Source organism: Quercus lobata, chromosome 5, assembly GCF_001633185.2.
Source record: "Quercus lobata isolate SW786 chromosome 5, ValleyOak3.0 Primary Assembly, whole genome shotgun sequence".
Lineage (NCBI taxonomy): Eukaryota > Viridiplantae > Streptophyta > Magnoliopsida > Fagales > Fagaceae > Quercus > Quercus lobata.
The window spans coordinates 49967847-50039935 of record NC_044908.1 but is presented as its reverse complement, the minus strand read 5'-3'; the positions used below and the strand labels follow the sequence as shown (position 1 = coordinate 50039935).

At 33.4% G+C, this 72089-nt stretch overlaps 5 protein-coding genes and 1 long non-coding RNA gene across 6 annotated transcripts in view; 3 read left to right on the top strand and 3 right to left on the bottom strand.

Moving 5' to 3' along the window:
• Window positions 1-5688: 5688 nt before the first annotated feature.
• LOC115989660 (protein STICHEL-like 3) lies at window positions 5689-16502 on the bottom strand. The gene is made up of 7 exons (XM_031113467.1): window positions 16142-16502; window positions 13327-15975; window positions 11943-12162; window positions 11095-11655; window positions 8453-9029; window positions 7592-7655; window positions 5689-5955 (listed from the first exon to the last, which is right to left on the bottom strand). Exons 2-7 carry the CDS (start codon window positions 15391-15393, stop codon window positions 5863-5865), a joined length of 3582 nt encoding a protein of 1193 aa, XP_030969327.1. The 5' UTR covers window positions 15394-15975; window positions 16142-16502; the 3' UTR covers window positions 5689-5862.
• Window positions 16503-34978: 18476 nt separating this feature from the next.
• LOC115988591 lies at window positions 34979-38164 on the top strand. Its single transcript, XM_031112155.1, has 3 exons — window positions 34979-35300; window positions 36810-36883; window positions 37719-38164. The coding sequence occupies exons 1-3, from the start codon at window positions 35037-35039 to the stop codon at window positions 37804-37806; spliced, it is 426 nt and encodes a 141-aa protein (XP_030968015.1). The 5' UTR covers window positions 34979-35036; the 3' UTR covers window positions 37807-38164.
• A 2321-nt stretch (window positions 38165-40485) lies between these two features.
• Window positions 40486-46092, bottom strand: LOC115989319 (ubiquitin domain-containing protein 1-like). Its single transcript, XM_031112989.1, has 4 exons — window positions 45776-46092; window positions 43631-43753; window positions 40870-40989; window positions 40486-40753 (listed from the first exon to the last, which is right to left on the bottom strand). The coding sequence occupies exons 1-4, from the start codon at window positions 45810-45812 to the stop codon at window positions 40698-40700; spliced, it is 336 nt and encodes a 111-aa protein (XP_030968849.1). The 5' UTR covers window positions 45813-46092; the 3' UTR covers window positions 40486-40697.
• A 10615-nt stretch (window positions 46093-56707) lies between these two features.
• On the top strand, window positions 56708-64337 carry LOC115992138 (ER lumen protein-retaining receptor A). Its single transcript, XM_031116212.1, has 6 exons — window positions 56708-57088; window positions 57492-57757; window positions 60658-60773; window positions 63554-63627; window positions 63719-63782; window positions 63871-64337. The coding sequence occupies exons 1-6, from the start codon at window positions 56998-57000 to the stop codon at window positions 63905-63907; spliced, it is 648 nt and encodes a 215-aa protein (XP_030972072.1). The 5' UTR covers window positions 56708-56997; the 3' UTR covers window positions 63908-64337.
• A 967-nt stretch (window positions 64338-65304) lies between these two features.
• Window positions 65305-66445, top strand: LOC115992340. The gene is made up of 2 exons (XR_004092481.1): window positions 65305-66003; window positions 66098-66445. It is a non-coding gene; the product is annotated as an uncharacterized LOC115992340 (long non-coding RNA).
• A 3633-nt stretch (window positions 66446-70078) lies between these two features.
• Window positions 70079-72089, bottom strand: part of LOC115989677 (protein HIGH CHLOROPHYLL FLUORESCENCE PHENOTYPE 173, chloroplastic) — a 9884-nt gene continuing 7873 nt past the window's right edge. Inside the window, exons 16-17 of the mRNA XM_031113488.1 lie at window positions 70597-70777; window positions 70079-70358 (exon numbers count right to left, since the gene is read on the bottom strand). Of these exons, the coding sequence (XP_030969348.1) occupies window positions 70631-70777 (147 nt within the window). The 3' untranslated portion in view covers window positions 70079-70358; window positions 70597-70630. The remainder of the gene's footprint in view (window positions 70359-70596; window positions 70778-72089) is intronic.

The window sequence follows — 72089 nt, the reverse complement described above, 5'->3', positions numbered from 1 at the left end:
TTGTCATATTTCTAAAAATAAAAGTCATTAATTTACTAATGTTTCTATTATACCCCTTTTAATTTACTAATTCAATTTTTTGATAAATTTATTTAAGGGTAGTTTTGGAAATTTATACATTTTTAAAAGATAGACAAAACAATAAATGATATTCCCTTAAAAAGTTTGACTTTTCAAACAGGACAAACAAAATGGAACGGAGAGAGTAAGTTTCTTTTCCAAAAAATTAAAAAACATTTTTAGGCGAAACAAACGGATGGTCAAAGGGTGACTCTTAAACCGTGTGGAGCATAAACCATTTGAATTTTTAACGAACAAAAAAAAAAAAAAAATGCTATTGAAATTTGAACAACCAACATTATGACGTACAGTTGAATAAATTCATACGGCGATCGACAGATTTTCTCACAAGCCAAAATATTAAAGTCAAGATCCGTGCAATGTGGACAGCTTTGGTGGGAAATAATTACATAACTCTAATAAATATAGTTGATTTTTTTTTTTTTTTTTTTAGAATCAATAAATATGGTTGAATAACTTGAATTTGGATTTGAAAATAATCAAAATATTCAAATCCAAATTCAAAACGTTTTTTTCTGATTAAAAAAAAGAATTATATGATTTGAAGGTTTTTTTTAGTACCATCAAATCATATAATTAATTTGTTTTTTATCAGAAACAACGTTTTGTCATATTGAAAGTATATTAAACTGGCTTATGCTGACAAATTCTAACAATGTGAGCATGGAGTATTTCATAGAATCAATCCGTGTGGATTGCATGTACTATTCTGGTTTATAGTTTGCATCACGAAGCATGAGCCATTGTGTTTGTGTCATTGTCTTTGAAGATTGCATAATCTACGAATTAGATAATGGAACCATGAAAAGAAATTAATATACTACTATGATTTTAAGATTTGGCCACTTTTTAATATTGCAAATGTACTGTCGGACCTTAGTTTAAGACCACACACGATAAGCACTCAAAACCATGATCTAGTGGTCAGGATATTGTGGCATGTTCAAACCTTAGGGAACAAAAACATGATGTTAGTTTGACATAAGGAGTGATAAGGACTATTAATTTTATCATCTCCAATCACAAATGCCTTAAGTGGGATTGAGATGGGACTAGCTTAAATTACTTCTTTCCTCTCTTTTTTTCTTTTTTTTTTTTTTATAAAAAAAAATTAAACCCTAATTGTCTCTATTAAAAAAAATATATATATAAAAATTATTAATTAAGTTACAAGCCTTTTTACGACTAATTTAATTTAACTTAAAAGAGTCTATATCTTTAATACTTTCACAAACTTGAAATTAAGTAAAAGAGCTATTATGACCACAACTAAATAATTTCTATCACACGTTTCATTCGAAAATATATATATATTATGCACGAGATATTCATATATATTAAGTTTCATCTTGTTCACAAAAATCACTCCACTCGCAAACCACTTAGAGAAAACCTACTTTAATACTCAAATTTCTTGTATTTGCAATGATTCCCATAAAAGAATTTTCTACCCAACTCAAGGGTGGATTACCATGAAACCCATGTATGATGTGAATTATTACTTCCAAAAGTGAATTACAAATAATTTTATCACATCGGTTCTCCTATCCAGACTCAAGAGTTTTATAGTTTAGGGTACTGTTCGATCCTTCCTATGAAGAGAATCTAGATTCGTATCTCCCCATCTTCATTAGTTATAAGTTAAATAAAATTTTCTTTAAAAAAAGAAAGAAAGAAAAAAGTCTGCCCTCAAAAAAAAAAAAAGGAAGAAAGCCCCTATTTGCTCCACAAGTTCATGGAATGCTCAAGAGGGACCTCTGAATTATACAACATGATTACATAATCACTCAAGGTGGTAGATTGGTAGGGTCAGCAATCAGCATATAACACATTCACAACCTTTACTTTTGTTTAGCGTTTACTCTTTCAACTATCTTTATAAAAAATGGTACCATGCACATTGCTAAGAAACTGCCTCCCTCCTCACCTCTGAGTGTGCAAACATGCTTTACAAGTAAGTAAGAACACAGTTTCCAGTAAAACACTTTCACACTTGTTGCAAAAAAAAGGTTTTGCCTTTCAGCAAAGTAAACATTCAGCTCTTCTGGTCGCTTTCCGAGTTCAAACGGGCCAACCACGGATTCACACAATTTCAAATGGAGACTAATCTTTTAGTTTGCACTTTCTTTCTTCATGATGAACAAGTCAAAGTTTTAGTATTAGTTTATTCAAAACCTGTGTCACTGAAAACGACAGCGAGTTCACATTTCTGGGTGTTCAGATATTACTTCCCACCGCATTTTGACAATAGCTTTTGAATGCTATAATACCATACGAGTGTGTGTTAGTCCAGGTTCAATCAAGGAACATTATTTATTTAATTTATTTATTACTATTATTGATGGTGATATTACACAAAGTACCAACAAGAAAGATCACATGTTTTATTTATGTCTTGGATAACATTTCCTTTTTTTCGAGAAACAAACACACACACACAATGGAAAGAGAAATGAGTTTTAACACAAAGACACACAACAACTTCACTCAAAAGCCATGAATGTCTTGGATAACATTTCAAAACAACTTACTATACCCTTTTGACAAAGACACTGACACAATAGTAAAGAATTAAGTTTACATGGGCTTGTAGCTGTAGGTTGAACATGGGCTTGAATAGTTAAAACCATACTTATAAATAGTATTTTTAACATGTTAAGCACCGAATTTTTGACTTCTCTAAATAATTGCCGGGGCAATATATAAATATATATATATATATATATTTTTTTTTTTTTATGTGAGCCGGGCTGTAAATTGACTCTAAAATAAATAAACATGAAACACAATATATAAACCTGTACAAAATAAGAGTGCAGATATTAGCCCAAAAAAAAAAAAAATTAGAGTGCAGATTTCACAAAGTTTGCTTAGAATTCAGGGATGCCTAAAATCAATGATGACGGGAATATTGTTACACAGTTTCCCCTAAACAAGAATTTCCATCATAATCATTCAATTTAAAACCGCAATATCGTTCTTGTGCCTTGTTAGTTGGTTTTAACTTAAAAACCAAACAGGTGATTTGAGTTTGCTTCTAGACTGGTAGTTTTGAAGTTCCATCGAGTTTGGAATTATAACACATAGGTAATAATGTTAGTCCCTTTATTTAGTGGTGAACTTAGTTCATAGAGGGAGTCAATGACTATTTATGACCGAGCTTGAGTTTTTTAAGGGAAGGGGGGAAGAGATGAATAGCATTGCTAAGTTTGATAATCAAATCCCAGATAATCTATAACACAATCTGCAAGAAATTTATTCAGAAACACCCATATAGTAAGACTGTCCGTGTGAAAGGGTATAATAGAAAAAAGAAGCATCTTGTGCCAACCACAAGTGTTGGGTCAATCATGGAGTGTGAGACCAGCTTATTAAACAATTTGCGTATGCATCACTGTTGAATAGAATACTCGAAAAGCATTAGAAATTCATATTTTTATAGTCAATACTTTAGATGAATTGGCTCTTAAAGCTGAAATTCAGACGGTCCATTTAGGTGCAAAGAGGTGGGTATTAAAGACCCTGTTTAACAAGTATAGTCATCTCATTCAAAAACCATATTGAAATTATGGTTCTTGCTAGAAACACAACTCTCACACATGGGATACTGTTCTACCAGAAACCATAAAATTATGACAAAAAAAGACCTATGTGGTTTGAATAATATGTGCTCATATATAATAATTTTTATTGACTAGCTATGGTGAAAAGTTCAGTAAACATATGACTAGCTAAATCTGAGCACTCTACAACAATGTGTTCTGAATTGGGAATTTAGTGGATACAGACCAAAAATCTAATGACTATCAATAGTTATTTTACGGGAATAAGGACAGAAATCTTTTGCGGTGTTTAATGGCTATTGATAGTTCTTACTTCACCGCTACTTACAACACTAAACAGAGAATGAGAAAGCATTAGCTATTTTACAACCCAATCCACAATGCAGGTAATTGACGAACTAATCCAAGCCAAGCTGAAATAACAACTTTTAGGTTAGACAAAATTGTACTACATGTAGAATTTTTAAGAACTCAAAGACAGTCTTGCACCATGGAACCAATGGCTACAGGAATAACCGAATAACATCTGTTTCAACTGGTAAAGTCTCTTGGACTCATACGTGAGACTTGGGATTGATCTGGCCTTCACCTAAGATAAGGGCAATTATGAGTAAGGGGATCCCATCATGTAGCCCAGACTATGGGGTAAAAAAAGAAAAAAACCACTCAAAACTAAAAGTTGGTCAAGAAAGGTTATAAATTTTTTCATGACTACATGTCAAAAGCTTTTTATTTTTTCTTTGCCATTTTGGTAAAGGAGTTCAAATTTACTGATGAAACACAGCTGGCCAAAAGATTAGTGGTCCAGGACGGAAGTGGAATATCAGCAAAAGGTCACGTATATATGCCTCAAATTCTTCACATAAGGAAAAGAGGCAACACAATTCAATATTGTCAATGAAAATGAAGAAAAATAAGTGATTTCTAGATATTGAGAGCTTGAAAACCCTGTTATCTGTTCAAGTAACATTAGTCAGTTTTTCCACTCAAGAGGTTTGACCTAATATACAAGCAAACATGACTCCCCTCTGATAATAAGGATAGTAATATATTTTTATTTACAGGAAATCACCCCTACAAAGGTTTAACTATAGATTTGGATTAAGCTGAAGTCCCAAGACAATTTTAGTTTGCTACGTTGCTTGCTTTACATAAGTCAACAACAATAACATCTTCTATTAAGTCATGATAAGCAGGGAGATGTTTTTGCCAAGGATTAAGCAAGGATTGTTTTTCAAATCTTTGTAACAAGTCAGGCACGAGGGAACATTACAGTGTTGAGAGAATTATGTAACAGTGAGGCAGTCTTCTACTTCTACTTTAGGTAATGACATTTAGAGAGAAGCCCAGCCACTTTCTGAAGGAGACATTCTCATTCCATAATTTCTTGTCTTACAATTCCTCAACACTGATTAGATACACATTTCTCTATCCATCTCTAGAAGTAAAGCAAGGTACACAAGTTGGAACTTAGAAGAGTTCTAACTACAAAGAGTTATATAGACACCTTTTGAGGAGCACACCAACTTTCTGTGGGAGACATTCTGATTCTACAATTTCTCAACTTACAATTCCTTAACACTGATTAGATACACATTTCCCTACCCATTTTTAGAAGTAATGCAAGGTAGACAAGTGGAAAGAGCTCTAGCTACAAACAGTTACACTAGGCATTTCTTGTAATGCACGTACTGTGCCAATGCCTTGCCCAGGCTAATTATTGATCGGCACAAAGTGTAAAAGATTCATGGAAAATGTGGAAGCTACCACCAATTTTACAACAAATGGCTTACAAACTGACATGAGAATGAATGAGATGATTGGCAATCAACAATATAAGAAATAAATTTCTTAAATATTTTTTGTTTTGTGTTTAAAAATTTGATACATCAGTTTGTAAGCCTTATGCCACATTTGTAGTGTCCCTAGCATCACCCAAAATTAATACCACAACTAATTAAAGCCTGCATTTGACTGAATACAAGAAGGCCTAAAAACAGAACAGTTGCTCATAAAAAATTAATATCATTAATAGAGGCTGCACTATCTAATTTCTTTCCTACATTTTCTAATCAGATATAAATCATACCTTTATTCAATGAAAAAATATTTGAAAGATAAATTAACCTAGAAATGGCAGGAAAATCGCTAAATACAAATAATACAAATGATGTTGCACAATCTACCCTTCTAAGCCATCCTAAATCCCTTTCTTGCATTACCTTGGAGATTTAGCTGAGAGACACTTTCCACAGGAAACAAGCTTCAGCAATGAATGTGGTTTTCGCGTCCTAATTTTCAACCGTGAAAGCTGCAGATGGCCACACTCATAAGCAACATCCTCAAACAGATCACAATAAAATAATCATTACTTAGCTATTAATTAAAATGAGATTAGAAATAAAAACGGGGTAAAAAACCAAATGGATCTTACTGAATAATTTAGCAACTTAAAATTTAAATGTTGGAAAATCTTATAAAGACAAGTTGGGAAGTTTTAACAAGATGGTCTTGGCAATGACTGGCAGTAGGTCCAATCAAGTATAGAAAAAACTATGCATGGCTAGAACTTTCTTTTACACTAATATCATTTCTTTTTTTTTCTTTTCTTTATTTATTTAATTTGACTAAGCTTACACTTAAGGAAAAACATAATGTAATATGGCCTTGAAAAACACGAATAATAACTCTGGAAAGAACATGACACCTAAAGAGTTAAATAACTTTTGAATGAAGATGAAAAGAAGAAATGATGAGCATAGAAATAATTATTTAGAGAAGAAAGCAGTTGAATTGGTTGAAGTACTATTAATTTTCTTTTTCTTATGTGGTTAATCTGGCGGGAATGCAATTCACATATGTTTGAAGTTATTGAGAGACCTGTGGATCTTTTGAAGTCTTTGCTAGCTGGGACTTTGTTTGAGAGGTCTCGTATTTGGGGTTTTACGCATTGTATTTCCATATCTGATTTCTTAATTTCTATTAGCTCTTCTTTTTGATTTGTTCGTATTCGTTTCAAGTGCAGTGAGTTTACTATCGTCAACAAATTGTACTTTTCTAATCAATAAAGCTGCTATTACCTATAAAAAAAAATTGGTTGAAGTACTATGATAGGCTGATGAGGCTCTGATAAGAAAATGAGGTGGGTTAACCATTAGTTTGCCCCCACTCAAGCTTATTTTAATGACTGTCTCACATGGATAATAGGGATGGGTTGCAAACTAGTGATCTATTTTAATGACCGTCTCACATGGATAATAGGGATGGGTTGCAAACTAGTGATCTATTGTGGGTTGGCTTTTTGCTATTCCTCAAGCCCGCCTGATTTTAATTTATAAATAAACCTGAGCATGAACACATGAACTTAAGCATATCCATCATGTAATTTATTCCCAATATCCCCTTGATCAATCCACATCTATTGCTTTGCTTCTTTGATCTATCCCGTTTTTGCTATTCTGTTGTTTTCAATTGAAACATTTAGCACCATATATGTTCATGCAGAGGTAAATTTTCCAAGAAAAATTAGTATTAGGTACTAGGTTATGAGGTTAACTATGTAAGAAATATTAATGAAGCCCTTATATAGCCTCATCCCACATGAATCAGCCCTCAACCATGTACAACAGAATTGAAAACAAACACACACAGGTTTCTCCCATTTCTGGCCCCTAACAGACTGATCCTTGGCATGCCTCTCCATTAACATAACCAGGACAAACATTAAAGTTATATTACCTTTACTCAATTACCAAAAAAAAAAAAAAAAAAAGAATGCCTCCTCTAATACTGGACTTAACTAATTGTAAGAATGCACAACATGGTAATGTGCATGAGAGGAGAATATCAACTCTCTCTTTTCTTTTTTTTAAATAAAAGTCCACAACTCAAAAGAGTGGAATTTAAAGAATTTATCATAAGACTGTTATGAAATCACTATGAATTACCTTCCGACGAGTTACTCTAGTTGCTTTCCAACAAAGTAGGCTTCTTGATCTAGGTTCCAGTCTCCTGTAAATTTAAGAATTTTTAGAACCGATTTAAAATGAGACAAGATTATGTTTAAGCGTACAAAATATTCTTATCACTGTCTTAAATACCAAAGAGTTCAATTTTGAATTGGGCAAAAATGGATCCTAGTTGTTATTCTAGGAAACTTATCCAACCATTATTCTGTTCACAGTATAAGTGTACTCATACTAAATTAAACATGAAATATAGAAGAAAAGTTCCTCTGTTTTCTCTCCTTAGGGAGGACACATTCCTGAAAATCAAGCTGTCACATAATTAAAGAAGTTAAATTTGTTCAAACTTATATGTCTAAGCTTTTATTTATAAAAGGAATGTGTCCAAACTTGCTTCTCTTTGTTATCTTCCCAGAAATGAGCAATTTAGACCGATTAAAGGTCACCAATTATGGCCATATGATGATGCAACTACTGAATTGAGAAGATGGAATTGAACTTTGACAAGGAATTCCACATACTCAAAATCCATATCTATTACACCTGACCAAATAATTTCATATCACGAACAACCTTTTTTTCTTGATAAGTAACAAATGCACCCTGAAAGTTTTGAACCCACAACCTTACACTACATTCCACTCCATTCTTATGGGGGTGGAGGAGGTGCTAACAGCAAATTTTCCAGTCATTTGAAGGTATTAAAGTTTTAAAGTTTAATGTAATTGTGATAAGAGGTTCGGTTGCTCCTTGTCAACCATCAAATGCTATTCAATTTTAAGGTAAAGTGTAATTAGAAAGAAGATTAATTTTGAAAAAGAACAATGGGATTGCATTACATACAAATTCTCCTGTTCAAGCTTTTCGGCAATAGAAACTGCTTTGCGTTTTGACCATGCATTTCGCTGTGTACATCCTTCAGCTTGCTGAATTACGTGGGCAAGGGACACCTTGCTTTTAACAAGGCTCTGACTTTGTTCACCAAATTTTCGTCTTTCTGGGAGTGAAGCCATGGTTGCTTTCTTATAAGAAGCTGTTCCTTCTCCCACGCCAGATCCTCCTAAGCCTCTTTTATCAGCTGTTGCATGATTATCACCATGCTCATTACCCTTGGGTTCCCTCGGAGAAGCTGCTACTTCTACAATTTCACTTCTTCCCATTTCAACATTGTCACTTTGCAAGAGCTGGGCTTGGGTGCCGACTCCATTTATATCTCTAATTTGAGATGAACTGTCCCTAGAAGCTGATAAGATAAGAGGCACATGTACACCTGATCCTGAATCTTTCTTTGGTTCACATCTAATTTCAATTATCACTGGGGAACACAGAACGGCCTCAAATGCTTCTAAAATGTGCTCCCTCAGCTTCTCAGCTGTTGATTTAGTCTGTTGTGAAGTGAAGATCAACTGCACAGTAGGGGCTGCAAGAAAAAGCAATTTAATTGGACAAACCATTAGTTACTGCACAGGAAGTCAAGAAATAAATGTAGATAAGCATTACTTAAAGTGAAGAGGCATCAGTGCTGGCAGCTGGACTGATGCAGCTTGGAATGGATGAATAAATAGGACATATCCTAGTCTTCACCGTCACCACCAAGCCTAGAGAAACATCTCTAATCAGATTATTTATTCAAATTTCACTCCACTTCAAACTATTCCAGGAGCCCCTTTTAATTAGGCTTTAGGGATTACATTAAGACATGATTACATCTCATAAAACCCTCCACAACATCAAAGCCCAAATTCAAAACTATAAAATAAAATCTAATTCTAAATTCAAAAATGAAATTTGGAATTTGGAATTTGCCAGTTTGCCTTTAAAACTAAAACAGAAATTTGGAATCAGCCTCACCTAATCATAAAAATTTCCAAATAAATCTTTGCTATGATAATGAGAACATGTATTCATATTTCCTGAGTGGCATAAAGAGGTAAGTTCTTTACATCTTTTGATATTTAAGGGAATCTGGGTGAAACTGGCTAAAAGAGGTGAAGGTATTTTGGGTAAGTATACTTTACAAACACCAAGAGATTCAAGGTTAGACAGAAACAATGAGCCAAATCAGGTGACACTCATAGGTCACACAATGGGTAATAGCCTCAAACCTTGCAAATTGCTCCCATCCTGTGGATTGGATAAATACCAATGGACTCCACAGACAAACAAGAAGGCAATAATGGTCATTTTTTCTCTCCACACCCCCCCCCCCCCCCCAAGCAGACGACAGTAGTAGTCTACATGTGAAATAGCAGTCCTAAATCTCATCTCCCATTTGCTAAACCCAAGACCTCCCCTTTATTTAAGGGAGGGATACTCCTTGGCTATATGAGCTGGGGTGAGGTAATTGTCATTTCATGGCATAAAAGAAAGTCGTCTGTATAGTTAAACCCTGGAAATTTTCTGCTGTTCATCAAATTTTCCTTAGAAGCAATACCCTCCCTGGAATTTTCCTGTGCCAATTAGCTCCTTCAGTCAACAGTTTTATGTCATCTATTAATAGGGGATCTCAAGAAACTTACAAAGTGGCCATTTGACCCATATGTGACTATTCAATTATATGATAATTGAGTTTTCAATCATCACTCCAAGATAGTTATTGATAGTTTTACCCAAAATAACAAACCAAGCAATTGAGAATAAGATGATTGATGTATATTTTTGTATGATGACCAGCAAAGCCAATCTCTCATGCACAAGACCCTATCCCCTTCATGACTATGTGACAAAAATCAATTGACAGGACACAGTTTGCAAAAGCGACACAGGTATTGCGACAAATGAAAGGTTAGGGCATAATAGACACAAGGGGAAAGTCCAAGGGGGACAAATATAGAAACCCCTAAAAAGATTTTTAGTTCTTTGATTTCCAATGAATAGAACATTTAAAGGGTAAATTAAATGAAGAGTCACATTAATACACAATCTAATTCGTTTTCTGAGTACATCCAGAGCAAGGAATCCCTTATATGATTATGAAGTTTCTACCTAACTTGTAGCCTAAAAAAAAAAATACTATTGGTCATAAGTATTTCAAGGCTAGTCTTCTTCTTAACATCTTGAAAAGGGAGATGGAATTGAAAAAGAACCATCAACTATAACCCCAAAAGAACCAGATTCCGTAAACAACAGAGGAAGAATGATGTAAACACATCGGTAAGATAAGATGGATGTTTTGGCAACAAATTGAAACTTTAGTATCTTGAACACTGAGAAGTTAGGACACTTCAATTAAATTTAGTGTTGCTGGCAAATATACGGAAAAAGCAATGTGAGTTGCTTCAATTTTTGAGTTTCCAATTTTGGCCCAAGATTTTATGCCTCCACAAACCAATTGATCCCCGAAACTTTTCAAATTCCCATGCACTAAGAGTTTTCACATATGAAATCAACATAAAACAGGACAATAATGAAAAAACTTTCTAACAGAGAGATATTGGGGTATTAATCATGGCACTTGCAAATGATGAATGCATATTGGGGTGTACCTGCACCAAAACTGACTGAGATCAGCTTCCCTTCTTGATACAAAAACTCCTTCAAACCATTAATTTGAATTTTCTCAAGCACCTCCAACCAGATATCCGCAATTCCTCTATGGTTTTTACCAGAAATATGCCTGCCACTTACCCTGTTATTGTCAGTAGAATGTGTGGATGTCTGTTGATGAACCATACTAGTCCCAGCATGTCTTTTTTTCTCTAAATTAATACCCTTAAGTGTGCCACTTTCTCGGAAATCAGCAGAACTTCCAGCACGGAGATTTTCTATTCTGACATTTGTTGACAAGCGTCTCTCCTTATTGGACATCTCAGAATGCTCACTTACTCTCCTGGCTAAATCTCTTCCACCCGCATTATTTAGGGCTATGGGACTGTGACTAAAACTAGTGTCTGCAGAAGTGGGCAGCATGTACTGCTGATCAGGAGCTAGTTGAAGCAACGCAGCTGTTAGCCATGTTAATTTGTCATTTGACATCCTTAATTGTTTTTCAGCCTCTGATAAAGTTTTCAGAGCTTGACGCAGTTTTTCCATATCTTCTTTGGATACTGCAACCAGTAAGAACAAAGATTGAGCTGTAATCAGAAAAGCCACAAAGGAAAAGTTGGCACAAACTAAGCTCAATTTATTATTTAAAGAGGAAGGCTGAAAGAGAGTTGCACAACATGAAATTGGTATAAAATGAGATGAAGAAAAGAACAAGTAATGATGCAATTATAGATATTCAGATACACATATCTTCAGGGAGATAATATGATCAACATCACCAAAACTTGTGAATAAATAAATGAATTAGTATTTTTTTTATCTAATATAGCTGGTAACAGTTACTCACATGGTTGTCGTCGAAAGAACTTCCTTCTATGCCTGTCTTTTGTAAAGTCATAACTACCAGCAAGTATATCGGTAATGACGGTAGCAAGCTGTGACATCAAAGCCAATGGCTCTACACCAGTTTCCATTATTATTCTCAAGTTCTTCACAGTGTTAACTGTGTCTGCAGATAGTGCTAAATCAAGAAGATCTACCAATTTTTCATCTGAGATAAGCCCAACCTGAAAAAAGTTTTTATAACTTTCAGTTGTTGTAAAGGTAGAAAAGCATTCCTGTATACTATGGATATAATAATTATCTATGACATCTGCTACTAATAACAAGTGTTGGAAAGAAAGTACATAGAAGGGAATTTTCTCTAAAGACGAAAAATGCAGAGAAAATTTTTTTATGGACGTGCATCATAAATAAAACAAAAAGATTTAATAAAAAAAAATTTGAATTAGGGTACATCAGAAGGCAAGAAAATGAGGCCACACTTGCAGATGATAAGACAATAATACGCAACCAAAGGAGCTAACAGTAATTGAAATTTGAAATAATGACAACAACTTCTTTACATCTATGGGAAAACATTCATAGAGGATGCAAATAACCATCAGATACAGCAGAAACACAAAATAAGTAAAATCATAAACCTAAACATGCACCATACATTCCCATAGGCTGATAAGTAAACATGTCATTAGTCTTCTCATGTTCAACTTAGAAATGCAATAAACATGGAAATATAAAGTTTAAAAAATATGCAACTGAAATATAGTAATTTCAAAAGCAACATAGTATAAAGAAACCCAAACATCGACTATTATATAAATAAAACCTAATCAAATTAATATTAGACTAATAAATACATCATAAATGTACTCAATTACTTATCCTACCAAACACTTGTAAAGCTAAAATAATCTGAAATTTCGGATATTATTACACACTGATAGTGATTATTATCATTTAGCCTTGTAATCTCCCAAGAGAAAAGATGAGAATTCTCATCATTTTTGGTGGTTTAGAGAAAAGTGTCAGCCCATTAATATTCATCTTTCATTCACAAAAATTTCATCCAAAATCTTATTCCAACATATTGGAAAAATCATCATATTTCATTAAATAATACATCAAAAACATTAACTCAAATAGACCTTGACAGTGAAACTTTGATAATTAACTCTCCTAAAGGACAATTGGCATACGAAGCAGCTCTAGAATTAATATTTTGCGGGCACGTCACCATGCATATCTAGTTGCAAAATCTCAAGCATATTTACATTATGTGGTTCAAGATTAAAACATATATTTTCAAGATGATAGGCATAAAGCAAACATAAGAGGATATGAAAAATATAAAATTCTAATTCTGATAGCAAAAGTGAAGATAAATTTACCAGTTCCTGAACCAGAGGGACAGAGATCCTCTGGCCAAGCAAACTCAGTTGCTCAAGAGTCATCTCAGCATCTCTCAATGATCCATCTGATCTTGATGCAATAAGTTTTAGTGCTTCCTTATCAATTTCTAAATCTTCTTTGGTCGCAATCCACTGCAAAGTATAGATAATATCTGCATCCTTCAGCTTTGGAAAAAAGAACTTCTGGCACCTGGATATGATTATGTGAGGCAAAACATCAAGACTCGAACTGACTAGGACAAAAACCACACGTCTAGGAGCTCGATCAATGACCTTTGATATGGCACTCCAGCAATCAGAGGTCAAAGTATCACAGTCATCAAAGATAAACACTCTATGATGTGATGGCAGCTGGGAAACAATCATATTGTCAAGTAAATCCATAATGCTCTCAAAGTCAAAATTACTGACTGGACCAACTTCCCGTATGTTTCTACTCTTACCCATATCATGCGCAATGCAAGAATTGCAAAATCCACAAGGTTTAGGATGTTCTGAAGATTGACAATTTAAAGCTCGGGCAAATATGCGGGCACAGGAAGTTTTACCTGTGCCATGAGGTCCATAAAACACATACAGCAATCCAACCTTCCTTTTCATGACAGCATTTAAAAGAGCTTGTGCAACCAAATTCTGTCCCACCAGATCCCTGAAGGTTCTTGGCATGTACTTTTGTGTGAGGCTCTGGTGTCTATTTTTGCGGTAGCCTCTCAACTTGCGTTGATCACCAGATCTAGCTTCAGAAGCAAGGTCTGAATCAACATCACGCTTGTATAAATTATCAGCAAAAATTCCAAGTTCACCGGAATAGTTATGGACCCAACCAGCATTGTCTGTCGTTTCCTGAGATCCAGATGCCTCAACCAGCAGAGGCAGTGCCTCTGAATTAGATCTTGTAGATGAGCTTGTGTAATCAGATGCCATTGGCATGTCAGACATTTCTCTCCCATGGGCAGTTGAACCACCTTTCCTTAACCTTGAGTCTGATAAACCACAAGACAAACTTCTTCCAGCCATGTCAAGAATAGTTTTACCTCTGTGATGAATTCTTGACCAATTCCAAGGAATCCCACACCCATTTCCCGGAGCCCTAGTGACATTTGCGTTGCCATACTCTTCTTCCCCCTCCTCCATCAAATACTTGGCACGGGCTGAACCCTGAGCTAATGTGTTAGATGCCACAGACAATTCATTCTGAGCTCCAACATCTCTTGAAGCTGTAGCAGCTCGAGCTCTTCTTGTGCCTCGAAACTTGCGCCTTTTAACTCTATTTAACCCACTGGAGTACCCATGAATGCTGGCTTCTGGTTCATCAACAGTTTTCTCCCATCGAGAATGACTTCCACGAAGGTGGATGTTAGAAGATGCTACATCATCAGTTGGACCATCATTCAACTGCTCAGACAGGGTCTTAAGTTGAACATCTCCAATTTGCTTCCCCTTTTGTTTACTCTTTCTATCTTTAGATTCAGAGTTTCTAGAAACAACATCATGAGCCAAGACATTTCCATCTTGATTGAGTGGAGGCTCCTCATTGCCACCCAAAACATCAGTCCTATTACTCTTCCGACTAGACTCCTCTCTCCTAACTCTTCTATTCCCAACTCCACTCTTGCTACTACGTTCGCTTATTGCCGCTACCCCATCAGTACCCCCACTGACCTCACCAGGAGCAACTTTTGATGTGGATAAATTTGGGAATGTTGGTGAGCTTCCTGACATCCTCCTAGCTTCCCTCCGACGCTCAATGCCAATAGACCTTCTCCCCTCCCGAATCCTCGCATCATTTTCACCCTTCTTTGGAAGTAGATCAACAATGGAAGGTGAGTGCCATGAGGGAGGACTTGCAGAAGGGTCCCTGAGAGATCTTGACCTCTGTAGGACCACAAGGTCCCTCATAAGAGACCTATCTGCTACTATGGGGCTATTCTTGTGCATATGATTCTTCAAGTGAATACAATTCGTCAAATGTATGTGGTTACGTAGATGATCACCGATATCACCATTCGCATCCTTAAGAATCCTATCGCGGACAGCTCTGGTCATGATGAGAGCACTAAAGCCTCCAATAGCAGAATCTCTTTAAAATTTAGGAAAGAAATTAATGTATATAGCATTTCTTATTGTATAACTGTCACAAACTCTTGGCAATTATGGCATTACTTCCTTAACACCCACCAATGATATCTCAATGAAGGCATAGCAAAGCCCAAAACAATGCCAAAATTGAAACAATTAAAGATCCTCCATCAATAACAAAACCACCCATTAGCAAAACCCCATTTCCAATAATAACACCCTCAAGTACAACAAAGCTACTCAAAGGCATAAAACCCACCAATAATATAAAGTAAGCAGGGCAATCCCTTTTAACCCATGAAACCAAAGCTCAAAAAGATTCAAGCTTTAAAGCGCGAAACTCAAATGCCACTCCAAAAGAAGCAGCATTAGCCACCACCTGAACTCCAATGCATGAGATTACAACCAAAAACCCCAACCTCAACAAAAAACCACCACCCTCTGAAACTTCACCATGCAAAAACCCCAGAACCAGAACAAACTAAAAGTAACCCATCTTTTGAAATCCCAGCAGCAATCAAAAACTCAAGCCGCTTTTACTTCAAAAACCTTGAAAAAGATTATGGATTTCGACAAAGCAGAGAGAATCAGATAAGGCCATGAGAAAACAAAAAGGAACTTAATGTAACAACACAACAAGAAAACAAAAAGAAAAAAGTAGGAAGTAGAAGAAGAAGAACAATCAAAAAAGCAAGAAGGGAAACACCCCTATCACCTGAATCAGAAAAAGGCAAGCGAACCCATTTGGATCATTAAGTCCTGGATCTCCCACCAAGCTTCACATGCACTTCACGAGGGCTTCTTTCAAAGAAAACGATAGTCAAGAGAGAGAGAGAGAGAGAGAGAGAGAGAGAAATAGACTAATACTTGAATATTAAAAAAAAAGGTGTTTTGTAAGCTTGTGTGAAAGAGAAAGAGCAAGTGAAAGAAAGAAGCGAGTGAGTGAGAGAGAATCTCAGAGAGTTCGTATATGATATGTATGCTGTAAGAGAGAGAGAGAGAGAGAGAAGGGGTGAGATCCGTTGGAGACAGTCAGAGAGAGAGAGAGAGACATAACACACCACATGTATGCAACTAAGCAGTGTGTCCGTTTGTTTGAGCATGCAATTCCAAACACTGTTCTTTGTTTTTGGATTTTAGCCCATTGCATGTACTGTTTTATAGTACTATTTGTTTGTTTTTTTTTTTTGTTTTTCAATCTTAAAATTTTTGAATTTTGGGAAATAATTTTAGAAATGGAAATGTTATTTAAAAGATTTTGAATTTTGAGGGGGACCAATTAGGTCCGTTCCGTTGAATTTGCCGGGTTCTTGTTAGCATAGGGTGGACTTTTTTAGTAGCCTATATATGCAAGCAAACAATTTAGACTTTCTTTTCGCTTCTGCCCAAAACAATAACAAAACATTTATTAAGAGAAGATAAAGAAATTTCGGTGGCTTTTTAGATTTTTTACTTTTGTTTAACTAAATGTCACATTAAAACTAAATAAAAAAAATAATTTAATCCTGTGTTTGGAATTTGGATGAGTTTAAATTTTATAGTTTACTTTTTTTTGGTCAATATAAGTATAGTTTTTAACAGTTTCTGCTTTTTCTTTTTCTTTTTCTTTTTTGAGCAAATAACAGTTTCTGCTTTTAGGTGTGAATTGTACCTTTTTTTTTATTTTTTTTTTTATCAATTTAGCGGCTCATATAAGTTTTTTTTTTTTTTAGTAATGCTTGAGATACAGATTTTTTAACAAACTGCTGATGTGCTAAATGATTATTGGTAAATAAAAAAATGATATTCATAGTGGGCCTAAATGAAAATTAATAAAAAATTGGTCACATCAATATTTTGTAAAATAGTTTGTGATTGTAGCATTACTCTTTTTCTTTTTGAACAAAGAGCAAGTGAATTGGATTAGCAATTTTTTTTTTTTAAAGCAAATAAATTGGTAACTTTGTTTTAATTCTTTACTTGTTCTTATGGTTATGGGGCCTAATAATGTTATGTGAGCTATCAATATGTGCGAACAAAGTTTTTGAGAAACTTTTCAAATTTCGCATATATCTTCAAATTTCTCATATATCTTTTTTCTAAATGTGAATTTTGAAAATATAAATGTTTAAATTTCATGTTCCTTATGTTCTTAACATGCATATCAAATTTCGTTTAAATTATATACTTTTTACCATTCGATCAATAAACTTATTTTTTATACACAATTTTAGATCACAAAAACTTGAAATTTTAACATTTGCTTGATAACATAATAATTGATCTTTGATCTTCTTGAAATTTTATAAACATGAAAGATATAATAAGAACATACAATCCAGCGGTTAGATTTTCAAAATTTACACTCAATATAAAGATATATGAAGACTTTATAAGGTTTCTCTCCAAATTAGTTTTGAAAGAGATTTTATTTAGTATGTGATCAATGCTTATATAGAAAAGAGATCTTATAATCAAAATAGGTACCATTTTTTTTTTTTGGGAAATGGCCTATAAAAGCCGGAATTGGCATTGAATTAGGAAGATATGCTGAATTGGTGGTCAAAAATGTGCCAAAGGAAAAGACCCAAGTAGACCTGGCAAAGGAAAAAAAGAAAAGAAAAGAAACACCCAAGTGTATAGTGAAAGAAAAAGAAGCAAAAATCCATCATTTATTTGATCTTTGATTTTACTTTACCGACATAATAAAACTGATTTCCGAATATCTCCAAAGCTATTACATTACATTTTATTTGTATTTGTCACAACTATTAACCCTCAGAAGATAGTTCCTCATGTTTCAAATGTTTTCTATACAAAACCAAACCCCATAAATTACTTCTTCTTTTTTTTCTTTTTTTTTATGGGACCAAATATTACGGTGCCCATTAACAGTAATTTTTTGACTTTTTTTTATAGTCTTTTGTCTTTTTTTCTATAGTTCTATGTCGGTTTTTTCAATGTGGGGCCAATTTTATAGAGAAAAATATATATTAAAATAACCTGTAGAACCAGTTTTATTTCTTTTTCTTTTATTTATCTCTAATTTTTTTATTAAACGAGACCCATCTTAGTACAACCTTAACAAGCACCGGTGCAATGCTTGTTAACATTTGTCTATTACTACTATTTAAGGGATGTGACTAGTGACCAAAAAATATTGTTGTTGACTTTACAAAACCGATTGAGCTTATAAAATTTTTGTGGCATGTGGCCTTGTTATATTTAATGTCTTCTTCTACTATCTGATTTGGAATTTATATATATTTATTTGTTCCAGGTGGTATCTTTCTCTAATAGCTTATGATATCCTTCTCACAAAATATACTAGCTTATGATATGGTTGTCAACTATCATCCAACTCAGGAATCGGAAATAAGCATGCATTATATCTATTTATGACCTAGTGCATCTGTTTGGTGCAGTAAATAATTTTACACACAAGTTGACACTTCTTTCTACTTACTACATTGAAATATTAAATATCAACTTCTCTTATATTTAGTTCAACTGTATATTTCATCTGTAATTAGCTATGTTGTTGAGAACTGTTTGTGAATTAAAGAGATATTACATGAGAGGGTGCTTAATTCAATTTCATATTCATTTTCAAGTGTTCAAAATTTAATTGCTGCTTTTGAAATTTGTATGTATATGTAGGAAAGACAAATGTATTTGTTCCTACTGATTTTGGTAACTACTATTTGCAGCTAGGGTGATTAATGTGAGCATTTTGGCGCCTTCCTTTGCATGAAATGAATATTTGTATCTGCCTCGTACAAACATTTTATGTGATCTATTCATAGCAAATAAATAGTTTATCATTTGAGTATTTTTTGCCATATGATGAATTAATTTGGCTTAAGGTGTTCAAAATTCATCACTTGTAACCTGTAAATTGCATTGATCATTTTTTATATACACCACTAAACTAGTTAATCAACAATGTCATTCCAACACAAGATTTTAAAAAACACGTTGTCTTATGTTAGCTCTTTACAAAGTTATTATTTCGCTCATATTGTTCAGTAAGGTAATACAATTGCACATAACTTAGCCTAGAGAACAGGACTTTCTTTTCCTCTCACAATCTAGATGGAGTCTGCTCCTCCAGGTTTTATTTCCCTTGTAATTTCTGATTTACCAACTTTTGATTAATAAACAATATTGTCTTTCTTTTCAACAAAACAAAAAAAGAAGAAGATAATTATAATGTACTACTAATTTCACAATTCGAATGTCACTTCTCCTCCTAAACTCTCGAACACTTTATATATGGAGAGAAGCCAATTAAGCTACAAAGTTTTTGGATTCCAACACAAGATGAGACTGCAATGCAAAAAATAAGATTCGAATCCCAAATCAGCATATAGTTTTTCCATATTCCAACATACACACATAAATCCAGCTGGGACAAAAAAGAGCACATAGTCACAATATGTGACTATGGAATAGTTATCTCTAACAAATTCCTCGAACATAAAGTGAGCATCATTTGAAGTCTTCAACTAATGGCATTGATCAATAGAACTTTATATTTGATTAATTAATTAAAAAGGCTGGTTCTTGACAAACTTTGGGTGGTAGGAGATCTGTACAACTTGCAAAAGAAATTGTAGTCTCATAATTAATACATAAAATATAATAGCTTATTAGTACCAAAAATGTTTACATCAAACATGAGTTGAATTTAAAACATTGATTTTCAAAAAAAGAGAATTATCAAAATTGGAAATATATTTATTACAAAATTTGATGAGCAGGAAACTATTTATCACACAAATCTTTTGAATCTTTGATACTTCATTTCTTATTCACTAGTTGGTTATTTTATTCAGCAAAAAGAAGGTTATTTATCAATCACACCATTCATAATCTCTTTCATTCACATTTGTCTCATTTTTCAGTTCTCTTTTTTTTTCTTAACAGAAAATATAAGGGAAAATACAAAATGATTTTTTTTTTTTAATGATTAAATAGAAACTAAATTTATAGTATAAAGGACCACTGAGAAAATGAAGCTATTTTAAAAATATGCTTTTCCCTGTCTGAAAAAATTACAGTTTGACCCATCATCAAGAAAGGAAATTTTGTTTTGTTCGTGGCCTATAGTAGCCATGGTCCAATTAAATTCAGTCCACTGTACTGTGACATAGCCGTGGTCCCCAACAGGTAATCCCAGCACAGCATTGATGACTGTCCACTTTATTAAACGGGGGGGTATTCTCTGCGGAACCATGCGGTGCCTCCGTAAACAAAACAATAACTATCAAATGTCACAGTCACAGTCACGTCATCTTGATTGTTGAATGATGCCTGATGTGTTTAGGGATAGATGTTTCTAATTCTCATCATTATTATATTATTTCTTTATAATTCCGATGATGAGCATTATATATATAAAGAAATTTTCATAACTATTTTCAGTTTTTCACAATAAGTTAGTAAGTTTTATTGATTTTTATTTTGACTCACTTTTTGTATAATTTTTTTATTTATTTATTACTAATAATTTATCACATTAATAATTTTTTTTTTTTCTATAAACTTTATCTTCTTCTTCTTCTTTCTTTCTTCTTTTTATTATTATTTTGATGCTTAATGTTAGCAAAAATGTGCAGTGATTGTCTAATGCTTTAAGTGTACAGAAAGAGTTTTCATTATATTTCCATATTGATATACATGAGGTTCTTCGTATAATGTAGATATAGGATACTCGCATTCTGTGGAAAATAGGAAGAATTTGTACTCTGTTCTCATCTCAGCTTAAGAAATTGGATTAAAGGAAGATCCAATTAGGCTATAGTATGATACTTTCGATTGATTAGACTTCTTGATTGTCATCATGCTTGTACAATATTGTCACAAAAAATATATATATATATATTTTTTTTTTTTTTTGGGAAGAAAACAATGACACAATGGCTAGTGCTTAGGATTTATATGCTATGGGTTAGAAAATTACCTTGAATTCAAATTGTGACTTGGAATGAAAATTTGAGTTTTTCTTTTTCTTTTTTAAGAAAGAAAAATTAATTTAGTTATTTTTTGAATATTCTTGGTGTTGAAGAATAGACTATTCCTTGGAGTGGATAGAAATTATATTTCTTATTAAAGAAGTAATGTATTTCTTTTCCACGAAAGAATAAGAATTGGGTGTATAAATATACCATGTTACAAAAGATTCAATGTTTTTGACCCAGAGGCCTTTCCTATAGGGAGAAAGAATAAATCATAAAAATGAGCGTGTTACCAGTATGAAAAAATGATAATAATGAAATAAAATATTTTCGCTTAGAAGATATCACAAGGAAAGGGACAACAAATTTTGCGTTTTTTGTATAACGATTTTTGTAAAGTAAACAAATTAAGGAGAATTTATGAAGCTTGTATTAATGTTGCAAAGCGAGAAAAAAAATAGTGTCATGTGTGAATAAAAAGGAAAAGATAGTTCTAAGAACAAAGAAAGCAAAGAGATCTTTTTTAACTACAAGACATACATGAGAAAATAAATTTGAGGTTTTTCTCTAGAGAGATATTTTTGGATACTACAACCACGAAGAGTTATTGTATTCAAAGTTAGTGACAATCTTAGATGAAATTCCTAGAGATAATATATTATTGTATTTAGCCTCCGTTTGGGTACTGCGTTTTGCATCTACGTCTGAACACAAAATGCGTTTCACCCTTTTTTTTTTCCTCTGTGCCGTGATTGTTGACTGGAAAGGTGTGAACAGTGCACTCCTCAGCAATTTTTCCAGCACCTTTTAATCAACTTTTCAGTTACGGAACCCACAAATTTCACTTTTCAACAATTTTTTCATTAAAAATGGGTCCCACGGTACTATTTACACATTTAAAATTTATTTTGCTACAATATCTTTTAGTTTTCAGTTTTCAGCTGTATCCAAACGGACCCTTAGACTAGATCTCAAGTTCTATATAAACTTGAGACGAGATAGAGATAATGTGATTGATTTTATAATAGTAGATTTATTCGAAGTTTGTCCTGTGATTTTTACTTTCAAGGTAAAAGGGTTTTTCACATAAATATTTGTGATCTTATATATGTGTGATAGATTTCCTAGCTTAGTAATTTTGGTAATAATTTTTTTTTTTTTTTTTTTTTTTGTAAATTGATTAAAATTGTTAATTGATTTTCTTAATTCGCACAATACTAGACTAGGACTCAACACCATATGTTTCAACTTATTTAGTTTAGTTGCCTTTAAAATATTTTTTAAAATTTTATTTTTATAATTATACTTAAAGAGATCATCCCAAACAAACACATGGACTGAGAAAGTCAACTATTATTATTATTTAATAATTCAATATTTGAAGAAGAAGGAATTTGAACTCTAGGCGTTTTCATTGGAAACACAAAAAAATATCAATTAAGTTATAACACTCTTGATTTAGAATTCTTGAATTATGGAGTAGTTTTCATAGATGATTGTATATTGAAGAGCATGAAAAATTTCTGAGTTTTAATTATGTTGTTTTTAGTTGTTATCATCCTACAGTTGCCCTACATGCGATATTGTCTTATTGTAGTCACCTTTTTTTTGATGATATAACAATCACCCTATAGTTGACGATACCTCAAGCAATAATATGGAATGAAAAATGTGGACTACACAAGCAAAAGAGGGAAAAAATGTAGACTACAAGTAACAAGACGAAGAGGGACTGATAGTCTAGTGATAATGATATCATTTGGTGTTCCATATATTGTGTTTAGAAGTGATTGAAACCACCCATCTTCCTCCCTCACTATCTACTATCTAAAAAAATAAAATGATGGGAAATAAATTAGCAATTTAATTGCAACTAAATAAATACAAATTAAGAAAAATTAAAAAATATACGTTAGAAAAAAAATGATACAATCTGACGAAAAATTCCTTTAATCTCCAAAAAGGAAAATACAATCTGACCAGCTCTTTCTTTTTTTTTTTTTTTTTCCTAAACATATTATTTCCAATACCCCATAGAGGTATTTATTTTGTTGGCTAATAGTTTGGCACCAGGGACAGGAGGAAGTATACCCTGTTTCGGGTGTATACTTCCTCCCACTCATAGCTGAGTGGGTCCCGCTAGTTTTGAGTGTGAGGAAATATACACCCGAAACAGGGCATATGCTTCCCAAGGATGGAGCCAAACTTTAGACCTAGGGGGCAAAACATATGCTAAAAAAATTTCTTGAAGTGTTACTAAATGAGACTGTCTTATAAAAATTAATGTTTCCAATAGTTACTTTTGTTATTTATTTAATTAATATTCAGATGTTTCATCAATTTCAAATCTTATAACTCTACTAATTGATAATTAAAAAGAATATGTAAACAAAAAGAAGATAAGAAAGCCCATATATATATAATGAAAAATTCTTAAGCTACTAAAAAAAACTTACAAACTCATGTATTAAAGCATATGATTAGGTCCACTTCAACATATAATAAACAAATGTTAATTATTTTTTTGTGAATGATGACACATCAATTTATCATATTTATCTACTTAAATTTGTAGCTCACTCTAAATATATATTGAAGACAAAACTTAGATATGAATTTTTTTTTCATTTTTATTTTTTTGGTTGGGTTCTAAGGACCAATTTGTAAATTTTTGGGGAGAGGGGGGCGAAGAGTAATTATCTTGGACCTAAATATTAAAAAATTCAAAATATATATACTATTGTGATTTAAAAAAAAAAGAAAAAAAAAAGGGAGGCATTGCCCCCCTAGTCCATGAACAGCTCTGTCCCTGTTTGGCACAGAGAGAGGGATGAGCTTCAAGAGTGCAATAGTAGGTTTTTCTCTTAAGGTCGAAGTTTGATTTAATACCAAATTTTATGAATGATAGTGTTAGGAAATAAGATAAGGGAAAAGAAAGATAAAACAGGACAAATCCTAAACTCCAACAACTAAAATCGGCTTAAAAACCTTAGGCATCACCATCAAAAGGATTGATACTTTATCCTTTTTAATTTTAGGTAGATAGTTAGAGAGAAAAAAATTAGAATCAATTCACAAATATGGAACATCATAAAAAATGTCATTATTTTTAGACTATCAATTAAAGGTCGGGCTTGTGTCTAGTGGCCAATTCCACTGGATATGTTGAGATACAAACACGTGTCCGCATCTTAACGTACCCAGTAAAATTAGCCACTGAACACAAGCCTTTGCCATCAATTAAACCCGGATCCCTGTATAGTGATCTAACTTCCACTCTCTAAAAAGTCAAAAACTCTTTAATGGGACATATATAGGTAAATTTGCAGCGATTGAAAACTGCAGCCATTCAGAATTTGGAACTTATTACAAATTGGTATGGAAAAGAATAATACTAGTTATGGAAAATGTATTCTTTATGGCGAATGAACCTATATAAGATGTTGAAAATTGTATTCTAGGGCGCAATTCTTTCTCTGAATAGGTAAACTATTTTCTTGTCAGAAACACTCCAAATGTCCAATCATCAACGCCTAATTAAACAGGTTACATGAAATTTATTTAGGAATTCCCTTTTGAAAGGGACAAATTCCACTTGGTTATAAAGTCGGTGATTGAGAAAAATGTCTTCCTAGTGAAATATATATTATAACCATTCATTTTTTGGGGATGAAATTTGCCAGTGTTGCCATCCAATTTTTGCCGGTCCAAGCTTGTAAAGCAATGTACGTATCACGAAAGTATGGAAGATTTAATTGGGACCAATTTTATTAGAGAGAAGACAGGAAAATCTAAAAGAATATGGCCTACCAAAATTATTACATGGGTCATACTTAAGAAGCAAAGGGAAACCCATGCACAAGAAAACATTCCAAACCACTTGCATGTGTTTGGCACAGCCAAGCCGACCCATGTCGATAAAAAATACTTTTTTTGATTTTGTTTTGAGAAATAAACAAACACAAATAAAAAAGAGCGAATGAGATTTTAATATAAAAGCACATTACAAAATGAGTCGTGTTTTTTTTTTTTTTTGGTAAATGAATAAGGGTTCTCATTTACAGTCTATAAATTATTTATCTAACTACACTAATACAATTCATATTCAAGTAACGAAATTCTAAAATGTATATTGGTAGAGGTTTCCCATTTATTAGCTTGAACCAAATTATACTTGTATAATATATATTAATTAGATAATTATTAATTATTTCACAAAGTAGCAAAGCAAAGTAATCATTTTCCAAAAGTTATTTTTTGAGAAACAAACACACATATAGTAGTATAATTTTTTTTTTATGTTATCATGAGTCATGACCCACTTATATATCATGAAATCCAATAGATTTGTACTTTGTGGCCGGGTCACTCTCATAACTACTTGTCTCACTGCGACATTATGCCCCAAACAAGGTGCTACAAGGTTATGAAAAGGCATGGTATTAGAACTTGGTTAATAAAAGGCAGATCTTACCCAATGTCAATTCGTGGATCTTCATGGATTTTTTTTTCTTCTTTTTCTTTTGTTGAATAAAAAAAAAAAGTGGAATCATCAATAAGGACAAAATGCATAACCACTAGACTCGAGACAAACGAGATGCTTGACCATTAGACCCAAATGTTAATCTGTAGATCTTCTTGAATTTTTTTTTTCCTTTTTCTTTTGTTGAATAAAAAAAGATGGAATTTTCAAGACAGACAAAATGCTTAACCACTAAACTTGAGATGGACGAAGTGCATGACCACTAGACTCGGATGTTCTTGGATTCTCAGTGGGTAATGGAATAAATTAATAAACTCAAGGTGGACCACAAAACTTCGGTGCTGATTCGGCCATGCTAAGAATGTCGCGTGTAATCCATAAAAGTCCTTGTCAAATAAAAATTATAAAAATAAAACCCTTCTCTCAAGTCATTATCGAATTGATTTCCCCTTTTTGGCTGCGTAATCCAATTGATTTCGTAGTTAAAGTTATATTAATAAAACATTCTTTGAGAGCCTTATATTGACGGTTTATATCAATTTCATAAACAAATGGTGTTAGGTTTTTCTTAGTGTGTTGACAAAATTTTGTGTCAATTTTATTGTATTGTATTTCAATTGATTTTATATAATTTGTACACTTTTGAGTTGTAATTGGAAGTGCACTAGCCTATGTACTAGGTGTTGTTTTAGAAGTGTTATGTTCATAATATTTTTAAAACACTTTTACAACAAATCTGAGGTGGTTAGTTGTTGTTGATTATAATTTGTACTCACCACTGAAATTACTTTTTTCTCCATTAGTAACAGCTAATAACAACCCGTCACTTAAAATTTGTTGTGAAATTATTGTGAAAATACTATGGGTATAATATTTCTCAATCAATTTTAGACTAAACACAATTAAAGCATTAAGGTAATTAGCCAAATAATTAACCAAACCACTCAACAATAGCATAGATAACCATAATTGAACAAAACAATAATGTAAAGGGCAATAAATCTCCTCTCAAGGTATGACAATGGTGAGAGAAAAGAGAGTAGAGAAAACTAAGGTGTTTGGCTAGGAATTGATAGGCTCAAATCTCCTAACTCTCAAGAAGTTTCTCTAGAGTTTTCTCTCTGAATCTTTACATTTAAATTTGTGGGAAAATAGGGTATATATCGTAGGAGAGAAGGAGGCATAGTAGGTGAACTAAGCAACTGGTTTCTCTACAATGCAGAGGCACTAATGAGTTACCCCGCTCTAACTAAAATTTAAAGTCATCATGTGCTCCTCACATGCCAACTTGCGTGTACTCATTCTCTTGAAACACTTGCGAGTTAATCCTGAGTTCCACTAATCCAACAAAGTAGCAATTCTTCATCAAGTTTAACCCCAACCCAAGTACATTAAATCTCACAAAATACATAAAAATAAATGCATGGAATTACAAAAAATTTGACACATAATAAAGCCAACAAAACACACTATGAAAATTCACAACTTAACAATAATTGTAATTGAGATGAGGGGTGCCAATGCTGGAATAAGAGTTTTAGCTAAAGCAAGAATTCAGCTTAAGTGAAAATGTCATATTAAGCAACTTTCAAGCTAGTTGGATAGTTTTATGATATCGTAGGAAGATAGTTTCGCTTGACATTAGTCTAATTTAGGTCAAGCAAAATTCCTAACTTCGAAGAAATTAGTTACTTTTGTTCTTTGTTGTTCCTATCAAATTACCCCTCTTATATTCTCTTTATACCCACGAACATACACTTTAATTCTTAGATTGAAGAGTGAGAGAGCTACCCACTTCCTCATAACAAAATATCCATTATAGTTTCACACCTTCACCCTCTCAAATTACCATATCATTAGAGAGAAGATCCAAGCCTTACACCATAGATACTTTGTGTGATCTTTGTTTTAGCTTGGTATTGGGGCTTGGGAATCATAAGAGCAATCCCCACAAATTCTTCAAAAGACCTTGAAGTGTCCAAAGAAGCTTGGACTTGTGGTTGGTGGCTCAACTTGCAAAGTCAATTACTACTAAGGAAAGAAAAGAGGATTGGTGTAATTGGTTGCTAGCAAGAGTGGGTAGCTCAAATACATCTATATTTACTTAGCTCGAGGGGGTTATAAGTGTAATATATCACACCTATTCTTACTAGTGAATTGATTTGGTGCTATAAGCTCCAAATTTTTATTTTTTATCTGATTTGAGTTTTTCTCTCCGTAAATGCTTCGCGATGTTTTAGGGTGTAAGTATTGGGGGATTTGCTATTGTTGTTATGTTGTCAATGCATGATAATTGTGAAATTTGCTTAAAACTTGTAATTAGCAGTATTTTTTGGGTTGGGGGGGGGGGGGAAGAGGGGTCTAAACCAGTGTTTCTCAAATGTTGTAATTAACTTTCTTTATTCATTAAAAAGTAAAAAGAATTAGAAAAAGTGAACATGCATGATATTTGATTTGAATTAACTTTCACGCCATCATCTTAATGGATTTCAACTCATGACTTACCTAATAACACTAAAGAATAAAAATCTTTATGTTATATTTTGATTTTTGAGTATTTGTATTTTACTTTATATTTCTTCAATCACAACTATACTCAATTTTTTTTTTCTCTTTTTTCTTGTAAAATAACAAAGTTTAAAATTAATAAACAAATAAAAAATCAAGCACATCCGAAAAAGTCAATTGTATCTTGTATTGTAAAGTACCATGGGCCAACTATAATACAAAAGCAAATTTAAGTACCATAGAGCTGAAACACCGAAAGAAAAAAGTACGTATAAGTTGGAACCTAAGAATTTGGTTCAAATCATTGGTATATACGAACTAAATTTAGGAGACCGAAAGCTCAACTCAACAGGTTGGAGGACCATGTCCGTGCGTGCACAACGACATTAAATGACATACACCGTTTTAGGTTTTGTGGCCATTTTCACTTTCTTAAATTTTTTTGGCCTACATGTTTCTAAAGTGTTTCGCTTAAATTTATTATTTTCACATGGTGGGAGGTCCTTATTATAGTGCCTGCTAAGTGCTAACTGTGTGACCCATATCGAAAAAGTTAGATAGAGAAATTAATTGAGTACGAGAAAAATGAATCTTAAAGATTCTGAATAATTGTTGAAACTTGAAGTAATAAAGTTGCATTGTTTGCTGAGTTTTGAGAAATTAATTGTAGAATAGGCTGTGACTTGTCACATTTGGTTTTGGGCTATTAGTCTAGTCCATGATTGATATATATATTATAGGTAGCTCTCTCGTGGAGGTTACATCACTGTACCAAACCTATGGAATTTCCTCAACTTCCCACCATACATTATATAGATACAGAGACTTACACACATAAAGCACGAGCTAGGAAAATGATTGAATGATTAAATTAAAGATGACGTTGACGGATACAATTGTTAATAAGAATTTATAAATTTATGTACGTTAGTAAACTATTTTTAAAAAAAATTATGAAAAAGTAAAAAAGTTACAAACTTTTTTGATAGTTTTTAACCTTACTTTCATTAAAAATATAAAAAATTGTTAACAATATTTATTGTTTTATCATTTTTTTAATAATAGCTCTTAAATCAATACCCTTAAAATATTAGTTAACATTTTTCATAAAATAAAAGCAAATAAAGAATGCTAAGAGAATCTATCAAAATTAGATAAAAATTTAAACATGAGACTTTTTTTTTTTTTTTTTTTTTCCTTCTTTTGGAGAAAGCAGTTTCTATGAGACTTGGGTAAATACTAAATATACATCACCTACTACCATTTTTTTTAATATTCAATTTATTCTTTAAGCACAAACGTCATTTAATGCCGTTTTGATATTTAGGGGGTGTTTGGTTTGTGTTTTTAAACAACCAATTTTAGTTTTTAAACAACATTTTATGTATTTCAACGCACTTTTTCACCCACACGTATTTCTACAAATATTTTCAAACAACAATTTTCAGTTTTTAAACACATATACCAAAATGGGCCCTAACCTTCTCCTCTTACTTTTTTCTGTCTCTAGTCGCTATTTATTTTCCATCCACTATCTTTTTTCTTTTTTTTGGAGAAGCAGCCATCAACTATCTAGTCACTCATTTATGTATATAATTGTTATAATGCGACCACTAGGAGGCGACTTTTAAACAGTGTGCACTGTTGTTTGTGTTTAGGAAGCAAATTAAATGTTTTTAAAAAAATTTTACCAAAAAAAATGTTTTTAAAAAAATCTTGGTAATAGCTAATATGCCTAAACTTTAGGGGTTTTTTTTATTATTTTTTTTATTATTTTTTTTTATAACTTTATCCCTTAAAATTTGTTCTCCTTTTATTTGGAAAAACAAAAGAGTATATTTAAAAGTCACTTCAATTCATTGAATTTTTCCTTTTATAATAAGTGGGAGGGATTTGAATCCACTTTTTTTTTTTTTTTTTCAATTGTGCCACAAAACTTGAAGGATATTTGTTGAAAGATGCAATGTTGTGACTTTGGACATTACTTAAAAATGAGCCTTATGCAGTCTCCAAGCTAAATTTTGAGGAAGGAATCACTTTTTGCTTCTGATTTCTAGGGCCATTGATTCATTTCATTTTTCTTTTTCTTTTTTTTTTTTTCTTTTTTCTCCCTAATTTTTCTGCTTCATTATTTGTACTTCAGCATAATGCTACTCGTGTAACGTTAGGGTTCGAAGGAAATAAATCCAAGGAAAAAAAAAGTTGTGGTAATCATGCTTCAAGCAATTGTAAGGCAACATGAAGTTCATGTCCTTTTCGAGGTTTTATTTGAAAACCAACTAGAGGATTAAAATGCTCAATGATTAAAGAGGTCGGTCGTTTCTGGTTCGTTGGTTCAACCGTTCAAGCTAGCCAACTAGACAACTAAAACTTCCCGTGAAGCCATAGGTATTACAACTGAAAGAAATGTAAAGGAATAAACATCAGAATTCAGAAGATGATTAGGCTGATGCCCGTTAACTAAAACAAGTCTTCCACTGCTCACTGCTTCTTTAGGACTAAATAGGCACATTATTGCCAAGGGTATCAATTATTCTGTAGCTCAAAACTAATTCAAGAAAAATTGTAATTCAACTAGAACTTTTTATCCCCTTTCTTTCATTTGGGAAAAAAAAAATTGACATTTTGAAAATTTTCATGAGGTTGAATAATTTCTTCTTGTTAGAATATTTATTATATTTAATGTCTATATATTTTCCTCTAAACAACTTGAAGGAATAATCAAATACTCAAATAAGTTTGGAATATATATAATATATATATATATATTTAAAGTTCTTAGGCCAAACTTTTCTACAATAACATGGTATAAAATATAGAGACATTTTAACCTAAAAGGCATAAACCCAATGTATATAACCTTAGTTACTTAATGTGGGATTTCATCACACGTGTACACCCAACAAATTGAGCTACAAGCTCCTGTCATATAATACTATTGTCTTGTGTACATACAATTTTCATATTCATGGACGAAATCTCTTGTGGTTTCTCCTGTACTTTCATTTCTTAAAAGTGTCACGTTTTAAGCTCTGTTTGGATTGGCGTCTGCGTTTATCATGTCTGCGTTTTTTTTTTTTTTTTTTTTTTTTTTTTAAGTCCAGTGCCTCTTTCACTGTTCATAGGACATGAACAGTGCAAACATGCAAATGAACAGTAATTTTATTAATAAACAGTAACCGAATATTATTAATATTTTTTTTTTTTAGTTTTTAGCAAAATAAGCTGTATTCAAACCCACACTTATTTTAATAAAGGACATTCGTTAAATTTCTTTATGATTCAATTACTGTCTGATTCTCTTATAGAACAAAGCATCGGTTCGAATCTTCTATGATAGAACTGAGTTCCAAAAAAAAAATTAAGAATATTTCTAAGGCTAAGAGGAGTAAGCTGAGCATATAGTGCCTTTACATTGGGTATCGTTAAAACAAAGCAAAAGCAAAGAAAGGAAAGAATAAAAATTGCAGAATTGACCAAATCCTCGATTAGCATCATGCCGACTCTTAATGAAGTACTATACATAATATCTTCAGCTGACTTGTTTAAGATTCCTCGTCTATATTTTGGGGCCTTTCTATGGTTTGTGGAGTTAATCATTTTTATTCATTGGAAAAGCTACTTTTTTGTCTAGTTCCGCAGAGACAATAATATAGTTATGTGTTCCAATCCTAATTATTATTTTTTAAAACTTTCTGGGTTAATGGGATCTCTAATCTTGAGATGAGAAGTTGAGTTCTCAGCATTTTGTTTTTAGTGATTAGTTAATCACGTGCAAACGTGGACAGGGTTGGCGGCTTCACACTCATTTGCTAGTATCCTAGAGGGGCTAGGACTAGGAGTGGCATCTAGCAAGTTTGGTTAAACCTTAAACTAAGCCCAAGTTGATTGTGTTCACTGTTCACCATCACCCTACTCAAAAGAATGGTATTTAGAATTCAATTTCACTAGTAATCCAATTATGTGCATTGCAATTTGCAAATTCTTGATTAGGCCAACAGTAGAACAATCTTTTGAGAGTGAAGCATAGAAATTTAGGCATTAATTTGTATTATGTACGGGATAATGATTATCACATATTTGTTATTGCATATTTATTGCACATATTATGTCGCGTAGAGTGAATTTGTATTTTGAAAATACAATTTCAAGAGAGTGTGTATGTGATACGGGATTTGTAAGGGAAAAACCAAATTGATCCAATAAGAGAGTGAAGGATGGTTGGAATGTAATATGGTACAATGGTTTGAACAAAACGCTTAATAAATAAAAGGGATAAATGACTCACCTCTCTATCTGATATAGAAACACCATCCAAAGAGATACAGAACTAGAACTCACCATCCAAGAAATCCACCAATGGGATAAGAGTTTAAAAGAAGAAATTCATTTTCTGAAGCGCAAAGCCTTTTAATATGAAAATACACTCTATAATATGCTTTTATTCAATTCAACCAAATGACTTATATAATGCTTAGAATAGCCTTTTAAATATGGGAGAACAAAATTAGCAATTAAAAACATTACATTTTTAAGACTTTAACTCATAGTAACTACTAGCTATAAACAAAATAAATAACTTGTCTGTATAGGAGAACTAAAACATTAAAGTTAAATATTCTCTTAAAAAAAAACCCCAATTATACGCTATTTGACTTCTTAGACAAAATACCTATTAATCTTCAAATATCTTCTGAAATTGTTTGAAAATTCATTCGGCCACGTTATTCCTGTGTCAGTATGGCAGTGTCTAATAAGCTGTGTGCAACATTATTTTTCCTTGGTGTGTTTATCAGAGTGAGTTGGGTGGAGTCAAGGTTAACTTCATAGCCCTTCCAGTGTAGTTAAATTTTACGACAAGGAGTCCGTAGTGGATCCTACACAAACTTTTGCATTATGTCACGGTAAATAACATAATTTTTCATTGGAAAATAAGAGAAAGGAAAGAAAAAATGCAATCAAATGAAGTAATAATAGAACATATGAGATTTGTCCAATTGTTATCCAGCTAGCCTAGCTGCCTACGGCTACGAGAGGTTATCTCATGCATGCACCTTCCTTCTAACAAGTCACAAAGTATGTGTCCAGTGTCCTATGCAGTTGTGGATCCTACACGTTTTGAGAAGAAAGATGAGATAATTATTGCTACTCTGCACCCCTATGCCCTATTATCACGCATTATCATACATTGTTTTGCTATGCTTTGAGGTTTTAGTCTTTTGACTACCTTTGTTGATTGGGAAAGTGTAACCGCCCAAGATAGTTCATTCCCAACAAGGCTTGGGCCTATATTATGGAAAATTCTAATGTCACAACTCTGTACACAACTTTGTGCACAACTCGGTCATGTGGCGAGTTGTGGTTGGTGGAGGGGTGACCCACCATCACCTTTCTACCAACCACAACTCACCACGTGGTCGAGTTGTGCACAAAGTTGTGCACAATGGTGTGGCACCAGAACTACTCCTATATTATTATATAAGTTTATCACCAAACGCAAATCAAACGTAGGTTAAGGTATTGGGTACTTCTTACTCAATAAACCATCGATGCTAGTCAATTACACATTTTCTACAAAATTTAACATTGGATTCGGTGTTTCTGCTCTTTTTTTTTCCCATTGACTTCGAATCTCCCGTTCTCCCTGCCATTCAATATTTGGGTCAAAAGAGAAAATAATAAAATTTTATAAAATCACATAGAAATATGTAGAAGACATTTTATAAGGACAATCAATTTGACAAAAGGGAGCTGCCACATGTATCCTTAATATCCACCTCTATCAAGATTCAAAACATAGTGATTAAGATTTAAGATATCAATATTCAACCATCGAGAAGGGTGGTCTAGTGGTCTTGACGCGAATGCAAGAATACAGTGCTGCTTGAGATCCCATATTCGAACCCCAATGAGCAAATGTTAGAATTCCTTCTTGTAGCTAGCCCAAGGGTATTAGCCTTCTTGTGGGGCTAGGGTGAGGTTTGTTGTCACCTCAGACAGCAGTAGTTATATCTCAATCCAACATTCCCTAGTGGGTGGGTACCTCAATGGTCATGCTCATGGGGTCCGCCACAATGGTCGCCTCCGCTCACCCATTTCATTTAGCAAAAAAAGAAAAAAGAAAAAAATATCAAGATTCAAAACTATCTCAATGAAGCAATATATTCTTGCCAAATGTATTGTAGCTTGATTAACACCTTTAGTATTTCCAATAAAGATATCTAGAGTTTAAATCCTCTATCCCAAAAATCGAACTATAAAAAAGAAAAAGAAAGAAAGAAAGAAAAAAAGCATGATTAACACCTTATTTCCAAAAAATTTATCCAGAGTTTAAATCTTCCATCCCAAAAATGTAACTATAAAAAAGAAAAAGAAAAAGAAAAAAAATCAGCTCAAATCAAATTGGTTTAACTCACTCAAAAGTCCTCAACATACTTTTAGCAATTTCATATTTTGCACATGTAATGGAAATGCTTTTTGGGGCTAAACAAAGAAACATTGGGCCTTGTAATTTAACTTAAAAGAAAACCAAAGTTGTTGTAATTGTTTTAGGTTCTTTGGGCCCAAAATAAGTAGCCCATTAGACATTAGTTGCGAATTGATGTGATGATACACTTGAAGCCTTCGTTCTTCTTCGACAGTACAAGGGCTTACACTAACTAGCACAGCACTTGGAGCAAATGGCGACGATGCTGAGGAGCACCGCCGGGACCTGGGGGAACGTGGGTTTCACCACGTTGCTCGTTCGGAGGTTGAGTCACGTTATGGCTCTCCCTCCGCCGTTGGATGCTCCCATCCACCGTGAGCTCACATCTCCACCGCCCGTTTTGCCTGAGTCAGACAGCAGCGACAACAACAACAACAACAACATAGGATTCGGATTTGAGTTCCCAAGTTTCTCCTTTGGTGGATCTATAGAGCTTATGGCTGTCCCCAAGAGGAAGGTACCTTCTCACTTCTCACTTCATTTTCATTTCAATGAGTAATATATCAATCTGGCTTTGTTGGTTTGAATTTGGGTTGAGTACAGTTTTGTTTGGGATTTTGGGTTTTAGAATTGAAGTTTAAGGGTTCTGGGTATTGCTAGTTTTGTGCTAATATTGCTCATTACTAATAGCTTGAGTGTTGTTCCTCAAAAAAAAGAAGAAGCTTGAGGTTTTTTTTTTTTGACTCTATGAGCTGGGATTACTTTCTGTGTTCTGAATTATTAGTCTTTGAATTGTTATTGCTGGGTGTGATTTTGAGAAGCTTTTATGAATCAGGGTATAGTTTCTTTTCCATAACATTGGTCAGGACGTTCATTTTCCTGTTGGCTCTCCCATCCACTTCATTGTGTTTTAAGAGCCACAATTTTGTTATGTAGTGCTGTTGTATGACTTGACAGTTCACACTTCTGTGTCCTAACAGCAACAATTGTATTATGTTGTGCTGCTATATGATTTCAGTATGTTAACAAATGTTGGCTCACAATAGGTAATCATGTCTAATGACTGTTTAGGCAAGTATTGGTGTTTGAAAACTTTTAAGTTCCGACCCTCACCCCATGGTGAGTTTTTAGGCAAGTGTTGGTTTTTAAAAACTTAAGTTCCTGTTTTTAGACTGTTTAATGTTTGCTAAATAAAATCTCTTGGCAATATTTTTGGGCGACAATCAGATTTCACTGCTGCAATGTTTGTGCTAGGGATTTTTGATTTTCTGTCTTGTGGTTGAGCATTGTAATTGACTCTCAGTCACTCTTTCCCCCCTTTTTCTTTCCCATTATGTGAATGCTTTATTTTCTACAATGATGTAAGGTGTCCAATATATTGGTAAAACCAATACATAACTTTTGGATTAGACATCAAACTGACTGATAATGCTTTGAGCAACACTCTTCTCGCCAATCTACTGTTATTGGCAGAGGGTACAAATAGAATGTAATTCAAATGTTACCTTCAGCCCTTTAGTCTTGATAAAATAGGTATGCATGAGCTATGATTCTTTCTTTTAGTTTCAAATTTTGTGCATGTCCATGAACATGTCTTACTTGACATCGATGAGGTACTGGTAATTATCAAAAAGATTGTACGTTTAGTAGTAAAAAAGTGGTATAGTATGTACGATTATAATTAGGAACATATGTAGTTTATAATTATGGTGTGGCTTTATCATCTCTCCACACACACACACATTAGGGATTATCACAGTTTTCTTGGAAGCAATGATCTCTCTCTTGATATGGTTTTCTCTTTTAATGATCATCTGATTCTAGCTTTCCTGTTGGACATGTAATTTTATCCTTCAGCTGTTTCGGTCATAAAGGTTGGTAGGTTTTTTGACTTTGTGCTAGCCTAGGGTTTTTTTTTTTTTTTTTTTTGGGGGGGGGGGGGGTGTGTGCGTGTGTGTGTAGGTTTCTGGGTAAACAATGCCTTTTTTTGTATAAAAGTGATTTTAAAAGAGTGTCTACCATGCAGGTTTCTCCCCATAAGAGAGGCATAAGAAATGGGCCAAAGGCTTTAAAACCTATCCCTGTGATTGTACGGTGCTTGTAAGTATTTTTCCATTACTGTTCTTTTGATAAGTTTGTTTTGCTGATACTGATATCAGCATATTTTTCATGTTTTTTATGGATTCATATATGCCTCTCTCTCTCTCTTTCTCTCTCTCTCACACACACACACAACATATTTACTTTGAATTCATGATGAAATTAGCCAAATGTTTGCATCACCTTTGGAAAATTGGCTTGCCTTTTCAGAATTCAGACAAATAAATGAATCTTCATATGACAAAATTCTTTGGATATAGTCCTGTTTTTCTGTAACTAAGAAACATTCTTGGTTTCTCTGTTCCATTTTTTAGCGTCATTTGGTTCACTGTCTTCGAACATGAGAAGCCTTTAAGTGAGCAGATAAATTATTTTTTTCACCTAGATTAAGTTCTTTATCAGCAGTTAGTGAGGTGACAAAGCATTTGATTAGGGTGGTTTTTGCTACATTTTAGAATAAATAGGCAGGGCTTCAGGGGTTTGCAAAAGAAAGAGAAGGATCATTAATAATAATGACATGAACTGAAACTAAGTCTTTTCTTGAAAGCCTTAAATGAAACTGTGATAGTGAATAAATTTATTGGGAAGAGAGCGTAGTGCATCCCATTATGTGTTTATTCACTAAAACAATAGGTCAACTATAACAACCATGCATACATATTAAAAAGTCAAAGTTTCATGTGTGCTTTTTTGTAAATTCACCACCTCATTCTTGTGTTGGACCAACACTTGTGATGGCCACTTAAAAAGTTAATATATACTTAGATTGACAAATTGCAGAGTAAATTATGTTTACTTTATTGTATATCTAACACTTTACTATTTTTTGTCACAGGAGCTGTGGTCGGGTCAAGCTGCCACACTTCTACTGTTGCAGCGGAAAGAGGGAAGGTGTCGGTGAGCAAAACGATTCATCCAGATAATCAAGTTCTCAGATACGAATTATCAAACCTTGGTGGACTACTAGAATTTTAAATTTTCGGTTTGAACAAAGCTTTCATGAAGTAGTTGGAATTTATATTTCTTCTTTCTTGTAGGAATGCAGGTTATGTTGACCTTGTTATGTTTTGCACCAATACACATTTCTACTAAATTTTTATCGTTGTTAAAACCTCATCCATTGAAGCTGGGATTGTGGATGATTAGATTGGTTAACTAGGTCTCTGCAAACCGGAGTAGTTATATAAGCAGAATATTGAGGGGGTGTACACTTTTCCCAGAGTTCAAGCAGTTAAATTTTCTGTGTGGAAGTTTTGTAATTATCATAAAAATTTTCGGATTCTTTTGGTTCTGTTCAATACACTAATAATCTTGATCAGGCAGTTGTTGCGAAAGATCATTTAAAATTTGGCGAAGGCTGCATTTCTCAATGGTCATTGATACCATTTACTCACCAACAGATATTTACAAACCCTAGTATAAGTATAGCCTAAACATTCACAACACTTTCCCCTTACAATAATCTGTGACTTGGTTAAGAGAACAAGTTCAAAGCATAGAGGTCTGGTATTGGGATAATTATTTATAATGTGGGCGGGTTTGATGTCAAATTAGGATTCAAATAGGTCGGAATGGAGCGTGTGAGATGTTAAACCCTTTTTTTTTATGTGTGTTCTTTATTAACTTTCATCAGTTCATGTCCTCCTTTATGGCTAAATTTTCGTACAAGGTTGAAGTTACTGGTAGAACATGTCAGATGGCGCAATTGCACACCTGGCCTATGCCACTTGAGCCTTTTCCTGGGTTCACACATGCGGTTTCATTGTTGTTGCCTAATGGGCAAGCTACGGGATGTAATGCTCGAACCTCAGTCCGACATTGATTTGGAAGTGATTAAACACACAGCAGGCATAGTCTCCTGAAGGGTTGGAGGAGTTCATGGTTGTGAACTTGTGATGGCTGCTAACTTTGTGAGTTGTGTGATCAATTTGGACATTTAGAAACAGAACTTGTTTTCGAAGTATCCATGTAAAGGAGACTCTTATGAGGTGTTGGCAAAAGGAAGCATACGGAGTGAAGGAATAATGTAGAGAGCAGACTAGATGGTGGTGCTCTAATTTTGTCTAACGGTGCTATTATCCTTGTAACTGGGAGTTTGCGAAGTGAGGATATGGGATGGTCAGGCTAATTTAGGCGGAGCCCTGGAGGATACAAGAAGAGGAATTGGTGGCCTATTGTATGGAATTTTTTTTTTTTTTTTGATAAACTATTGTATGGAAATTAGAGAGGCATTAGTAATGGCAAAGTGGAGTTAGTGCCATGATTCTAGAACCAGCTCATTTTAGAATTTAGATCCACATCCCCCCCTAAAATCCACAACGTCAAATCCACTAGAATGACTTCATTTTTCTGAAAAGTGAAAAATACTAAACTAAGGGTCCCGTTGAGTTGGGGAGAAATGTGGGGAGAAGAGAAAAGTGTGTTTGGTTGGAGAGGGGGAGAGGAAAGTGAAAATGGTGGTGCTTAGGAGTTTTCTCTTTGAGCCCACCATTTGGGGCGAAATGGTTTTCTATTCAATGTTGGTTTTTTTAAACCCTATATTACATTCAATTTTTATTCCTTATATTTTTTTTTTTTCTTCATAGTAGAATCTTCATTTTTTATTGTGTCATTTTCTTCTCAATTAAACAAAAGAGTTTTCTATTCCTTCATTTTTCCATCACCCCAACTAAATGCCATGAGAGAACTAAACCCCTTCTATCTTCTACTTTTTCACCTCTTTTCTATTTTCTATCGCCTCACTTTTTCACTCCCAACCAAATTGACCCTAATAGTGAGCACAAATTGTGTGGGTTGGACCTACTAAAGTTAGACATCAACTTCGGCACTCAAGTGAAAAGCAAGTTACCAAGCCCTCTTTGATATTTGAATGTCGCTATTTTTGTTTTGACATTAACGTTTTTTAAAAAATTAATATTTTCCCAAAAATAATTTTCTAGAAAATTATCTCATTTTTCTATATTTGGTAGTAATTTTAAAATGAGTTGGAAAACTATCTTTTGATTTTCCTTATTTAGTTTCACTTGAAATAGAATTGTTTTTCTTATTTAACTTCATATGAGATAGAGTTGTTTTCCAAAAAATTTAGCAAAAAACAACTTCATCTAAATAAAGGAAGTTAAGATATAGTTTTTCTTTAACCATTTTTTTTCCTGATACTACTAAATATACAAAAATGCAAAATACTATTTTCACAAAGTTTTCCATTGAAACAAATGAATTTCACAAAGTTTCTCTCACCTTAAGTACAATAAGAGTGATGTAAATGATGATCTTAGTAAAAGTAATGTTGCACTACTTACCACAATATGTTACCTATTGTTAAAAAAATTGTGCCAGTAGCATTGTTGTTTAACGATTTACATTCTTGAAACTAGTAGCTTGCAAGTTGTAACACTAGCTTAAAAGCTGTTCTACCAGAAAATGGGGGGAGGGAATTGTGCTAATGCATGACTCTCTCTCTCTATGTATACCTTAAGATTAAGAAGAAACTCTTTTTTATAAGTAAAACAACATAAGAAGAAACTCTTATTTTTAATTAGTTGATATCTTATTTTCACCTAATATAGAACAATATTTGGATCAAAAGAGAATAAAAAAAATATTCTTTGAAAAAACAGATATATAAATGAAGAGAAGATCTATTAGGATAATCAATTTGAAAATCCTTTACTCCAAATATTTGGGAGCTGAGACATGAATTCTTAATTCCCATCCAACACTATCAAGATTCAGAACTCTAGGGGCCATGAGATCAATATACAAAATTTACAGTCTTAATGAAACACTGTACTCTTTACCCTATTGTCAACTCTCATATCAAATTGGTTGGCTCACTCAAAACATACTTGGGTAGTTCATATCTTGCACCTGTAATGGAAATTCTGTAAGCTAGATGAAAGAAAATTTTGAATAATTTAAGGGAAAGAAAAGAAGAGAGATAAATGAAAGGGGAATATGGGGGAGGGAGGAAGGAAATGATGGACCTCTCTCATCATAACAGATTGTCAAGTCAGCACTCTGAACGATCACACCCGCACTTTCTACAATTGTTTGTGCAAGGGTTAAGTCTGCTTCAGCAGCTGCTCGAAGTGCATCCCATATCTCTGGAAAGAAAAACAACATTCATATTTCAGATATCTTCTTTCTTCGCTTAACACTAAAAGATTAGTTCTTCAACTTCTCTTAACACTAAACAGACAGTACGTGTAGATTGCACATCAAATATAACAGCAAAACATGTTTACAGAAAAATATACACACATTTACAGCAGAATATACATTACCATCATGTTGATGACTATAAACAACATAGAACAGTAGAAAGGAGCAAAACATCCAGACTAAAATATAATAGTTTGAGAACCTTCATGCAACTTAGCTTTAGCAATCATAGTGCAACATTTAAGTTGATTTTTATAAAAAATATGGGTCAAGAATTAAACAAATGTTTGATATGAACTTTAGACATTAACGATATCACAACATTTTTTAACATGAATGTCATTTTACTTCATAAACAGTAAAACAAGAATATACAGCAATAACAATTGACAAAATATGACAATGTCAACAGCAAAAATGACATGTTTTGGATAAAAAAAAGAAGTGATATAGTTTTGATCTCAAACTGTACCATTAAATACAGGTAGACAGACAGATGAGAAAAGTAGATGGTATGAGGAAGTGGCAAAGCGAACAAAACCCATCTTTAAACCTGAACTATGATACTTAATAGGATGGGCTTGATTAGCAATTACCACAACTTCCTCCAAAGTGCTGATTATACCGAACATGTTTCATCACGGTTACTACTAAAATATAATATGTGCGTGTATGTGTGAACTAGAAACCAAATGCAAATGACTACCTTCTAAAAGGGCAGAACCCATTTATTCTCTAGTGTCAAAGAATGGCAAGCTCCTACTGATCGAGACAATCTCTGGATGTCAAAACTAATGTATATGGGGATAAGACACAAGCCTTGATTGGGCAAGTTGTGTATGCACTTGGCTTAGTGAACTAAGACAGCTAAAGCTAATTGAATAACCATAAAATATGCAGCTATGAAAAGAAACCGTTTTGTAGAAGATTATATTAAGAAGACATGCACTTGATAGGATCCAGACTTGTTCTGGTGAACCAAGAGTACTTTGTCCCAGTTAAATAATGTTTACTCCCAGTGCCCATAACTGTGAGAAGCAAACTTTTGATTTACAATCTCATATTTTAAACCTGCCTTCGCACCCCCCCCCCCCCACACACACGCTATAAGTGCCACCACAGTAATCAAAATACAATATGCTATCACATATAAGAGAGGTCCAACAATATGAAAACACTAAATTCATTTTCACAGCAATGAATGATAAGTATGTTTAAAACGGTATCCATGAATGTCAATACAAAACTTCATGCAGAGGTTCATACTTTCTATGAATGTCATTCTCAAAACTAGAAAGAGTTATAATGAAACTAATTCTGGTCATAATCAGTAATATCAAACATATTATATCAAGTTCTTGCGGTACATCTTTTACCAAACACTTTATAACAGAATTTTGGACCATTCTGGTCCAGTAGGAGGGGGAACATGCTCAATATGCCAGAAGAAATTCACCAATATGCTTACTGTCTGATGTGGTAACAAACATTTCAACTTAAAGAAGCGAGTGTCCTTCTTGCAGACCTTTAAGTAAAAACTAATGGTTCGTATCAGCTGATACCCAGAACAGTGAACTCTTTCAGTTTACTGGGCAGGACTGAGTTTAGTTAAACATTTGCTTCTAGAATGAAGAGACAAAGCATAGTAACTATCACAGATATGAATAAAAGCAACTCTTTAAGTATGCCTTCACAAATTAAATATCTTAACATAAAGAGACAAGATGGGCCCCAACAAGGGGACTCGAGAATCTGGATAAGCCTGCAATTTTTCATATCATTATTCATGCTTTTGCAAGTTAAGCACACTGATAAACTATTGTACAACTGTTGGCATCCATCCCAGTGCATCTATATGCCAATGTCAGAAACTAGAAATATCATCATGATGCAAATAGGCAAAATGTCAAACAAAATTCTCTCTAAGAGTATCATTTATTTTGAATAATCATTAACAGTCCATATGTCTCCTATTTGTGTCAACAACCATATAGCACAAATTCTATATAGATCAACAAACTTAATCCGAAAACATAATAAGCTGAACCACAAAACAATCATAATGTAAAAAAATATGTTGGGCTCATATGTGTTCTTTGCAATCACTCATTACTGATCTCTTGAAGTAAAGGTTTTTCTTGTGCATCTTCTGCTAGAATAGCAGAAACAAAATAACTGCTAGAGTTTCATTGCAATCTCTACCATAGATGCTTGCCATAGAATCTTCAACAATACTCTAGCTATATTTACTTCCTTGGGCTACAAATATGCCCGAAGCATAAAAAGTCATGGGCCATTAAATGGAACTTTCACCTAAATCATACTGATGCAAAAGCAAACAAGAAAAGAAAAGTCAAATCTTTTTTGTCCCAACTATACAACAGATGTACTATCTCATGCCCTTAATTTTTAGTTACTCATGTTTTCGGAGGGTCTGGAGTAGGGTTGTTACTAGATACCCAAATAATTTTGAAACGTGGGAATAGCAGAATTTGACAAAACTATAAAGTTAATACGTAAACAATATATGCATATACAACATGCATTCTTTGAGAGCATACACAAGTCCCATCGAAAGAGTACCTTTCTGGCCACCATAGTGTGGAGCGGTATCCCAAAATTCATCACGCATCTGCATTAGTTGAGTCCTTGTAATTGGTTCAGTATGCTTCCAAGGTTTTGGCTTCTGAATTTTCTTAAAATCCCCTGAGATCATATAAAAGTATTGTTATCACCATCAAATAAATTGAATTAGCTAGGAAAGACATAAGCACATGGATAATTTCATACATACACATAAATGCATATATGCGCATTTGGCGTGTTTATGGGAGAGGGGGAGCGATATGATGAGGATGAGGAGGACCTAAAAAGATAAGTGGATATATCTTGTATGGGGTGATAGTGGTGGCAGCAACAACATTAACTTTGGTTTTTGTGTCACAGTTGTGCCATTAAATATTGTTTAGGTTACAGTTCATAGGAATTATTTTAGGATATAATCAAATATTGGAGAGCTGTGAATCCTCTATTGCCTATTGGAGGATTCCCTCTATTTCTTTCTCAGCATTCAAATAGCTGGTCATTCCTAAGGGGACCAAGGGTAGAAGGAAATAGGCGTGCACGGCATTTATACCAATAACTTAGAATGGCACAGTTGAGAAGATCCTTCAAATATCAACAGCTTGTCCTTCACACTCAAATGGAGTGTTAGGGAAGCTAGTAGAAGATATATATCTCATAGTGACATAAGGCAATCGAGTTGTGTGTTGCTTGCATTCGTATGGATGAGCTTATTTGCATCCTAAAAGAAAATGTACAGCTTTTTAAAGTATCATCTTTTTCCAGGTACATCTATACTTTTGCACAATAAACAAAGTAAACTAATAAAGAAATAAGCTCATTCAAACACACACTTAGTGGTATGTGTACCCAGTCTATCTTTCCTCTTCACTAGGCAACTCGAAGATTTGCAGCCTATAATGTACCATATCCAGCAGTGGCTCAAATAGACACAATCAATTGGGAAGAAGAAGAATAAAAAAAAAAAAAATTGAATCGAAAACCTAATGACAGTGATCAAACTAATTCTCACAATCGTGATTCTTGCTCATCATGTGGAAGTGGCTAAAGAGAAGCGGTTAAATTATAACAAATTGACAAAAATAGTGCAGAGGACACTTGTTGGTTGACAAATGTCATTGATTAAACTTACTTTACAAAAAATCCATTCTTGCAAACACAACCGCTCCCCTCCCCCCCCCCTCCCTTTTTTTAATCTCATCTGCATTCCGATTAAATAAAAAACCAAGTCCAAGAAGACCGAGGAGGCCTTGGGGAGAAGGTAGCGCACTAATTCTATCTTCCTTTCCTGCTACTAGGGAAGCGCGTGCTACTGCTACTACTTAAAGGTTGAACTTTCATTCACCTATTTCACATAATAAAAAGGAGGCAAGCATGGTATGATCTAACTAACAATATTCCAACCATGTCATTGACGAACAAACATGGAAGAATTTGCATGCCTACATTACTACCATTGTTAAAAGATGAAGCAGTGAGTCAAGCGTCTACTGCACTTTCGGCCCCTATTTATTGGAACCTATGCTATACCCTTAATACTCTGTTCATTTCTCAAGATTTGTAACAGATTAGTGCTTTCCCTTCTTTTCTTTCGAGGAGGACGCATGTCAATCCAATAGATCTTTCCCTCAATAGGCTCATAAGAGGTCTTCCCCCTTTGTTTCAAATCTAGGAAATCAATTTAGAAATTCTGTTTTTCAGTCTATGAAATCTTTGATCTCACCAATAACAACAACAACACATCTGAGTTCTCACAATTGCTATCCTTCCTCATCATCATCACGCCGCATACAACAACATTATGATATAACAAACAAATCCCATTACAGATACAAAACAACAAAGTCAAGATTTTGTCACTCAAAAAACAAAAAGACCTTAAAAGATTGTCTGTGAGCTACAGCACAAAAAAAAAAAAAAAAAAAAAAAAAAAAAAAAACCCTTAAGATGCACCATTGTCAGTGATTCTAACATTACACACACACAACCAAGAACTAAACTATGCATAATAATAATAATAAACAATGGCACACACATTATTATTTTTTACAGTACAACTCAAGAAACATTTTTCTTCAAGCAATACCAAAACTTTGAGCAAATCCCAGAAAACCCAGATAGAAAAAGAAGCAGTTTTAGTATTACCATCGGCTTTGGCTTGAGAAGATCCAGAGCAACCCATTGTAGCAAGTTCCAAAGAGTCTTCAAACAAACCAGAATAAATTTGCCTTTTTTTTTTGGTTACTTGAATCTTCTTGTTGAAGAACGACAAGAAACCAAAGCTTATGGCAAAAGTATAGTAATAAAATATGTGTAGTAGTAGTAATGGCCTAGTGGGTTGATTAAAAAAATGGAATGGCCTAACGGGTTTCTTCTTCTTTCTTTGTTACTTGAATCAGGCAGCTCTTCATTGCTTCGATTTTACCATTTTGACTGCCACAGCTGTTATTAATATATTATTACTATATATATGTATTGATGGGCTAAATTTAATATTTAATACAAATCAGAGACTCTTTCCCTGGTTTCTTGGTAGCTTTGAAGTTCCAGCTTGGGGTCCACGTCCATGGACTTATCCTCTATTTCTATTTCTATTTATTTTTCTTTTCTTTTCTTTTCTTTTCTTATATATTTGTTTGGTGGAAAATTACTTACTAATATAAAATTTTAGTTTTTTTTTTCAAATAAAATTTTAAGTTTTTATATCATTTTAAGTAAATGATTTATATTTTTATTGGGATCTATACATTAAAAAATTATTAATATTATGATAGAAAATTAAAAATTAAAATAAATGATAAATTTCTATTTTAACTTTCTTGAAATTTTTGGTAAAAGAATATTAGTTTGAGTAGATTTTTTTTTTTTTTTTTTTTTTTTTACAAGATAGAATTCTACTTTAGCCTAATCTAAGTGTATATATTTGTGAAACTCTCTTCTAGAGACTTGAACCTCGATCCTTGCCCCCCACACCCCACAAGTACTTCTACTTGTGGAGTGACCATTGTACCAATGATGTACGGTGGTTTGAGTAGAACTTTAAATTCCCTGAACTTAGACAATTGAGTTTTACCTAGATTAAACTATCCTAAAAATACGATAAGACATATAGAATTTTTAGTTTTTTGAAAATTAGGTTATAGAATTTAAATATCTTTATGAATACTTATATTGTGTGTGTGTGTGTGTTTTAGTTTGATAATATATGTATTTTATTAATGAATACTTGTACTATGATATATTTTTAACTCAAAAAAAGGGTGACATTTTTTGTGTGTCAAGATAGTTACAATGTACTGTTAGCGATCGAACCATTTTCTTCCTAAACCTCCAATCTCCAAGCCCTTTGTGTATGGAAAGGTGCCAACACTATGTAAATCATTTTAATTTACAAACTTCGGAATTTTTTTAATGGTACTCTATCTCTTAGGAGAAATTTACTTCCAGTATATCTCTCTTTAAGAGCATAAATAAAATCTTAAAGAACCATGGAAAAAGTTGTAGCGACACGATTTTTAACGACCCAAGGATAACATTGAGCTCATATGTAAAGGGCCCGAACAATACGATTTGTAAAGAATGGGTTTGGAAATGCCTGCCTTTGGGCACTGGGCAGGGGTCTAGTCTTGGTTTCATGAGAACTCATATAAAGGTAGGTTTGGACTGTGTAGCTGAGCCTTACATTGACGTGGTTTGGAAGGTTTGGCTCCTCGGAATTAGTCCGAGGAGCATTACATTCTCACCCTCCTTCCTCCTTTTTTCATCCCTTTCCTTTTATATTGGTATTTCCTTCCCGTTCTTCATCTACATGTCAGTTTCTCCTTTTTTGGGGCAGTTACTCATCCTATCAATACTTACGTCAGAGTGGTTGGGAAAAACTGGATAGCATGGTATGGAGTATGGGCTTGCCAGGCGCTAGGCTCCACGTTATGGTGTTGGCAGCTTTCTCGCTTGTACTGCTCTTGCACTGAGTTTGTCCTTTTCTTCAAGCGTTTTGTGAGGTGTTGAGTGTGAGATCGTCCTCGGCCACATTCTTGGGCCATTAAGGGGCTCTCATCATACATCCTCGACAGTAGGGCTCCTCGGCTTGGGCTTTGGGCCCTTAATGTGAAGTGGGCCGGGATTCCAAATTTCAGGCCCCACAATAGCCCCTCAAAATCCTGCTTCCCGACTTTTCAGTTGGGGAGGAGGGTTTTGGTGATGTTGGGCCCACCTCGCAGTTTGTTCCAGTTCTGTACCTTACTGCTGTTTGTGTTCTTCCATTTGCATGGGAGATGTGCCGAATTAAGAGGCATTACTTTATTCTTCACCAGCGCAATGTCCTTTGATGTTTCAGTATTCGAGGCGCGCCTTCACGAGGACCTTTAAATCTTGTGGTGGCGGATAATATTGGAAATTGTGCCAGAGCTGCCTTGTCTGCAGCGTTTCTTGGGAATCTGCTCAAATTAAATGACACCATCCTACCCTTTATATAAGTAGGATAGGTGGTTATTCTCCTGGCATATAAACCCTACTGCTCTCTTCAAAATCATAACCCTTTATCCATAACCAGTTCCCACATCCAGTGTTGTCTTCCCTTAGTGCAGTATGTCTGAGACTTGGGTGGAGGTGGAGGAACTTCACCCGCCACAGAGGCACCGGTCCCTTCTAAGACTTAAGGTGGTGTGGTCTGGGCAGGGAAGGCACAGATTTAAGGTAACCTCCCGCTTGGATAAGGTGGGGATGGTACCCCCACCTCTTTCAGTCAAAATCCGAAATAGGTTCTGGTCACATCAAACTTTCGGTGTGTCAGAAGAAAGGTTTTCCACTATCAGCGCCGTCTGCTTTTTCGCAGGCATGGTTCCGTGGAGGCTCATCAACTTCCGGTTCCCTGCACCTTTTCTTCAGCAGCGCTAGCCTCGAGTTGGACTCCCGGCCCCTTTTCTTCAACGGTGCCGACCCGAAGTCGGACTCTTTTGCTGCCTGAGTTATAGGCATGTAAAAGTATTGAGGAATGGCTCCCTTAGACTAAATTTTGAAGCGGTAGCACGTCTCTCCCCTGCACCTATCCTTCGGCTTTTTCTTAATTCCCTTGTATTTTTTCTTTTGTTTTGTGTAGTTAGTTTCAGTATGAGCTTATTTGAGCTCTTTCAATGTACGCTGTACTGTTTCTTTGTCTTAATAAAAGATGAATTTATTTCTTTTTAAATATCTTTCCTTTCTGCAACAATTATTTTGTGCATGGGTGTGCTACATGTGTGCTTTCCTTTGATGGTACTTAGAGCAGGAAACCTTGAAACAGAACCCTACTAATTCTAATATACCGACATTACCAAGCATAATAATGATAATTCCCAGTAGATTAAACTCATAAAACTAACCGAGATAATGACTGAGCGCTTCGTAATGCATGCGAGGCGACCGTCCGAGAACGACAAACTTCAAATAATTCGTCTGTTAAGTACTTGGTTTCCCCATAGGCTTGAGTCCGAGGACCGTACAAGGCCTTGGTTCTGTCCAAAACTTATAATTTTTCTTTTGAGTACTTGGTTTCCCCATAGGCTTGAGTCCGAGGACCATACAAGGCCTTGGTTCTGTCCAAAACTTATAATTTTTCTTTTGAGTACTTGGTTTCCCCATAGGCTTGAGTACAAGGCCTTGAAAACTTGGACCATACAAGGCCTTGGTTTTGTCCATAGGCTTGAGTCCGAGGACCATACAAGGAAAACTTGTAATTTTTCTTTTGAGTACTTGGTTTCCCCATAGGCTTGAGTCCGAGGACCATACAAGGTCTTGGTTCTGTCCAAAACTTGTAATTTTTCTTTTGAGTACTTGGTTTCCCCATAGGCTTGAGTCCGAGGACCATACAAGGCCTTGGTTCTGTCCAAAACTTGTAATTTTTCTTTTGAGTACTTGGTTTCCCCATAGGCTTGAGTCCGAGGACCATACAAGGCTTTGGTTCTGTCCAAAACTTGTAATTTTTCTTTTGAGTACTTGGTTTCCCCATAGGCTTGAGTCCGAGGACCATACAAGGCCTTGGTTCTGTCCAAAACTTGTAATTTTTCTTTTCTATTAAGTAGTTTTTTCTCTGTATTTATTTATTTTTCGAACTCTGTATTTATTTATTTTTCGAAGGTCAGCCCCTAGACCAGGGCGGGGATAGTTGGCTTGAGGCCGGAAGCCCCTAGAGCTACCCGCGCCATTGGCACTGCAAGGCGTAGCCCCTAGCAGAAGTTTATGTCGAAGCAACAACTGCATGTCGTCGGAGACGGAGGAAACTTCGCGGGCCTCTGCCTGATAGAGACTTGACTCCACCGCCACCTGCGCCAACGCGCAAGCCTTCCCACAGACAGCGCCAATTGTAGGGACACGATTTTTAACGACCCAAGGATAACATTGGGCTCATATGTAAAGGGCTCGAACAATACGATTTATAGAGAGTGGGTTTGGAAAGGCCTGCCTTTGGGCACTGGGCAGGGGTCTGATCCTGGTTTCATGAGAACTCATATAAAGGTAGGTTTGGACTGTGTAGCTAAGCCTTACATCGACGTGGTTTGGAAGGTTTGGCTCCTCGGAATTAGTCCGAGGAGCATTACATTCTCACCCTCCTTCCTCCTTTTTTCCTCCATTTCCTTTTATACTGGTATTTCATTCCCGTTCTTCATCTACGTGTCAGTTTCTCCTTTTTTGGGCAGTTACTCGTCCTATCAATACTTACGTCAGAGTGGTTGGGAAAAACTGGATAGCATGGTATGGAGTATGGGCTTGCCAGGTGCTGGGCTCCACGTTATGGTGTTGGCAGCTTTCTCGCTTGTACTGCTCTTGCACTGAGTTTGTCCTTTTCTTCAAGCGTTTTGTGAGGTGTTGAGCGTGAGATCATCCTCGGCCACATTCTTGGACCATTAAGGGGCTCTCATCATACATCATCGGCAGTAGGGCTCCTCGGCTTGGGTTTTGGGCCCTTAATGTGAAGTGGGCCGGGATTCCAAATTTCAGGCCCCACAAAAGTATATGAACGAAATTTTACAAAAAAATTAAAAAAAAAAAAATTCCAACACTTCATTTTGTATAATAATAGATATCAATATTTATATTTGCAATAAGTTGTTAAGCAACTAGTTTTCAATTAAACATGTATAGCATTTTGTTTTTGCCGGCTTTGTTTTTTGATAAGCATCGCGGCACTAGATTGCACTTTAATTTTTTTTTATGCAACCATCAAATTTTTTTTATTTTTTTATTAAATATTGGTAGAATTGAAAAAAAAAAAATGTTAGTTGAGAGTTATGCTCTGTTTTGACATTAACATTTTTCTAAAAAATTAATTATTTTCTAAAAAATACATTTTCTAGAAATTATCTCATTTTCTTATATTTTGTAGTAATCTTAAAATGAATTGAAAAAGTATTTATTGGTTTTTCTTATTTAGCTTCGCGTAATATATAGTTGTTTTTTCGAAAATTTAGTTGAAAATGACTCTGTCTCACACCAATTAGACATGTCTAACATTTTGGTTTTGAGTGCTTTTTGTTGTTGGATACAAGATAAAAATTTTACTCTTAATATAAGCATTATGACGCTATATTTCACTTTTAATTTTGCTATGAACATTAATTTTTTTTATTAAATATTGGTAGAGTTGAAAGAAATATGTTGGTTGAGAGTTACACTCTATTTGTTTCAACATTAACACTTTCTAAAAAATTAATCATTTTTAAAAAAACATTTTCTAGAAAAGTATATCATTTTCCTATGTGTGGTAATGAGCTTAAAAGGAGTTAAAAAGGTATTTATTGACTTTTCTTATTTAGTTTCGTGTGAGATATAATTGTTTTCTAGAAAACTTTAGTGGAAAACAACTCTAACTTACAACAAGTCAAATAAGGGAAGTTAAAAGATAATTTTCCTTTAATTTATTTTTTTATAATATTACCAAATATAAGAAAATACGAAAAACTATTTTCACATAAAGTTTTCTATTGAAAGTTGAAACAAACAACAATCTACACTTGAGAAGTTTCTTAGAACAAAACTATTACAGTATATATTTGTACTATAATTTTTTGCATTGTTTTTTCTCTCTAATTTAATTATTGTCCAACTTGTTTGTGGAATAACAAGAGTCATGTAAAAGTCATTTAAATTAGATTCTTTACGTGATTCTATTTTTTTTTTCAAAATAATTCTTTATACATTTTAAAAGGTTATCATTTCAAAAAAATTCTATAATGAAATATTATTATTGAGTATTAATTTAACACACATTATGTGTAGATTAAATCTGTAAAATTTAATTACTAAGTGGTATATATATATATATATATATTTTTTTTTATAATTCAATAATTGGAGGTGAAAGGATTTAAACTTTAAATGTATCTATTGGAAATACAAGAAGATACCAGCCAATTGAGTTACAGGCTCTTGACTAGAAAATGGTAACTCTAGTATATTATATAACTTACTAAAATTGAATTAAAACTCTTTGAATGATTTTGAAATTGATTTGGATTTTGGAATGAAAATGATAGACATTTTGCAAATTCATCAAAACTTAATTGATTTAAAAAAGAAAAAAAGAAAAAAGAAACTAAGCATCATAAAATGAAATTTTATTGTATTCATCTTGTGGTAAAACGACACTAGCAAAGCATGTCTTCATGCCTATCATTTGGTGAAAGTCTGATCTAAAATTCTGTGATACTTGAAGGAGGTAGCCAAGCATCATAGAAGCCATCCTCAAGCCAGATTTGATCTCCCCCATTAGAGTTTATGTTTTGGACCTTCATAGAACTCTTAGTTCTTTATCTTTTTGGTATGATTATAAATGAGCCGAGTAATATAAATTTAAGCATGATTAATTTATTTAATTTTGCCAAAATATAGAAGATTTTAGATAAATACATGTATTCAAAATTTATCTAAACCAATTATTTAGATAAATACATGTCTGGGAGGTACTACCCAATTATTTCCCACCCAAACCAAATCACAATAGTCTCTCTTTCTTTTTATTTATTTTCTAAATATATATCATCGACCCTTCAGTTACCCAAAAATCCTTCAGTTTACGTTGCACCTATAGAAAAAATCCAAAAATATTAAAATATATACATAAATAATATTTTCCAGAGGCTCTGTGCCTATGGTCACATTCTATTCTCATTATTCATTGCCTCTTTCCCTGTAAGTTATTATGTTTTTGTTTTTACAAGAGTGACAAGATGAACAGCAATTAGCATGCATATATACATAGAAATACATTTGAAAGGAAAAACATGTTTTGACAAAGATTTATCATGAATCAAAGATCTAACAAGATAAAAACATGATTACAAGCATGACATTTTATGAACAAACATAATTTCACATGATTTTATCAATATGTTAAGATCTTGCATGATTAACAAATGGAAATTAATCATTGCATGAACATATTGACATGTAGAATATAAAGGGAAAAAGAAATCCAACATATGATCAATAGTGAATTAGAATCAAACATCTAAGAAGTATATGAACATGAAGAGTTCTAGCATATTTGATTCTACTAACACAGTTAAAATATCAAAACATGAGTAAACAAACAAGCGTTTTAACAACAAAAATAATATAAACAATAATTACTTGTATATAATTATACAAACAAGAGGGGGGTTCCTTTAGAAACCAAGGGTGAGGCAAGAGAGTGATTGGAAACGTTGATCAACTAAGAAGATGATCACACATTCAAACCCTAGCTTGTTGCTTCCTTAATTTTGATCCCTAAAGGAGCTATTCTAGAATCCCAAAAAAGAAATAGAAGGTTGCTTAATCACACTTTGAATCTAAGGAAGATTTGGGTGAGTAAACACTTCTAATCCCTCTAAGAAGTTAGATTGGGGATGTGGTGCTTTGGATGGGGGTGCCTGTCTCTATTTATAGAGGGGTTTGAAGGCTCTAAAGAGAGTAAAACTTTTGGATATGAATTAGATCAAATTTGAATTCAAATCTAAAATGAAGTTGAAATTGGAGGGAGAATCAAGAGCAAATATATGAATTCCAAAGCTGAACACTTGTAAGTATTTTGGCCATAACTTTTTGCTCAAAATTCTGAATGAGTTGAAATTGGTGTCATTTGAAAGATAACTAAAAATTCTATAGAGGTTGTTTTGGGGCTTTAGGGCCCGTTTGGTACATAAACTTAAATACATGTTTTCAATTTTTAAACAATACTATACGTATTTTTATACACTTTTTCACTTACACGTATTTCCAAAAAAATTGAAAATAATTATTTAAACACACATACTAAACGAACCCTTATATTACAATGGATGATATGAACTTCACACTCTTCATGATGCAAATAGATAATCCCTCTAGCAACTTCAAGTGCAATTCTTACTGTTTCTTTCCAAAATTCTTCAAATACAAGCCCAGCTAAGCTCATCACTAGGTTAGATTATATGCTTGGTTTCTTTCATTATTGAACAAATTCAAGTTTGTTCATAAAGCTACCTAATAAATCTATGCTAATATATATGTATTCAAATATTAACTAATTTAGAGTTGAAAATTTGAAACTATATTATGTGAGTTAATTAGGTTGAATTCTTTTCACGTATGAGCTGATAAAAATAGATTCACTAATGCGATATTATTAATATGTGTAGATATACACACAATATATGTTTCAAAATATACTATTTATACTATCAATAAATTGAAAACAATAATTTAATATCTTACGTTATGAACTTATTTACAAATTGACAAAATCTAATTTCAAGTGTGTGTATATATATAACTATAATTTCATACATGAATTTTATAAACTAGTATGTATACATACTAGTTTATAAACTACGTAGTCCCATACATATACATGGGTACAATTAAAAACAATTACAATTATACGGGTCAAATTATACATTATGTTTTATAAAATGTTTAAATTAGCTTACACTTTTTTTAAACCATACATTTCTAAAATATGTAATATATATATATATATATATATATGGATTGGGTTCAAGTTACATCTAGTGTAACTCTAAGTAATGTTACACCACCCAATAACTTGTTATAGAATTTATATTATGAAAATTCCACCATTGAATTACATATTCTGTATGTTCTTAACAATCATGCCAATTGGATGTTATTTACAATTTGATCCATAAACTCATCTTTTATGCATTATTTTAATTTACAAAAACTTGAATTTAAAAAATTGATTGATGACATGGCTATTAATCTTTGACCACCTTGAAATTTTGCAAACATAGAGAATATATGAAAATCATGTAATCTAACGGTAGATTTGTCAAAATTATTAAAAAATATTGAGTAGTGTAACATTGCTTAGAGTTACAGCAGGTATAACTTGAACTCAACTATATATATATGATTTAGAATTTAATTGGTTTTAGACTCTTCGATTTTTGCACCTAATAATTCACTTGACACAAAAATTTAAAACTTAGATGGGCATGTGGTGAAAAATTAGATTATAATTGAAATCCAATTTGGAATCTAATTGGATTCAGATTCTTTGATTTTTACTTTCAATAATTCATTTGGTACCAAATCTAAATTAAATGGGAACGTGGTGCAAAATTGAGAATCCAATTAAAATTTAATTGGATTTTCTCTGAGTTTTGACTATTAATATATATAGATAAATAATATTATATAAACTTAAATTAAGTCTTATATTCATGAGCTTGTTTAAGAATACATTATTATCTTTGAGCTTGATCATTTAACACTCAAGCTAGGATGTTGAACAACCACGATTCATACGCAAGATGTCGATTATTGATTACCATGAATTTCACAATTGGGGTAAAGGTTTAAACCCCTTGAACCTACAACTTCTTGAGTAGGAATGCTCTCATGAAAATGCGGAATTAGACTGTAACTATCTAAAACATAATATTTATACTGATATTGATTATTTAGATTTATTTTTAAAATTAAAAAATTTAAAATAAGTTGTATAAATAGATTAAAAATAGTTCAATTTGGTTGGACTTTTGCACCAAAAGAGTCTGAATTTGGTATGGATGAGGATAAAACCCACGTTTTACACTATATATCTAATAACATTTTTATAAATTCTCAATTTGGTTGGATTTATATATGAGTATTAAAATTGATTGATTGTGGTTGTGTTTATTCTTAAATATGTGATTAGATGATATGGCATGTTGAAATTAGAGGGATAAAATACGGGCTTTACACTACATCCTTACATAATTTAATTTTCTATGTAAAATTGCTATATTATATTTCTAATGCACGTATTAGTTATAAAATATTAATTAACAATACATTTTATACTTATATATACATAAAGAAGTTATCCAAATTGAAAAGGAACTAAATTTTATTTTTAAATTGCGACTAACCGGTTAGCAAAGATAGTTCCAAATTGGTTTGGAACTAAGCTTTTTTCCTTTCACCCAATTTTATGTCAGAATTTTTGTTAATCACTCAGCTTTATGTCAATAGAGTGCTTGTTAGCATTTACCTTTCTTTAAAATCCAACTATTAAGAGCATTCACATCCAGAAATTCTATCATATTCTATTTTACCATATCAAAAAACTACTTTATCAATTATATCATACTATTTTACAATACACCCAACATTCAAATTTTTATTTTATAACATAACACATTAAAATAATATATCTACATAATAAAATAATATATTTCAAAACATAAATAAAAGCTAGAAATGAGACAGAGAGAGAGAGACAAAGAGTGAGAGGAGAGAGGAATGAATAAAAAAATATTATTTTCTTTTATAATTGTGCTACAGTATAATTACAAATTTGTGATGATACTGTAACACAATTCTAAATTTGTTTAGGATACAAGACAGATACAAGACCGGATGTGATTGTTTTTTTGCTTTGACGCTAAAATTCCTCAGCATACAACATTTACATTGCCCAATGCGAATGCTCATAATAGAAAACCTGTCACTTTCCTAAAAAGAAAATGGAAAAGAAAGAAAAAGAAAAAAAAGGCGCAGTTGAGAAACGTATAACCCATGTTTGACCCGACACCATATATACAAGGACCGCCCATCTGAAAAACTGAACGGTTAACGTAAAGCCAACGCGTGGTGCGCTAAATCCCACTTTCCACGTAAGAGAAGAACCCCGTATTCCGTTTCCGTGACACACTGGTCGCAACACTCAAAACCTCAAACCAAACCCGTTACCGACCGCCACGTCATTTTACCAAATCCCGTTTAAACCCCCCCTCTCTCTCATACACACGCACACAAACTCTGTTAAAATCGAATCTCACTCCGTTTTCCATTTCCTTCTTCAACATTTCTCTCTGAAATCTAGGGCACAAAAATCTAGCTCCGCAAGACTAGTAGCAACCATGAATATCTTTAGGTTCGCCGGTGATATGACGCACTTGATCAGTATTCTCGTCCTTCTTCTCAAAATCTACGCTACCAAATCTTGCTCAGGTAACTTTTTACCCCACCGTTTGGTTCCCGAGAAAATTGAAATGCAAACAAATTTTTGTAATCTCGTTTCCTTTTTCTCACTCAAATGTTGATATATTCCGTGATCTGCCATGTTATTTACTAATTTTTGTTAATTTTGGGCTTTCTGAGCAATTAGCGTAAAGAGAATGAAAATTGAAATGGTATTTCACATGGTACAACTCAGTGTTGCGTTGGTTTCTAGTTGGAATAAGGTTTTGAAGTGAGCTGTGAGGGTTTTTTGAGCTTAGAATAGGAGAAAGCTTTGTAAGAATCGAAGATTTCTATTTGTTTCTTGAAGCAAATTGTGATTTTTAAGGTTTTGATTGAGTGCAATGACTTGGTAATATGCTGATTTTGGTTGGGAATTTTGATGATTTGTTAGGGATTTCGCGAAAGACTCAGGAGCTTTATGCGTTGGTGTTCCTGGCGCGGTATGTGGACATTTTCACGGAGTTTATCTCCGTCTATAACACCATAATGAAGATCGTGTTCATAGCGAGCACACTCGCGATTGTGTGGTGCATGAGGGGGCACCGGGTGGTTAGGCGTTCGTATGATAAGGAGCTTGACACGTTCCGCCATTATTTTCTTATTGCTGCAAGCCTTGTTTTAGCGCTTCTTGTGCATGAGAAGTTTACATTTCAAGAGGTAGTTCACTGCTAACTAGTCATTGGATATTGTTTACTAAATGGGTTTTTAATTATGTTCGTGATTATAAGGATGAATGCCTATTTCAAATTTCGGGATTTTTTTTTTTTTTTGAGTTTTATGCTTATGGTATTCAGGTATATTTTATAGTTTTGTGCTTGTATTGTTGAGCAGCTGGATATTCTCTATGATTCTTGAGTTTTGGTTCCATAATAATTATTACTTCAAAATTGTTTTCCGCTCCCACCCCCATCATCAACGTATTGTTTTGACACCTCGTATTCGTTAATTCCATTTTTTGTTTGTTAACCCAATGGAGTGAGGTTTATTGTATTACTTGTGTCAAGAAAGATATAAATTGCTGTAATGCTGGAGTTGCACTTTAGTTTGCTTTGTTCAATTTAGATACAAGATTGAGCCAAACAAATTTTGATCTTTAAAATCTAAGAAAACTAAATCAAGTCAAGAGCCTTATAACTCAATTAGTTGGCATCTCTAGGTGTTTCTATTACATCCAGAGTTCAAATCCCCCTCCCCAGTTGTAATTATCTAATATAAAAAAAAAAGTCTATGAAAACTGAATTAAAGGTCAATGTTAATAGTACTAAACATTTCTATGATATCCAGAGTTGAAATCCCCCTCCCCATTGTACTATTTCAACTAACTTTTACCTTTATCTACAGTACTTTCAGCAATAATTTTTCAATTTCAACAAAATTAGCGGTATCCAAACACACCCTAAACATTTTGCTGTGATGATTGTTAAGTTTTGAACAAATTGACATAATTAGTGATGAAATTAGCTTAAGTAAAAAGATTTGGGTATAGCTCTTTTACTAAAGGGGCTGCACAGTCAAAATTTCAACTTGTCACTTAGTCTTGGGATTTTCCTTCTCTTGTTGGAATTTCTCTTGTAGTACTTTCCATGTCAATAAGTAGTTCACTTTTGTGCTTCTAAAGAATTATTGTGAAAAAATAAAATAAATTGTACGCATGTTTAACTTTGGCAATATTTGCCGTAACTTCTTTTATTGATTATATTGAGACATCAGTAAGGTTTTTCCTGGAGTAGTAAGGAGGATGAATTATTTTTTTGGCAAGTAAATTGGAGAAATTAAGGCTTGTGTGCATGAAATTTTTGAAGTGTTAGATTTAACACCTGTTTTTTCATCATTGATTGAGTAGTACATGGTGTGGAGGTCCTTCATCCAAAATAAATAACCACAGTATATGGTGTGGGGCTAGTTTTCTATTAACTTGGACTTAGTAGATTGAAGCTTGAAAGTTGTTACCAGTTCAACTGTTTTGCTACCATTCTATAGGCCTAGGTTGATGAGGTTTATGGTTTAAGTGGTCATCGTGTGCAGTGTTTAATGCTTTAACTTTTGTGAAGTCCCCCTACCTGCTTGGAGGCTTTCATGGTATTTCTTTCCTGTCATTGGCTGCCTATAGTTTTTGGTGCATTCTCAAAGAAACTGTGATTCCAAGACATAGCATGCGTGTGTGTTTTAAAGATTTGCATCTTCTTTCGGGGTGAGGGTGCCTTGAGCTGTCCTCTGTGCCCTTTTGATGCCTTGTTTATAGGAATTTTTTTTTGGGGGTAGTTTCATGCCTAAGATCTTCATTGAGTTTTGGCCTTTTTACTCTATACTTCATAAAATTTTTGTTAGATTTAAGTTTACTTGATTGTACTTATGCTGTTCTCTATCACAGTATATGTTTAAATAATAATTTATATACAACTCTGTGATGAATAATACCAAACATCACTTATATGAGTTGTAACACTGAAAATTTTGATTCATTGCACTTCTGCAATTTTTCAGAGCAGGTTAAAAAAAGGGGCAAATAGAGAGCCTATGCTTGGTCTGTTTAGTCTAAAATCACATATGGTATATTAATATAATATATTTTTGCTCAAATACATTTAAAATTCTCTTTTCTCAGATATAGTATGTCTTAGATGTCTGTATATGTTTCATACTGTTAAACAAGTCAAGTGGAGGTTGAGGTCATGGTTTCAAGTAGGTGTGTGTGGAATTACCAATCATAGATATATGATTTATGAGTCAAGATGTTATACACATAACATGTATTAAAAATAATTTTCATAAAAATATATCTTAGTGTATCATATGATGACAATGCTATTTATTTCATCAATCCATTGTTTTATTTAGGCAAATCATATCCAATTATCGTCTTAGTGCTGATAGCCTATTAAGTTTAAGCAATATTGTTGATAATCTTTTAACTAGCACTTAATTAATATCTATGTGGTGGTGGAAATTTGGGCATGAAAGACAAAATATGCACAACTTTATAGTATATGAGTGTCTGCATTTTATTGAACTCTATTTCAAATGGCACTTCATCTCTTTATAAAGAATGGGGTGAGGAGAGATATTGTGGGTTCAAGACCCAGTAGGTGTGTATCTTTAGAAAAAAAAAAAAGAGAAAAGAACTTGTCGAAAAAAAAAACAAAGAAAAATATTATGAGTTTCTGCGTGTCTGAAATCCCATACAGTTTATTGTTGAAGTTTGATTAGAAGATGTAATTGTAAAGAAATGATTGTGACTTCCATTAAAAAGGTTTAATATAGGATGACAGATCACATTTTATTATGATGTAAACACATTTCTTTACAGTTATAGCTATTTTAATTGGCTGGTCAATTCACAGTCCCTGTCACATGCAAGTTAATATTAGAATCCTTACTGAAGAGTGAAGACCTATCACATTCACATATTGTTCTCCTCTAATATAATTCTGCGAATCCTACTTGTTTAACCAAAAGTTAGTTTAATGCATGCTAGCTTTGTAGTTGTTCCCTCATGTATTGTCAATTCATAAAGGTGAAGGACAATCTCGTACTAACTTTTGATGTAACTATCACAGATCTTATGGGCATTTTCAATATATTTGGAGGCAGTTGCAATTCTTCCCCAGTTAGTTTTGCTACAACGAAGTGGAAACGTTGACAATTTAACTGGCCAATATGTTTTCTTTCTTGGGTATGTGTCTTTTTCATACCAGTGTTTCTCTTAAGAATTCTCTTTATCACATGGTTAGCTAGATTTTAATTCTTTTAAATTTGACTATTATTATTAATATTTTTGTTATTGAATGCATTTCCCCTTTAAAATTTTGCTTCCCAAATGTCTTGTGTCATACAATTTTCCTACAATTCTTCATCAAAAGTATTTGGAAAACAAACCATTTTTATTGTTCACACCCACAAACGCCATATATCTACAGCAATTTTGTTGCCACCTTTAATTAATTGTCTGAGTCACTTCAGTGCCAGATCAATAATGAAATGTTCTAATTTGAAAATCCATCTTGTGCATGAAAGACCATATACTTTTTAAGTTGAGTTCAATTATTGACAAGAAGTGCCAGTTACATTTGCCACGTGATTCTGAAATGCTTGACAGAGTTGTCGCAGTGGCATTTTTCTTGTTTATATTTTAAACCTCTCTTTGGAAAATATATCCAGGATTGCATTCATAATATTTTGCCAATACTTGAGAAATAAGCATTTTCTATATTGGATTACTTAGTATGTCTATTTATCTTACTTGGTAATCAAAGCAATATAGGAGCAACTCTAGCAAGTAATAAACTATGGGGAAACCAAGCAGCGTGTTTTGATACATTGGAAGCCATTAGAATGAAAAGTGCAATTGTTCAGGTGGTGTTGTTACCTACTGTACTGCTAATGGAAAGTTCAGATGTTCGGATACATGGAAAGCTATTAGAATGAAGTGCCCTTTTGTTAAGTGTACTGCTAATGGAAAGTTCATACTAAATATGTTCTGATACATGGGAAGCTATTAATGAAGTGCCCTTTTCTTAAGTGGTGGAAGAGGATCTGGTTTTTTGGTTGATAAATTACCGATTGTCCCAAAAGCTTAAGTTATTAGAAAATGGTGAATTCAATCACTTAACCATAATTTTAATACTCCCCCGCACGAGTGGGTCGAAACTCCCCCATAATAAGTGGGGCCCAAGCCCAACCCAACACATGAGATTTTTAACATTTTAAATAGGAGGTAGAGTAAAGTTAGGGATTGAACTCATGATCTCTTGCTTTGATACTATGATAAATTACCGATTGTCCCAAAAACTTAAGTTGTTAGGAAATGGTGAATTTAATCACCTCACCATAATTCTTAACACTGGCCACATTCCAAAACATGCTTTTATGTCATGGTTAATCCATCAAAGATTGATTAGTCACAAGGGAGAGAATGGCTAATGGGGTTACAAGGGTGATATGCTTTATTTTTTTTTGTAGAAGTAGGATAGAATTGAGAGATCTTATCTATTTTGACTGGCCTGTTACCTGGAGAATATGGAGGGAAGTTTTGATAATGTTGTGATCGGCAGGTTGAGAGTTGGAGTTGTGAGCTAAATTGGCTGTCCATCCTTAAGGGTGATGGTCTGCAAACTCTAAATAGCAAATTGGCTTGGGCTGCATCTGTTTATCATATTTTGAGAGAGAGGAATGTGAGAATCAATAACGAGAGAGTTAGAACTGAAGTGGAAATTATTAGATCAATTGTGCAGGATGCAAGGAAGATATTTCTCATCTCAGAATAGAATTCTTTGCTGCATTTGGAGAATCCCTTTGGATGTGCTGGTCGAGTAGTTGCTGTATTTTATCTTTCTTTTTTGATAGGTAACGAAAAATTTTATTAAGGAGAAAAAAAAAAAAAAAAACTTTGACTTTCTGAGTTAAGGTTGTTGCTCTGTAGTTCGCAGCTCGCAGCTTGCTGCATGTATCTTGTTGTTTTGGTTCAATAAATTGAAATCTCATTCATTAAAAAAAAAAAAACTTTTGTGAATGGAGCGGGATAAGATATAGAATTTCACCAATCAATATGGCGTGTGGTACATATAAATTAATATGCATGTGCTTATATTAATGTATGTGTTTTTGTTTTGATTGTTTTAGTGTGTGTGTGTTCATGTATGTTCTCTTGGTAAAATAAGCTTAAGAGATTGGAATACTTCTTAAAAAGGTCCTCCATGGCTATTTTACTGTAATTCTATAAAATGTTTACATGTGTGTGTGCCCCTGCATCTTAAAATGGTATAATGCCATTAGCTGTGTTTGTAGAACAGAAATAGGTACTTCATTAATACAAATACTTAACCCCATTATTTATTAAAAAAAAAATTTCTGAAGCCCTTTGGAGTGATTTGAAACATATTCTCTCTCTCTCTCTCTCTGTAATATACAATCATAATTTTTGAGAGCTGACTTCAAAAGTCTATATTTCTGAGTTTGGATTTTGTTTCTGACCTGTTTTTCTTTTTCTCTTCTCTGTTTTATTTTTTTTTTCTTCCATGACTTGGGTGCCATCATATGTTTAAGTACTTACTAAACCACTCATAATACTGCCTTTTTATTTAACCTTGATTTTGATGGTTTACTAGGTTCCAATTAATATGATTTTATATTGGGAAAGGCAGGAGAAGTGTATGGGTTTATCAAAGCCTAGGAAGACATAACTTTTGAAACCTGGATTCATACCTAAATCTAACTCTCAAGTCTCAAACCCAAGTTGCTGTAACATAGATTTAGATGCACTTAGTGTAACAGCATAACATGTTGCTTCTCCCTGTTATTGTTTTCCATTGGAGTGTACATGGTCAATATACTGGTCTTTATCTTGTTGTCTCTTGCATTTAACAGTTTTAGGTTAGCCTCATGGTTCACATAAGCAAGAAAATTATTGGACACATGTTGATTGAACTTATGGTTGGATTTTCATACTATCATTAGGGCATATCGTGGGCTCTACATCCTCAACTGGATATACCGCTATTTCACAGAGCCGCATTTCAGTCGATGGATAGGTAACTTATGCCCAGAATCATTGAGAACAACTGTTTGTCATGAGTATTGCCGCCTGTAGATATATTTAAGCATTCTTTCTTAATTTTGCAGCTTGCGTCTCTGGTCTTGTTCAGACAGCTTTATATGCAGATTTCTTTTACTACTACTTTCTTAGGTAATGAAATCTGGCACATAGTTGATGACGATCTCTCATGCACTTTTATATTTTGATAAATATCATTAAGAACCATTTTGTTTTGCAGCTGGAAAAACAATGCAAAGCTAAAGCTGCCTGCTTGAGCCAAGCATGGATTTTTGAAAATTTGAAGCTTGTTCAGCCAAGTTGTTGTTTGGTACTCCTTTTGCACAGAACCATTGGTAAATTGACTTGTAGCGTGCAAGAGGAAGGGATACAAGTTTCATAGTTTTGAATTTAACCCCATATCAATGTGGGGAAAATTTAGCGGGTTTGGGCGGAAAAACCCACGTCTTATAGGCAATTGTATATCAGATTAAACACACCATGTTCTTATGTGGTGATGGTTTCTTGAGTGTCTTGTCTTAAAGATTTACTGGGAGGACAAAATTGCGTAGTTGGCTAGTATTATATATGGATGTTTAGTGCAGATATAGTTATTCTTTTTATTTGTATTAACATATATTAAATTAACATGTTTTTTTTACTTTCTGATGGTCTTAGTTTTCGAATTGGTGACTCGATTGTTCCTTATATGTTCGAGTATCCACCTCATTGTGTTCACATCTGATTCTGAATAGGATTGGTCTGAAAGGAAGTTGCTTCAATAGGCTTTATTTGTTCTTGTAATGAAATCCAAGCCTCTTAACATATGTTGCTTTAAAAAATAGTGTAGGTAAGAGAATTATACAATCCAACATTGGAGAAATGGGCTTGCAATGCATGATCCAATGTTACACTGCTAATCAATGCATGGTGATTCAATGTTACTCTGCCTTGCAAGCAACATGGCAATATGAAGGATTGATAATTCGAACTCCGAAGAAATTCATAGACCTCAATTATTTTGAAAGAACATGTGCGTTAGTTCAATGACTAATATCGAAAGCTCATCTGACATCTCCAGCACACTCAAAACTTTAATTTTCTTTTTCTTTTTTTTTTAAGTAATAGAACCTTTATTTTAATGATAGAAATGTTCCTAAACACGTAATTTTATTAACCTTTCAAATTCTATATTTATGTTAGGATGAAGAGATATACAGTAGGACTACAATTTCATTGATTAATAAAAATATGAAAACTTACATGCGTTTTTATAGTCCTCTCTTGCATACCTTTTATTCTTTAAAAATTATGTTATTCAGAAAAATATATATATATATATATATATATATATATATATATAGAAACTTATTCCCAACCAATGTTACTATTGGTATTCCAGAGACTGGTCCATGATTTACTGCGATCAAATTAAAAAGGTCTCTCTAAGTGACAATCGAGCTTATAGTGTAAATGATAATTTTCAACATTTTTTTTTTTTGAGAAACAAACACACATAAATGATAATTTTCAACATTTTGATTACACACATACCTTTCAAAAAAAAAAATTTTCTTGGAAAAGTTAGGCACATGTATATAGAAAATTAACAATAAATCACATGCACCAGAAATAATCGTGCCTGCATACCGGTCATGCTTACCAACCATGGAATATAAATCTTTATGACCATGAACTAGGGTCCACAACACCACAAATAAACATGTCTCCATGTCCACAAAAACAGTATTTCCCATGGATAAAATAACTTAGGCACATGTTACATCGATCCCACACAATATAACAAAGTCCAAATAATTAAAAAACTTTTCAAAGTTCCAAGCACTGTTTAGCTACAAATAATGAATCTTCCTCTGAATTTCGAAACTGATAATGAAACACCAATATATAGGAATCTTCAGCAATGCTTCCCACGTCTGTACATGATTATTATTGCATACAGCCATACACGTCCTCATCCTAGTTCCCACCTTAACGTTAGCTTCTATCTAAAATTATATGTTGTCTCTTTCTCAATCTCTCACACCAATCACCAAGCTGCTCTCTATTTTTCATTATCTTATGCACCATTGGCTTATTCTTATCAATGTCCATCTCAGAAATCTCATCTTCACCATCATCACAAAGAGTTGAACTAGTTTCCAAGTCTGTGTCTGAACGACTTGTTCAAAAATTTTCTGATGTGTCTGAATTCGACTTTGATTATGAGCAAAGTGGACTGTGGTCTCCTCCAATCCAAAGAAGGGTGTTCATGAGCTCCCCAGGAAGAATATTCACTGAGGATGAAATGCTTGCGAGACTTAGAAAAGTTATGCATACTCGTCCTCCAAGAAAACACAAATTTTGTTTCAATGTATGGAGCTATACTCTTCATCTCTCTCTTTTTTGTTCATTCTTTTGAGCTATATTTTGAAAGTTTTTGATACATATATTAGCTTGTTTTGCAGGTATTAGTTTGTTGCTTCTGAAGAAGATGTCGAAGACAACCTCTTTTCTATGAATGGAACTAATTTAGCAGGTCAAAGCTCAATACAAAGTGACCCCGATTTATAATTATTGTGGTAGTTTTTTAAAGATTCTTTTACTTGGTGATGTAAATGTTACATTGTCTGGAAGAAACACAGAGAAATATATTGTTCATGCCTATCTATTTAATTTCCACTCTAATCTTTATACAATGTGTTTGAAAAGCCAAGGCCTTTGCTTGGCTTTTTAAATGCTAGTGGCTTTGATTATTGCTTTCAGACAAGTATTGATTCATTGAATAGAAGTGATCTAAACTAGATTGAACTGTACTTGTTCTATTATAACTTTATGAACTCCGTAAAATACTCAGCTGCCAGCATCAATTTTGTTAATAACACATTATCTAAATATATATATATATATATATATATATAGATTAGTATTCAAGAACGCTAGCTAGCTGTTAAAAGTCAAGATCTTAGGAAGTATAGATTGGCTTTGACAGCCGCTTGAGATCGTAATATATGATATGATATATATGTAGTTTGATCATTGGGCTACTGTGACTTATTTTATATCATCATTCATCCATCTTGTTAGTAAGTTATTTATTTATTTGTTGAATGTTAATAAGTTGTTAAGTTCTTTGACTTCTTTCAACCAAGTTTCGAGCCATATTCGTATTTGGTAAAATATAAAAATTACCCCTAAAATTTGAGCTAATTTTAGATACTATCACAAAGTACAAACGTAACTTAATATCATTTGAAAATTTCCATGCTCCTCTCATTTCCTTCTCCATCTTAGTGTTGGAAGGAAGTAGAGGACTTGGGGGAGTAGAGAACTTTCAAACGGTGTTAATTGTTAAGTCTTGCTTATGCTTAAAGCAAATTAGATATTTTAAGTCTTTGAAAATTCTTGGTATTAGCCCAAATCTCAGTATTGATTTTTGTATTTTATACCCTTGCAATTTTATAGCATCCATTGGAATAAAAATCATCAAGTCACTTTCTAAGAATTCCATTTTATATTAAGGGAAAAAGTTGTTGCACACAGTGTACGCAATAAACACTGTTCTTATATTAATCCATCAATGAGAATCTATCACATGTCTCTCCCTCCTTTTTTTATTTTATTTTTAAATCTTTATAAAGTAATCAAATTTTTAAATAAAAAAAAAAATCAAACACATAATTAATGGAGCATATGATTTTTGTTTTGTTCATCGCTTTTTTGTGAGTAGACACAAAGAGTTAGTACATAACCTTCCAAACAATGAGCATTAGAAACGTTCACAACTTGTTGTATATTCTTTTTTCTTTTTTTATAAAATAATTGATGAAATACAAAGTAAGGTACAAAAAATGTCACATAAGATTTTTATTTCTGGGATAACAAATATACTGGGAAGGCAGTCTAGGTGTTCTACATATATGGCTTAGAGACAACACTTTCAAATTTATAAATGATACTCTTTTATGAGCGTACTTTAAACACTTGTATGAAACGACAATTGCTGTCTGGCAAAGTTGGCAGCCAGTTTTCAAGAATTGAATCCAAAGTGCCAGTACGGCGCCAAAGTCCAAACTAGACTGCCACTGACAGTGATATATACAGATAGGAGGAAACCACCCTACTAAATTTGATTTTCAAAGCCCCATTCATTTCAAAAGTTACTGCATACAAATTTACTATATATATCTTGATTTCTTACTATGGTCCTTAATATGCCAAAGATTGTTTTTCACACAACTAAAATATGCAAAAAAAAGTGCATAGCATATAGAATACATCGATATATTGTCATCAAAGCCTTCCTAGCTAGTTTCCCCACTTCTCTTGCTACTACCTAAAATGCACATCTCTTAGATTGAAAACATTTGAAAGTGACAAACTTTTAGCACCAATGCATGTGCAAATTTCAGGATATATTAATTGCAATATCTACTAGGGCAATGCTTGCATGCAAAATGATAAGGGAGCAACAGCCTGACGAATCTGCATGCAGATTCCATGGCTTGTCATTTTGTCTTGCATATAGAAACAGTGCATCACAAACTTCTTAGTTCTAACATCACCTGCTGCACCTTATCAAAAAAAAAAAAAACATCATCTGTTGCAGCAGCTCTGCCTGATATGAGCTTTTTTTACAATCCGCACTTGTTCTTGTACATTGATACCAAAATGCCTAGTTTTAATAAGAAAATCTAACACCACAATTTTTTTTTTCAGTACAACTTGGCTATAATGTGACAGACAGTAAGTAAATGGTAAAAAAAAAAATAAGTTCATATAAAAATAATAAACAGCTACTCACAATCTATCATGTCAACGTTATAAAAAAAAAATTATAAATTTCTTTTTATGAAAAGTTATTACATGTATCCGATACATATATCCACCGTCTTACATAAAGTAGACTCCACAACTATAAAATTCACCTTTATAAAAAGGGTAAATATATGATACATGATAGATTTTCTCCTTATTTTACTGCCTAAATTTGAGAGAGAGGGAGAGAGTTAATCCATTTTTCCCTTGACATATTTACTGGAATCAGAGAAAGCTGAATAGCCTGTCAACTTTCACAGGTTCCTCGACTATGCAATGTACTGCAACTTACACAAAACACAATGGGATGCCATATTGAGAAAAATGGAAAAGCTCTCTTATAGTCTATAGAGTGAGTTTGTAACTTTGTCCCATTCTAGACCTGTCCAAGTCCAACTTTGGAAATTTGGTGACGATTTTTTGTTCTTTGTTTTTCAAAGAACAAAAGATGGTCACCATACAGCATGATTTGTTTTTCGAAGTTTGGGGTAGTAAAAAGTAATGGTAAGGCATAATTTGTTCCAGTTGCACCTAGTTATCAAAGAACAAAAAATCGTCACCATACAGCATAATTTGTTTTTCGAAGTTTGGGGTAGTAAAAAGTAATGGTAAGGCATAATTTGTTCCAGTTGCACCTAGTTATTTCGTTTTCGTTTTCTTATTTTTCTGTTTTGTTTTGTTTTTGCTTCTCTTTTTAGTTTTTACCATGTACTAATATGTAAGTATGGATGCAACTTTCTCCCATATTCGTCGTCACCATACAGCATGCTCACAGTCCCTTCCAGAATAGCACTCTACCCAAGATTTGCGTAAGGTCGAGCCCACTGTGTTACCCGTAGCACATATTGATTGGTCAATTTATAGCATTAGTACCTCAAGCATTTCACTTTCTATTTTTACCAAAATCTTTTGTCAATGACACGAAAATATTCCAATGCTTAGGAGGGTCGGTGACAAATCCATCTCACTTGATTCTCTCTTTTTTCTCAAATATATATCCTTATAATTCACCCAAAAAAAAAAAAAAAATCCTTATATACACCATAATAAAAAGAAAACAGGATAATAACAATATCAAAATTATGGTGGATTTGCAATAAAACTGTCATCTTTGTGAAGCACAAAAATATCAAAGTTGGGATGGTGCTTTGTGAAAGGAGGGTATGTTCATTTTATATTATTAATAATAACTGGGAAAGAAATTCAAGAAAATTTATTTATTGCAAACAGTGCTCCCAATTTATTTATGACATTGTAAAAACCAATGTCGATTTCCAATCACAAAGCCATGATTTATTAGCACAAACTGAAACTACTGAGGCGACATTTAATAGTCAACACTCACTGTCCATTTTAAGTATACAGAAACCCAGCATTCCTAACACGTTATATGTGGTCTAACCATTGAACAAAGACCATTTTATCATAGAATAATCTCCTGGTTAATCCAATGAATGGAGTAAAACTGTGTCCTATAGAAATATTTTAAAATTTTGATTAATTCTCAATTTATTGGAAAACGAGTTGCTAAAGGGAAAGTGGAATGAGTGGCAAAAACTCTGATTAAAAAAGCACAGAAGGAACAAGAAAGTTGTAAGGCAGCTTGAAACGCCTAGAAAGGAACATAAACATGTAAACAGTCTTGATATTGCTATTAAAAGAATAAATGAAAAACATGTTCGCTTTCATTTAATTGTCTTCTTAATTAGCATAAGTATTCATACACACAAGAATGTACAATTATGAAGTAAACCCTTCCAATGTGAGTTGGTATTTTCAACTATCTCATATAAATTATCTATACTGAGACATTGTTTGAACGCAGAGCTGAATTATGTTATATTTCCTTTCTTCCATGCTCGTATGTTTCTTTTGAAGCTTCTGCTCTGTGCTTTCAAGGGATGAATACACCTGCATCGATCACCAGGAGTATAAGCGAAGCAGTCAAAGAATTCCCCAGTCTGCTTCATTGAGTTGATCAATAACAGTAGCAAGAACAAAGAATTTATGTGCATAATTTAACAGTTTTATCAATATGCCTTTGGGAAATGTTGAACTGTGTGGAATAGGTAACAAATATAAGTGTATAGTCTCAGCCTTAAATCTGCTTTACATGAAATAATTATATGACCACCTCCACATTACTTACATGGCTATTTTCAAAATTGGATAAGCTTATGGCATCAGACTGGAACAGGACTTTGTTCTAGAATTTCTTTCCCTGTAATTCCATCCTTCAGAGTTTTAAAGTATATGTCGTAGTCCTTCTCTGGAGGTGGGTTTTCAGGGTCCACTGTAAAAGGCTCACTAAATGGAATCACACTTTTAACCTGCAGAAGACATAAAAGAAAGTGATGATGTCCAAAACTCCAATAAATGAAACTTGAGCACTTTATGTTCACAAGTGAAACTTAATTAAGCTCAAGAGTAAATAAGTATCACAAAAGCATTCTCCCACTTTCATGCTTCCAGCTCATCCAAACATTTATAGTCAAGAAGTTCCATGTTAAATCATACAAGTTAGACCGGACAGCACTTGTACTTTTTACTGGTACTGACAAAGCTAAAGTAATCATGTAATTGAAAAAGGATTTACAGCTTTTCTTATTGAGAGAAGGAACTGCATTTCATTTTTAAACTTTTTCGGTCCTGTTTCCTCAATTTCAAAATAGTATTGTAATTCTTCTTCCCCAAAAAATTTCAAATGACTAAACTCTAAGCCATAGAGGAAGATTATTATAGGATGGATAACAAGAACTTTTGGGCCTGAACTACGATTTTGCAAAAACTTTGGCACCATGTTATGTGGAATTATATAGGATGAATAACCAGAAACTTAGAGCCTGAAGTCTAACCATGTAAAAAGTTTTACAATGTGTTCTGTGATATCACTGTTGGAATCGGCAATTACAATTATTAATGTTGCTTAAAGTAGTAATAAAATAGACAGAGCAGTTCACCCCTATCTTTGAAGTGGCGTAAGAACAAGCAAGCACAATAATTTTATATATTGCGTACCCTGAAAGTTATATTTATTTTCTATGATATTCAGACAAAATGTTACCACTACAACCATCCATGGTTCTTTCCAGAAAAACTAAAAACTAGTTTTTACTCCAAACAAACAACAAAACTTTAGTCCCAAATTTTTTGAGGTCGGCTATTGATCTTTTGATTAATCAAGGTCAGCCACAATTACTTTTATTTACTTTTATTTTCTATTCTATCTGAAGTCATACTCTTTATTACTTACATGTTATTTTTGGTCTTTTTATACCCCTATTTTGTTCCCTCAACTCAAATCAATTTCTTACCATTGCATTGATCACTCTCCTTTGAACATGACCAAACAATCTCAAGCGAATCTCTCTCATCTTTTCATCAATAGGAGCCACCCTATCTTTAAACAGATTTCTTTATTATGAATCCTATTTTTCTGTGTATTTCCACTTATCCATCTCAACACTCTTGTTTTAGCTACACTCATTTTATAATATGTTATTTCTTAACAACCCAACATTCAACAACATAGAGCATAGCTGATCTTATAGCAGTTATATAAAATTTTCCCTTTAATTAATTGGGGAAAAAAGGGGGAAAATGAGAAATGAAAGAAGTTCAAAGTAAGTCACAAACTCAGTT

Excerpts from the sequence above, each read along its gene's own strand:
- LOC115989319 (XM_031112989.1), bottom strand. The coding sequence starts at position 45,812 with ATGGGTTGCTCTGGATCTTCTCAAGCCAAAGCCGATG. Across the intron at positions 40,990-43,630 it reads ACACTATGGTGGCCAGAAAG|AGATATGGGATGCACTTCGA; the intron begins GTACTCTTTCGA and ends TTTTCTTTCCAG. Across the intron at positions 40,754-40,869 it reads AATCTGTTATGATGAGAGAG|GTGCAAGATATGAACTACCC; the intron begins GTCCATCATTTC and ends TTTCCATTACAG.
- LOC115988591 (XM_031112155.1), top strand. The coding sequence starts at position 35,037 with ATGGCGACGATGCTGAGGAGCACCGCCGGGACCTGGGGGAACGTGGGT. Across the intron at positions 35,301-36,809 it reads TGGCTGTCCCCAAGAGGAAG|GTTTCTCCCCATAAGAGAGG; the intron begins GTACCTTCTCAC and ends TCTACCATGCAG. Across the intron at positions 36,884-37,718 it reads CCTGTGATTGTACGGTGCTT|GAGCTGTGGTCGGGTCAAGC; the intron begins GTAAGTATTTTT and ends TTTTTGTCACAG.
- LOC115989660 (XM_031113467.1), bottom strand. The coding sequence starts at position 15,393 with ATGACCAGAGCTGTCCGCGATAGGATTCTTAAGGATGCGAATGGTGAT. Across the intron at positions 12,163-13,326 it reads TCCCTCTGGTTCAGGAACTG|GTTGGGCTTATCTCAGATGA; the intron begins GTAAATTTATCT and ends AACTTTTTTCAG. Across the intron at positions 5,956-7,591 it reads CTAGAGTAACTCGTCGGAAG|CTTTCACGGTTGAAAATTAG; the intron begins GTAATTCATAGT and ends GGCCATCTGCAG.
- LOC115992138 (XM_031116212.1), top strand. The coding sequence starts at position 56,998 with ATGAATATCTTTAGGTTCGCCGGTGATATGACGCACTTGATCAGTATT. Across the intron at positions 57,089-57,491 it reads CGCTACCAAATCTTGCTCAG|GGATTTCGCGAAAGACTCAG; the intron begins GTAACTTTTTAC and ends ATGATTTGTTAG. Across the intron at positions 60,774-63,553 it reads CAATATGTTTTCTTTCTTGG|GGCATATCGTGGGCTCTACA; the intron begins GTATGTGTCTTT and ends TACTATCATTAG.